The sequence below is a fragment of the Humulus lupulus genome, chromosome 1, assembly GCF_963169125.1.
Source record: "Humulus lupulus chromosome 1, drHumLupu1.1, whole genome shotgun sequence".
Taxonomy (NCBI): Eukaryota; Viridiplantae; Streptophyta; class Magnoliopsida; order Rosales; family Cannabaceae; genus Humulus; species Humulus lupulus.
In genome coordinates, this window is record NC_084793.1 from 189,361,437 (window position 1) to 189,433,525 (window position 72,089).

The 72,089-nt window shown below is 36.8% G+C and overlaps 1 long non-coding RNA gene and 1 other non-coding gene across 3 annotated transcripts; both read right to left on the reverse strand.

Moving 5' to 3' along the window:
* Positions 1 to 29,082: 29,082 nt before the first annotated feature.
* Positions 29,083 to 33,585, reverse strand: LOC133801586 (uncharacterized). 2 transcript variants are annotated; one of them, XR_009876896.1, is made up of 3 exons: positions 33,202 to 33,585; positions 29,502 to 30,766; positions 29,083 to 29,405 (listed from the first exon to the last, which is right to left on the reverse strand). It is a non-coding gene; the product is annotated as an uncharacterized LOC133801586 (long non-coding RNA). The 2 variants fall into 2 exon arrangements; XR_009876895.1 differs by having other exon boundaries at positions 29,502 to 33,585.
* A 19,570-nt stretch (positions 33,586 to 53,155) lies between these two features.
* On the reverse strand, positions 53,156 to 53,261 carry LOC133813418 (small nucleolar RNA R71). The gene has a single exon (XR_009884430.1). It is a non-coding gene; the product is annotated as a small nucleolar RNA R71 (small nucleolar RNA).
* Positions 53,262 to 72,089: the final 18,828 nt, after the last annotated feature.

The window sequence follows — 72,089 nt, forward strand, 5'->3', positions numbered from 1 at the left end:
AAAGCACCAAAATGTTTACCGAGTTTTTCGGAAACCTTAATAATAAAAGATTAGAGAGCTTAGAAGAAAGGATTTATGGAATAAAGACAAGGTTTTTACGTGGTTGGGGCGTTAATGAGCCTTAGTCCACGAGACAATTGTATTAGAGCTTAGAGAATCTATAACAATGGAGTTTTCTACAAATTTCAGCAGAGTAACTATTTACCAGCCACCGGTCCCCCTTGCCCAATGCCCCACTACCTGTATTTATAGGTTTACAGGTGCACTGGGCTTGGGCTGGGCTGACCCGGGCCCAATAAGGGTATAAATACTGCTGGTTTCTCTAATGGAAGCCCAATACAAAGGATTAAAACATAGAAAACACACTAATCTGAGCCCACTGGGCTGACCTAAACCACATATGTCACCCGACAAGTTGGGGCTTTGGTCTGGGCATCTCGTGTTACGAGGCAGATTCAAGGAACAGGATCGGTCAGAGTAGTGGCGGCGTAGGTCTGAACCAACGACGTACAATGCCGAGGTAGCCTTTTCTGCAGGTGAAGCGTGGGGACAACCCCCACGCTTCATGGGACGAAGTCAGGGTCATGGACGCTTTACCTTGCCAACCTTGGACAACCGACCCGGGTTTGTTTACCCACGTCCCCCTCCATTCGTCAAGGTCCCGTATCGTTTACCATGGGCCCGAATTACTTACCAGGAGCCCGAACCATTACCAGGAGCGCGGAACATTTACTAGGTGCTCGAACTATTCCATCAGGATCCCGGACCATTTACCAGGCTCTGGGATCATCCACTGCGATCCCGACTGTCATTATCGGAAGCCACGCTCATACCCTCTGTATGACTGTCCCGGACGACACTCCCCGGACGCCCTTTGGGCCTCATCTAGACTTGGGATGCCAACGTCTATTTTACTCTTTGCCAAACGGGCCTGGCCTGGGCCCGGACTCATTTGGGCGGCCCGTGGGCTTGAAGCATGGACCCGGGTGCCTGGAAGGAAACGAGGATAACACAAACAATGACTTTAGACACCTAACATGTCTAGATTTGTCCGTTCTATACACATATAGCCAATGTGATTTAGAATGTGGAATTCCAAATCATCTATTTGATAGGATGACCAAATTAATCAATTGATTTACAACAAAATAAATTGATTAACTTTGGAGCATCACCCCCACATTTCTCACATAGTGATAATAAAATATCACTTTAAAATAGAAATCTCTTCATTTCTATTAAGTCATTTATCCTCCAAGATAAATCTAGACCTATGATTCTCAAAGTTCATCATGAGTCCTCTATGCCACATGATAAACTCTCAAGATAAAATCTCAATGTTTATCTTGATTTATTTACTTGCTAAAGCAAGAAACACTTATTTGAAAGTAACTTTCACTTGGTTGCTTTCTTTTATATATTTCACAAAATAAAATGTGAACACAAATGTAATGTGAGAATTTCTCAAACAAATAATCACAAATTTTCATTTTTAGTTGTCTAAATAATCTCAAAATCACTTAAACAACTTTTGTGTATGTCTTAAGAGTCACTTTGAGATTCTTTTGAAAACATCAATTTGACATCCATTGATTTTCTCATCAAAATCAAAATGAAAATGTCAATTTTTTAAACACTTTAAATCAAAGAAAATAAACCCTCATCGATTTATTTAAACACTTTGATTTCTTATGTTTTTGTTTAAAATTATCTCTTCATTGAGATTAATATAAACATATCACCATCTTTAACCAAAATGAATAAAGTTCTCTTTTATTCACCATTGGTGTAAAGATTCAAAATTGCTTCTCCAATTTTGAAATGTCTCCTCATTGAATATTTAAGAATTATTGTCACTAAATAATTCTCAAATATATTTCATTTGACCACACTCTAGACTATAAGTCTATTGAGTCAACATGTCATCCCACAATTTTTGAATCCAATTTGATCCATTTTTCTTGCAATGGCAAGACACGACCATTAAAAGATGTAACCCCCTTAGGTTCATCCTTTCTTATCTCATAAAATGAGATGCTCATCTTTTAAATGAGAAAATTTTAAATTCTCAGATAATTCTTTTATTCACAAATCACATACTAACAATAATATTGGATAAAACCTATTAACATCTCACAAATGTTTGCAAGATTATATTTCAATATAATTTCACATAATTGTCAATATATATGACTTATATCATACTAACATGGCTCTTTATTAATATGTAAACATAAATTACAAGTATCATACACATATGATTTCATATTTATATTGATTCACAAAATCAATATATTTATGCATGTCATATAGAACTCATAAAATTGTCATTCTAATAATTTATCATTATCACATAATAAGACAATTCTATAACATGCTAGCATTTTACCCAATAATCTACTAGATTATTTACATATTAATCACATATAACAAAAACTTAAGATATTATATTATCTTTTAATCTAACCACTAAAAAACAAAGGAGATTAGAAAACAATGAACCTTTTTTATAAACTTTTCTTCTTCTCATTTCTATCACTATATGAAAACCATTAGATCTTTTAAGAAAACCAAAGAAGAACATTACCTTATCTTACCATCTTTTCAAAGTTGGATCCTCATATGATCTCCATGGTTTCTCCTTCCATTTAAAAAGGAACATAAGCTTTTGATTGTTAGAGAATATATTTATTTATACTCAATGGAAATATGGAAAAACCAAAATACAACTCTATGCAAAGAATACAATAGACAAGGTAATTGATTAAATAAATATTACAACACAATTGCTCAAAATACAAGTAAATAGAAATAAGAGAAGGGAGAGAATTATAAGAACTAAAACCATAAAACAAAAGATACCAATGAATATGTAAATAGAAATAGAAGTAGAGGATTACAAACTCAATACACTAATAATACAAGAAGAACAACATAATGAAAAGATCAATGAAAAAACAAACTCTCACACAACCAAAGTGTAGAGTAGTGGGGTTCACCAACTTGAACAAGGTTCAAAACCTTTGTCCAAAAGCTTATTTTCCCTATTCTCTAAGCACTAAGGGATCTCTCTAGGAAATAGCTCTCTGGAATTATCAAGCCTCTATGGTGTATTTTCCAGCCAAGTGCTTTGTGGATGGAAAAATGGTGTGTCTTACAAGTGAGTATTAGGCTCCTATTTATAGAGTTTGAGATACCCCTTTGAATTTCAAATTCCACCAACCCCCATGGTTGTTACCAATGTTTAATTGGATGTTTATGGAATTAGGAGTTATTTGGTATGTTAGAACCGTTCAATTTGGAAAAAACTAAAAAACCATATAGGCTGTTAGCCTCACTGGCCACGGCCAAGACTTTTCAGTGGTCGCGGCCACATGCCATTTTCAACACAAAAAAGTCATTTTTCCAAAACGTTCCAAAACGTCCTAAATCCTTTCCCACATGATTTTGTAACCTCCAAACACCTATTGGGAGTTAAAAACATGTCTCCAATAGCCATATTTCATCATAGCTTTGTGAAATCCAATCTCAAATGTGTAACATATAATATACACATTATTAGGTAATATTTGAGACTTACAAATTTGTAACTGATTTTGTAACTCCAAAATATGTCACATTTGGGCACAAACATGTGTCTAATTTTGTGACTCTCAATAATATGTTACAAGGTGTGACAAATCACATTTTGTCACATTATTCAATCTAACATTATATTATATGAAATAATATAACATGTTGTCCCTGCTTCTCCTGTTCTATCGTTCCGACTAAAGGAGGCTCCAGATGCTGATGATGATGTTAACCAACCAGAAATTAGTTTACCTGACCAGTAAACATGATTTAACCAACCAGAAGGCTTCCCATCTGACTAGCAGACACTTTGTATCTGGCCAATTATTTACTTATTTTGCTTATACTTTTGTTGAGACAAGTTGTTTACCCAAAAATGGCACCTGATGATGTGGCAAGAATTTCTTACACGTGGCAGTTTCGAGTGAAGGGATCCTGTTCGACCATCGACCAGACAATTGTTGATTCATCAAGTTTCGCATTTTAGGTGTGGCCAGTCTGATCGCATACTTTCATTTACTTCCTTTGAGATACGCAACCTTGTAATAATTACATTTATTATGTTTCCTTTTATTATCTTGATACGCTGATCTTAATTGTAATTAAGGCCTATCGACCCATGTAACCCCTTTGAGCCTATAAATAAGAAGAGGAGGGCTCAAGGGAGGGACTTTTGAATTTTTGATCTTGGTATTCAGAGAGAAAAGCATAGTGTGATTATCCACCAAAATTGTAATCCTCCCAAAAATTGTGAAACTCAAGAACCATAGTTCTTTGATCACAATTTTGGGATTCAATATCAATAAGAACACTAAGTGGACATAGGTCATTACCATCTAGTTAGGGCCAAACCATTATAAAACACTTGTGTCATTTTCTTTCCATTTGATTATCTTCTTAATTTCCTTTTTTTCTTTGTCGTTTATTTGACTCCGTGTCGTTGGCCAAATCAAGGGTCAACATTTTGGTGCTTTCATTGAGAGATTAATCAAGAACTTCAAGAAGATCAAATGGCAAAGACATCCAAGAGAGCTGGGCAGAGTTCTGGCGCTGCATCCACTCAGCCTCCTCCTCCTCCAAATTTGGCTGAAAATGAGCCACACTTGGATTTTGAGGAGGAAGAAATGGATTTTGAAACGCTGAGGACAACACTGAGTGTGTTGCAGGACGAGTTGGCCAATCTGAGGGCCAATCAAGAGAATGCGTGCGGAGACCTTGGCACTACAACAGAGGGAGATCGAGCATCAGCATCAGGAACTGAATGAGCGGTAGGCAGACATGGACCGTCGGCAGAGAGATGCCACAACTGCTTTAGAAGCAACAATTCAATTGGCTAGGGGACAAGCTGTGCCAACTTCTCAACCGGATCATCCACCAAATGCACCACTGCAACAAGCCCCAAATCTGAGTCCTCCGCTTCAGCCAGCAAGCCCTCAAAGGCCAGAGCAACTGATTTCTACTCAACAGGACGTCCTGATTCAGGATCCTAAGCAGCAGCCACCTTCTCAAGCTGGTCGAGGAAATCCCCAGCGCCAGAGGCAGGATAGGGCCGGGCAGCCTCCTCAAAGCCCTAGACGCCCAGTGGTCGATGAGCTAAATCCACCGAGCAAGGGGCAGCATCCTTCTACTAATAGAAGGCACAATGAGTCAAGCTCTGCAGTCAGGGGCCCCACACGACATAATAATACACGGGGACCCACCGACCAACGCAGGCCTCCCCTTAACGCTCGGAAGATGCCAGCTAGAGGAGGAAACATCGTGACCAGCCAGTCGCGCTATAGTCAATCCCAGTTTAGGGATGGCCATGACTATAATGAGGCTGATTCCGGTAGGAGGAATGCTGATCGAGGGCATGAAGAAAGAGGTAGAGATAGGAACCCCCCACCAAGAGAAAATAGGCCTACGAGCCAAAATGTTGGGGGTAGCCCAGACAGCATAACGTCTTTGACCGGCTGGGCGCTAGCAAGAAAAGGCATAGAGATGATGACCTGAGGGACGTGCTCAACGACAGGCGCGAGAGGCACGATGAGTACGCTCCTCCGGCACCAGTCGCCCCAACGATCCCCGACACTGTACAGACCCAAATTGATGCTCTGAATTAGGCAGTACAGCAGCTGGTAGGGAGCTGGATGTAACATGCCGGCCTTGAGGGAATGTTACAAGCTAGGATGGCACTCGGTCAGATGCGCACGCGATGGTGCAGGCTGGTGAGCATGCTGATGCCTAGTTTGTACGACAGTGGCATTTTCATAAATATCTTCAATATTGCCCGGAAATGGACGAGACTTGGTAGGTTCCATATTGAAGGGTCAATGAACGCAATGGTATGATCAGATATGGGAGATTTGGAGAATTGGAGAGCTGGAAGCCAAATATCTCTCCCAAGAAAAAATCATATATGTTCCTGGTAGAAGGCTCTAAGCTCAGAAGGCTCTTTGTAGGGGGAGCACCTGGTGTCAGCTTTCCACCACCCCCTGGCGCAGGTGCGTCAAGTGAGCTACTAATATTTGGGAGGAATAGTAGGGCGGGCATATGAGGACCATGAGGGGACTCATATGTCTCCATGAGTAGGAGTACTCATGGACATTACCGGGTCGCCCCGGTAATGCGTCGAAGTGTGCTGCCAGAGGTTTAGGGGTACAGTTCCCTTGGCTTGCCGGGATGCCGCTTGCATGGAATGTGGCCCAAACCTTCGAGAGACATCATGGTGCACCATGGCCACAAGTCTCAACATGAGATGGCACGAGAAGTCATTTGTGGGACTTGTTAGCATGCAAGCATTGGAGGGTGCACTATGCTTGAGTAGGACAGAGGTCCAGTGTGTGCTACTAGTGTAGCAGCTAGTCTCGAGGGCCAGCCAACATGTGTGAAGGCATGTTGCCTTGAGGATTGGACCATGGATGTATGGAGGTCCTTGGTCTGTCACATGAGCTAATCAGATAGTATCGAATGGGGCATGATGAGAGGTTTTGGCACGTCAGCTTGGTGTTGGCTCTTGGCCACACAAGCTACCTTGGCATGCGAATGTCTGGGTGAGCATCGGTGTCGAGATTTTCCTTCCCATAGTGAGAACCTATGGACAGTGTGAGTGTCTTGGCTAGATTGCCTTGATGCAGGGTTGCACTCATAGATGCTTGAGAGCATGACTCAGCGAAAGTTGTTCGAGAGACGAAAGTGTACAGAAGCATACGGTCGCGCGAAAATTGTGCCCATTGTTATTCGAATGGTTGGAAGGCTGACCTTGGCTCAGAGGAGTCAAGGTGCCGCACAGGCATTTCTGCTGTCAAAATGTTAGCCCGTGACACCGGACATCCCACATTGAGTACGATCGGAGGAGAGGCACTCCGTTTGTACAGAGGATTGCTGTAGCATAAACCCCCAGCAAGTTCAAGAAGCCGGTATTGTCGAACTTTGATGGGTATGGGGACCCAGTATCTCATGTAAACAAGTTTGAGATACAGATGGATATTCAGAAGGCGTCGGATGATGCCCGCTACAGGATCTTCCCCGCCACCCTATCTGACACTGCTCAGGAGTGGTTCTTTAAATTCCCTCCTACTAGTATGGTACCATGGGAAATGTTCGTGAAAGAATTTTACGAACAATTCTAAGCTGTTCGCGTACACCCCACTGAGGCCAACCAGCTGGTCGATATACGACAGAAGGAGGGAGAGCCCTTAAAAGAATACGTATAGCATTTTATGTGAGCAGCTGCTGGAGCAAAAACAGTGGGCGACGAGGGAAAAATGATGGCCCTAACTGCTGGGGTAAGGCGCCATTCTCCCCTCTGGAACAACCTAAGAAAGAATGGGGTAAAGAGTACCCCAGGAGTTTCTAGATCGAGCTGATTGATACATCAAGCTCGAGGATGCAATTGCCAACGAGGGAAAATCACCTGCGAAAGACAAGGGACCAAAGGAAGATCCCGCCAAAGCTACCAACGGCTCGGATAAACCCAATGGCAATGGCAAAGGCAGCAGGAACGGGAACGGAAATGGTAAAAATGGTGGAAAAAGGGCAAACAATGAGCCATCAACGTCTGAAAATAAAGTCCCGAAAGGCAATAGGTACGAGTCGAGATTCACCAACTATACGGCCCTTGTCGAAAGCAGGGCGGAGGTCTACCAGGCGACCAACTCCACTGTCCCTTATAAGCGACCAACACCTATAAGGAAGGATATCTCCAAGAGAGATACAACAAAATTCTATCATTTTCACAACGACTACGGTCATGACACCAATGAGTGTAACCAGTTGAATGATGAGATTGAGTTCCTCATTAGACAGGGACACCTAAGGAGGTACGTACGAGCCACAGGAGGGTCTAAGTGAGAGGCTCAAGGAGGCAACAAGCTGGTGCCTGCACGCCAATGCTTGCCACCTTTACAGCCAGCTCCTGTGGCAGGTACATTACTCACCATCTGTGGCGGCCCACACCTTGCAGGAGATAGTGGGAAGGCAAGGGAGAGGTACACTCGGACCTTACGCCACGACCAGGACATCAAAATGATGAGTGTGGAGGATCGAGCGCCTAAGAAAGCTCGAACGAAGGAAGAATTAATAACTTTCTCTGAGGACGATGCCCGACATGTCCGATTCCCACATTTAGATCCACTGTTCGTGGAAGTCCAGATTGCCAATATGATGGTTAAGAGGGTGTTGGTTGACACAGGGAGCTCAGTCAACATCTTGTATAAGTCTTCACTGGAGAGAATGAAGTTGTCCATCAAGGACCTGGAGCCATGCAACCAAACCATATATGGTTTTTCTGGCGAAGGACTCGTGCCAACAGGGTCGATTAAGCTACCAGTTACAGTAGGAATTGCACCCGCGAACAGGACATTACTCACTGCTTTTATAGTAGTTGATTATCCTTCCATGTACAATGCTGTAATTGGAAGGCCTATTCTGGTCGACCTGTGAGTTGTTACCTCGATTTGGCACCTTGCCATGAAATTCCCAACTGACGCAGGGGTAGGATGCGTATTGGGAAACCAACAAGAAGCGAGGAAGTGCTACAACTCCTCGATATCTAAGGCGAAGAAAGGTGGATCGAGGGAAACCACCGGAAAAAAGCTACGGACGGACAATGAAGTACAAGCCCAATCAGGTGATTGTGTCACCAAATAGGGTGTTGCCCAAAGTGAGGATACGGATTTGGATCCTTGCTTTGGGGATTTTGATGAAGAAGTAGGACCCATCGAGGACCTCGAAGAGGTCCAACTCAATGAAGCAGATCTGACTAGGGTTGTGAAAGTCGGTAAAAACTTAGAGACAACAACAAAACAAAAACTGGTGGAATTTTTGAAGAAGAACCAGGAAGTCTTTGCCTGGTCGCATAAAGACATTGTTGGAATAGACCCAGCAGTTATCAACCATGCCCTGAACATAGACAAAAGTTTTCCACCAGTACAACAGAAAAGAAGGCTGCGCGACAAAGATAGATCAAAACCTTTAAAGGAAGAAGTCGAGAAGCTAAAGGAGAACAGATTCATCAGGGTAGCATTTTATCCATCATGGGTCTCTAATCCCGTACTAGTACCCAAGCCAAATGGAAAATGGAGAACATGCGTGGATTTCACAAACCTTAATAAAGCCCCCAAAAGATTGTTTCCCACTCCTGAGAATCGACCAGCTGGTCGATGCCACTTCATGGCACGAGATCCTACCATTTATGGATGCATACTCTAGGTACAATCAAATCAGTATGCACCCACCTGATGAGGATCACACTAGCTTTTGGACCGATACAGGGCTTTACTGTTACAAAGTAATGCCCTTCGGTTTGAAAAACGGTGGTGCGACTTACCAGTGACTAGTCAATCACATGTTCAAGGAGCTGATCAGTACAAACATGGAAGTATATGTTGATGACATGCTGGTTAAGTCGAAGAAGGCAGAAGGACACATAGGAGACTTGTAAGAATGCTTCAACATCTTGAATAAAAATTAGATGAAGCTAAATCCCCTCAAGTGTTCCTTCGGAGTTGGATCAAGGAAATTCTAAGGATTTATAGTAAACTCACGAGGGATTGAAGCTAATCCCGAGAAGATCAAGGCCCTGATCGATATGAAATCGCCAACAAAAATCATAGATGTTCAGAGTTTAATCGGAAGGATCGCTACTCTAAGTAGATTTATCTCCAAATCAACAGATAAGTGCATCCCATTTTTTAATCTACTTAGAAGCAACAAGAAATTTGAGTGGACGGAGGAGTGCGAACAGGCTTTCCAGGCTTTAAAGTCTCACATGTCGCAGCCACCGATTCTATCTAAGCAGTCGAAAAAGAAACTCTGTTCATCTACTTGGCAATCATAGAATACGCTGCTAGTGTTGTCTTGGTAAGAGAGAAGGAAAATGTGCAAAAATCCGTATATTATGTAAGCAAAAGGCTAATAGGAGCAGAGCTACGGTATCATCCTATTGAAAAATTAGCCTACTGCTTGATTTTAGCCTCCAGAAAGTTGCGGCCATACTTCCAAGCTCACCCAATCACAGTTTTAACCGAACAGCCTCTACGGCAAGTTCTGCAGAAGCCAGAAGTTGCATGCCGATTATTAAAATGGGCGGTGGAACTTGGGCAGTTTGAAATCTCTTACTTACCATGAGCAGCAGTAAAAGGACAAGCTCTGGCCGACTTCGTCGCAGAGCTCACTGGGCTTCCAGACAGTGAGCAGACAGAAGAGCCTGAACCTAAAAGCCAAACTCCCTCTTGGAAGTTGTTTATAGACGGTTCTTCTAATGAGCACCACGCTGGAGCCTGAGTGATTTTGGTGATGCCTGAAGGACATCGCTTCCACTGCGCAAGCAGATTTGACTTCACGGCGTCCAACAACGAAGTAGAGTATGAAGCACTGCTCGCAGGGTTACAATTAGCCAAAGACATGAACATAAAGTCACTTGAAATTTACAGTGACTCCCAGTTGGTGGTTAATCAGATCATTGGAGAATATCAGGCTTGAGGTCTAAAGATGTTTACCTACTTGAATAAAGCAAAAGATTTGTTGGCACAATTTGAAAAGTATACTCTCCAGCAAGTACCTCGCGACCAAAACGAACACTGATGCTTTGGCCAAGTTAGCGAGTTCCAAGGATGCTGACACCTTGAATATAGTACCTGCTGAACGGATGTCCGCACCAAGCATCCAAGTAGAAGAAACCTCTCTGGTGCTTCAGGCGGCGCATACATGGATAACACCTTTCATTGAGTACTTGACACATGGTGTGTTGCCGACGGATAGGAACAAAGTCAGGACTCTTCAGCGGCAGGCTGCTAGGTTCATCCTCGTCAACGAAATTCTGTACCGAAGAGGATACTCTATGCCACTCCTCAGGTGTATTTCAGAAGAAAAGGCCAAAGAATTAATGAGAGAGGTCCATGAACGCTTTTGTGGGGACCATGCTGGGTGGCAGAGTTTATCGAAAAAGATCCTAAGGCAAGGATACTTCTGGCCAACAATGAATGAAGATTCAATGGAATTTGTGCAAAAATGCGACAAGTGCCAAAGATTCTCCAAGATTCCACGAGCAACCCCTAATGAGCTAAAGCAGATGCAGAGTCCGTGGCCATTCGTAGTGTGGGGAATAGACCTCATCGGGTCTTTGCCCACAGGAAAAGGTGGCATCAAATACGCCGTGGTGGCTGCCGATTACTTCACAAAGTGGGCCGAAGCTAAGCCACTAGCAACCATAACGACCAAGAAATTGCTGGATTTTGTGGTCAAGAACATTGTGTGTCGCTATGGATTGCCAAGAAAAATTGTCTCAGACAACGGCACACAATTCGATAGTGATCTATTCATAGATTTTTGCGAGCGACATGGAATTATCAAAAGATTTTCTTCAGTTGCTCACTCTCAAGAAAATGGACAAGTCGAGGCAGTCAATAAGACGCTAAAAGATACTCTGAAGAAAAGGCTTGAAGAAGCAAATGGGGCATGGCTGGAGCAATTGCCTGAAGCCCTCTAGTCGTACAGAACATCCCATCGAACAGCAATAGGTCACACTCCATTTTTCTTAGCTTATGGATATGAGGCTATGTTGCCTGTTGAGTTAGATCTGCCATCGCATCAGAGGATGACATACGATCAAGGCTCTAATAGCCAGTTATTAATGGAATCTTTGGATTTGGTCGAAGAAAAGCGCGAGCAAGCCCAACTCCGAGTAGCAGCTTACCAACAAAAAGTTGCCCGGCATTTCAATTCTAAAGTACATGAGAGGAAATTTAATGTGGGAGATCTAGTACTTAGAAGAGTTTTCCTCAACACCCGCGATCAGGCCGCTGGAGTACTCGGACCTAACTGGGAATGACCGTACCAAATCGAAGAAGTCCTCCATCCAGGCACTTATAAACTTGCTCTCTTAAATGGAGATCTCATTCCTCGCTATTGGAATGGAGAAAACATGTGCAAGTACTATCAATAAACAATTCTTCTTAAAGAATTGGCTTGTATTAATTTCACTTTTTACAAGTTTATGAACAAGGGTTAGTCATTGTTGTGACTGATTGCTTATAAGTGTAAGATCATTTTATTGATCACTCGTACATACACGATTGTCCATCTATTACGAGAAATAAAAGGGATTGTGCGCAGCCAGTCAATCTTGCCAAACTATTGTATTTATTACAAGTATTTTCTCATTACGTGTATTGTTTTGCTATATTATCGTTTTAAATTCTCTACTACGAGCATAAATGTTCAAATAGGTTTTGGTCAAGGCAAGTGACCAAGGACCTAAAACTCCTTAATCACTTGGGGGGCATATAAGGTATCTAGTAAGCAAAGCATATCAACAGGTATGTAAACACACGAGCAAAATAAGTGAAAGCATGATACAGTACTTAGAGTATTTTTCAAAATTTTGTTATTTTGTTAAATCAAACCAAAATACTATGCTAAGTTCGGTCATGCGAACAAATGTTATAATAGAATGAAAATATTATAATATCAAAAATGAAATCCTTTACACTGCGAGCAGTTACTGCTTGGATGTAATTGTCTATTAAAAGGAAATAGCTGCCCACGCAGCAATAAAAATGTAAATTATCTTTACATCACGAACCATAGGTCGTGTATCTCAAAATAAAATTTAAATAAAAAACAGATAAAGTTACAAAGCGGCCGGAGGATCTTGCTGAGGCTCCTGTGGCTGCTGATCAACGACAACTCCAGCGTCTTCTTGGACGCCCTCAATGCCTGTTGCTAGAGAGATCTCGGGAAACCCTTGAGCCTTCTCTTCCTCTAAGCGAGCAGCACACCTTGCCAGCTCTGCCTCCCTTATATGATCTGGTAGATAGGAAAAGTTGGCGTTGGGATTGCATTTCCAGAACATATAGAAACACTCAAACGCCACCCCCTTGTAGTTTTCAAGGTTGCAGGTGTTCGCCTCCTCCAGGTCAGCAGTCTCATTGCGGCTTATATCTAGCTCTGCTTGAAGCTTGTGGGCTTCCCGATAGTTCATAAGCGAGGACTCTTTATACTGCTCCTTAGAAGCAGTGATCTTGGCAATGCTTGCTTCCTTCTTCTTCAGCTCCTCTTCGAGGGAGGCGAGTTTGGCCTCGGCCATTTGCAACGCCTAGGTGTGTTTTGCCTCGACCTCCTTGAACGTCTCGCAATGCTTCGCTTCAACTTCCTTGAGCTGCTCGGTTTCGATTGTTTTAAGCTGCTCAGCATGTTGGGCCTCGGCTATGCCAAGCTGATCGCTAAGCCTTTTTTCAAATTGAGTAGCCAGTGCCCTCGAACTCCGCCAGTCGGAGCTCATGGTGAAAACTCCCTGCGATTAGAAAAAAATAAATTTGTTAGTAGGAATAAATTGACGAAGAAAATTAATAAAGTACGGTAAAAAATGCGACTACGCTAAGCACTTCGTTCAGTGCACGGTTGAAGGCCTGATCAACCGCCATGGAGCCAGTCTCTTGGATGGCCTCTCGGCTGCGACGGTGCTTTGTTATCTTGGTCAGCCTATCTTTGGCTGAATTGAGCACCACGCTTGTAAGATATTCTTTTGAGGCTTCTTCTGGGCGACCAGCAAGCATCTGGTCAGTGGAAGCGGGAGGAGTGAGGTCAGCAGGTGCTGCAGGAGGAGTCTGTTCGACTAGAGCTGGGGGATTTTGATTCAAAGAAGTTGGTGAAGGAGTTGTCTCTTTGGTGGGATTTGGCGCATGAGGATCCCCTATTCGAGCCTTCTTCGTGGAGGGATTGCTGCTGCCTTCCCTAGGTCGGTGCTTGCTGGATTTTTTCTTGCTCGTCGATTTGGTGTACAGATCAAAAGCTCTGTCAGCAAGCATGTCTGGAAGGAAGAAATCATACGAATAGCCAGGCAATATAGTAAAAGGAGCTTGCCAAATTAAGGAAACAAGGGCAAAGAAATTAAAATTATAATACTCGAGCTACAAATACTGGTCGCTACACTATTTAACGTACTAGTGCTACACTCAATCTTTGGCCTGAAGAAGTCTGAATTTAAAGTAGGGGTGTATTTAAAGTTGTCGTCCCCGTCAAATAAGTGACAGAGAGTAGGCAGACTATCTAAAAGCAAAAATTCAGTATCGTTCTCATCTGATGATTCAAGAATAGGCTCGGGGTGTTCAGAAACCTTCTTCTTGCCCCTCCCTAAAGGGACCGGAGCAGCGGCAGTTCGTGGGGCACCGAAAGGTTCATTGATGGTCACTCCCATTGCCCTCCTCGTTGGGGGTTGTGACACATCTTGGTGTTGCTCGGGGACTTCTTCACCAGTGGCACTACCCGCTGTGGATTCCCTCACATCCTGGTGAGGTGCCAGAAGGCCGACCAGCCTCAGATTGGCCTCTATGACCAGCTCTTTGACTCTTTTTTCTACGTCGATCATGCTGGCCAAAGATTCCTGGAAAACACAAGTCGATTCCTGGTGGCAGAAATGAAAATACCCCGTGTTGTTTTGGTTGGGGATGGACTTGAGATCGAACAAGTAGTTGATCTCATGTGGCGTGGGAACAGGCCACTTTTTATGGTTGTAAAGGATATAGTGAGCAGAAAGCGTTCTATACCCGTTTGGAGTTATTTGAAAGGGAGCGACCCTAAAATAATTGGCCACTCCCTGGTAAAAAGGATGGAGAGGCAAGATTGCTCCTGCCTCAATGTGGTATCTCGACCAGGCGCTGAAGGCGCCGCCAGGTAGGTTTGCCCGCTGGTCGATGGTGGGTTTGAATAAAGTTACCCCAGGAAGTCCGTACTTCCTGAGGTAATTGGTTAGCATCCTAGCAGTAATGTTGCTAGGGGGTGCAACGTACCTCTCGTCGTTTGGTCGAAGGACGTCCCGAGGTCGGGCTTTCATTTGGATTCCTGGCTCAGGGGTGTTTTCGGCTCGTCTGCTGGTTGAAGGAATTTAAGCTAGAGTAGCAGGCTGATTTACAGGAGGTTTGGTTGGTTTCTTTTTTCGGGCGGTGGATTTTACTCTACCCATGTTTGATGGACTGGTCGAAGGTCTGTTGGATGGGGCATGGGAAAAAGGAATCTCCGAAATGAGTAACGACGGTTGTTCTTCGTCCTCGAGCAACTGAGCAAGCAGGTCGTCGTCAATCGGCCTCTCACCTCCCCACGAGTCGTGCATGAAAATCTGCGAACAGAGAAGGGGAGATGAGAATCTACGGCCCGAAAGACCAAGAAGTGTGAAAGTTGGAATAACGTTGCTTGTGTATAAAAGTTAGGCTTTTATACGACCAACATCATTCTAGCAAAAACACTAAATTACATACGAACAGTTTGGAAAATGGATAAAAAAGCAGAAGTGAAAAGTTTTTAGGAAAAACTTTTTTGACTTTGAAGGGGCAGGAAAAACCCAGTTTTTCTACAAGCTTAAAAATCGAATTTTTACTTTGATTTTACACCCTAAATTCATAATCCTAACTACCAAACTGATCCTTAACCCCTGCAAAGTATTATTTCAAGCTCAAATCTACGTGCCCTTTTTACCCCGAAATAATTTTTTTTTTCAAGAACAGTAAAAAAACATTCAAGAACTCAGAATCTAAAATGGAGATAAAATGGATATTGCATGGAATCTCAACAACTGAAAAGTTTGAGAAACTTACTTGTATAGAGGATGGAGTAGAGTTCTGTGATGCTAAGTCGATTTGGCTGGGCAGGAACTTCGTGAATCGTCAAAGACCATCTGAGCTTCTGAAGATTTTGTGCCTTGTTCTTCAGTGTTCTTGAGGATAAAGGTAAAACGTAAAAAGTGAAAAATGATTATGAGGGATTATTTATATTAGTCGAGGAGCAGTTACCGAGGTAATCATGAGGAGTAACTTTCTAAGGCATGGGTAAGTGCAATAGCTGTCAGACCACTTTTGGGAAACCGAAAAGACATGATTAGTTGTCTTTTTCGAGAAGGCATGGACGACTCTGACAGATTTGATGGGGCATGCGAAAGGTCGGTCACCTAAGTTTACTTTGTGCTGGTCGCAGTAAAATAAACTTGGGGGGCAAATGTTTACCCAAAAGTGGCACCTGATGACGTGGCAAGAATTTATTACATGTGGCTGACACATGGCAGTTTCAAGTGAAAGGATCCTATTCGACCATCGACCAGACAATTATTGATTCATCAAGTTTCGCGTTTTAGGTGCAGCCAGTCTGGTCGCATACTTTCATTTACTTCCTTTGAGATACGCAATCTTGGAATAATTACATTTATTATGTTTCCTTTTATTATCTTGATACGCTGATCTTAATTGTAATTAAGGCCTATCGGCCTATGTAACCCCCTTGTGCCTATAAATAAGAAGAGGAGGGCTCAAGGGAGGGACTTTTGAATTTTTGATCTTGGTATTCAGAGAGAAAAGCATAGTGTGATTATCCACCGAAATTGTAATCCTCCCAAAAATTGTGAAACTCAAGAACCCTAGTTCTTTGATCACAATTTTGGGATTCAATATCAATAAGAACACTAAGTGGACGTAGGTCATTACCATCCAGTTTGGGCCGAACCACTATAAAACACTTATGTCATTTTCTTTCCATTTGATTCTCTTCTTAATTTCCTTTTGTTCTTTGTCGTTTATTTGACTCCGTGTCGTTGGCCAAATCAAGGGTCAACACAAGTTGAGACAATTACTGCTCAGTAGCTTTTATATTTTGCTCGTACAACCGAGCTGCTTGACACTTTACTTTTCATTTCTTAAAACTTCCCAAGTCTTTTGTGAATAGTAAAGTCTCTTTGATCTATGCCATGAATTTTTCGCATGAGTACTTAGTTTTCTAACTTAGAAATTACAGACATTTTATAAGTCCCTGCTAAGTATACTTTCTCACACTCTTATTGCTCTAACATTTTATGAGCTTAATGTTTTATTTGTTATTTAAGTATGTCTATGATCTTGTTATTTTCTGACCAGTCGTTTGTTTTTAAACAATTTTTGTTTATTTGAGACTCATTACTAGATACATTTTGTCCTTTTTCAAATTGATGAGTGATAAAAGAGACTATGCGCAGCATGGTCGATTCTTGCTACAAATATGCATGTGTTAATTTTTCAAACACTGTTTAACTGATCGGTAAAATCGGGCAGTGTTCAACTGCTCCGTGTGTTCAAACAGTATTCAACTGTTTGGATATTTTATTTATATTCAATGTGTTTCACGAGTAGTAATTGCTCGAACAGATCCGATCAAGTAGCAAGTGACCAAGGATCTTACAACCCTCGATCACTTGGGGGCATTTGGGGTATATTGGTAATTAATTTAACACATGCAATGAGAGCACGAATTAAGATATTTGTTTTTAGGCTGACTTGTAAGCTTTTGAAGTAAAAAGGGGCCATTAAGCTAACTTGTTTATCAAAGCTTGAGTAACTTGGCATCTTTTAAAAGCATCTTTCAAAATACCACCAAGTTAATAGCAAATATTCGTGATTTTTAGGCTTAATTAGAATAAATGGTTAGGGTAATTTACCAATTATTTTTATTAGGGTATTATGAGGGAACTAAAATAAAGAGGGAAGGAAAATAGAGGATAGCCATTATGCTCTTGGGCTGCCAAAACTAGAGAGAAGAAAAGAGAGAGAGAGAGAGAGAGAGAGAGAGAGAGAGACGTGAGCTAGAGAGAGAAGGAGAAGAAGAAGAAAGAAAGGAAGAAGGAGAAGAGAGAACCAATTCTAGGGTTTGCCTTTTATGTTTATGCTTGTTAATTTCTCTTATTTTGATTATAGTATTCTTAACTAGGGTTTGATTTTTGGTTTTCTCCTTCTCCTCATGATGGTTTTCGAAAACCCTAGGCTTGAACAAAGGGTGATAAAGTTTGAGTGTTGGTCATCTTGTGTGTTCTTGATTTCACAAATCAAGAGAGGTAATGGATCTTTAGCCCTATTATTTTCATGTTATCTTGGGTATTCATGGTGTTTTGGGTTTGAGGTCAATATAGGTCAAGTTAGCGGGTCATGTTCACAAGGATATGATGTTTATGTTGATCTTGTAGATTTGGTTGATGGTTAAATGTTTCATGTTGTTTTGTTTGTATGGTTATTATTGTATGATAGAGAAAGGTCATGTATAAAAGAGTTGGTAAATGTTTTGATTTGTGATCTATTAAAAAGGATGATGAATATTTTTGAGGTAACATGAAGGGATTTAATTATTTTGGGCTATGGGAATTTCGGTCTAAGGATGATGTTTAAGCATGATTGTCATTTTTGTAATGTTTTTATGTCAATTAAAATCTTAGAAACATGATAGGTTGTTTGTAAGATTTTAAATGAATATATGTTAGTTTTGTTCTTCTTTGGAATACTTGCTCAATGGTAATATGTCAATAGCTATATTCAAGACAAGTATTAAATATGAATACTTGTTTATGATTTGTGAGTATGATTTAAGGTGGTTTGATGAATTATTGTATGCTAAGGGTAACATTAAAATGATTAAAGAGGTGTAGAAACATGCTAGGGTTTGTGTTGGAATATTGTTAAATAAATATGTATGAATTTTGTGAAATATGATTAAAATAGTGAATTTCATGATTATTGTACTTGCTGATTTTGTGTATAAAAGGTGTCAAAATGATGAGAATTTTTTTTTTTTGAATGCTTAAGTAAATTTTTGCAAGTGTTATGATGTTTTAAGAAATTAAATGGAAGATTTTAAGATGCCTTGAAATGGTATTTTGCACAAATAATTACCTATAGTTTATTTTTTATATATATTTGATGAAAATATGAGTTTTTAAAATTAAAAGTGGTGATTTTGATGATATATTTAGTTGCTGGAATTTTAGTAAAAAAATGTGAAGTTGTATTTTAAATAAAAGGATTTTGTGTGTATGTTGTAATAAATCAATACCCTAACCCATGAAATTATTTAAAAGTGGTATTTTAATATAACTATGAGTGCACATTTTATTAGTTATGATTTTTTTTTAATTAAGAAAAATGATGAATTTAATTTACTTGTGAATTTTAAGTGAATCAAATAGTGGCTGAATGTTTATTAAAATATTTTAAAAATAGTTATTGAATTATCACTTATGAATTAATTCTATTTTAAAAATTAAGTCTTAAAAATAATACAAATAAAAATGTATTTTTCCACATCTAAAAACTGTACTTTTTCTCACATTAAGTTTGTAAATTTGTTAATTGGATTATAATGATATTTTAGGAAAAACATGTTAAATTATAAATATTTTTACACTTTTTCTTTTAGTCCTTATAATTTTATGGAATTTAAAAGTAAGTAATTGAATTATTATATTTTTAAATGGTTAAATAAATTATTTTATGAAATAAAATAATGTCTTGAGAGGTTTAATCAACCTAGTAATTTTAAGAAGACAAACAATGGTAATCAAAGTATGTTACAAATTCATTATTTTTAAAATGATAGAAATAAGCATGTAGGGATTATTGTTTTTAACGCCATTTTATAACAACGTTCCCACGTATGCATGTCGCATGCAAATGCACTTTTACGTTAAAAAATATGTCTTTTATGCAACCATTTGATTTTATAGAAAGACCATGCATGTAATATAGGTATAGATTACATTATTCTTTTAATGATTTTATGTGTAAATATGCCTTGTTTGGATGTTGTGAGAAGTTTTCACCATGTGTGCATGGCCCATGCACACATGGGTTATATGAGTGGGCAAAATAGAGTTTTATGCAATGCTAAAGGATGTTATTTGGTTATGGTATAGGCTCGTTTGGAAGTTGTCATTTTGCTTTGCTTGGACTTGAGGTAAGGAAGTTAGATCGAATTTTTGTTTATTTATGTTGTGAATGGTAAGATCGTTTGTATGAATGAGAAAGTTATGATTGATGATACTTTTGCGCTATGAATTATGAAATGCTTTATTGCGATGATGTGACTGGATTGTATGTCATTTTGAATGTTATATGCTATGAATGGATGTTAGCGTGATGAACGCGACACATCAAAAAGGGGTTGCTAAGGATATGAAGACATAACCCGAGTTACTAAGGATAAGAAGACATAACTCCAAGGGCGGACGCGCCGAGGTTATTCAAGGACCAGAGATCTTGTTTACCTCAAGAGGTGACATGGACAAGTTAGCGGGCCATGTTCACAAGAATATGATGTTTATGTTATGATGATTATGATGATGATGACGACTTTATACATTATGCCAGTGTTATTATGGTTATGTTTATGTTTACGATAATGATGCTATTACGATAATGATGCTCTTACGATAATGATGCCATGATGTGTGACGATGTATGAATGTGAATATGTTTTGCTGTGATTTACTTGTGTGTTGTTTGTACTTCCTTACTGAGCTTTTAGCTCACCCCTTACTTTCCCTTCTAGGTAGCAAATAGGTTTCTCTATGGCACGCGTGGTGATGTGGGGAGTTTTATCGTCATGGTGTGTAATGGCGTGGGGGCATCCTATGGACGAGAAACAATCAGTTTAAATGCCATTTTTTCTAAAATAATGTTATGTTTATTTTAACATTCTAAACTTATCAGTGGGACTTTAACTTTGGTTATTTTTAAGAACTTTGCATGACAACTATTATTTTTCTTTTTGAACTATTGGGCCCAACTTGCATGTTTTAGCAAGGCCCCACTGGGATTTTATAATAAGTGATTTTTCTCTTATAAACTCATGAGTATGTGAATATTTTATAAAGTACTAGTTTAGGGCGTTTTACACCAGGTTGATTCTGTTCCGACGAAACAGGAAACTGCTGAGTCAGCATGATCATTAGTCTTGACAGGCTGTAACGAATTTGGTCATTTTTCTTGACCAAGTTTATTTTCGAATCTTTCTTATCCAAAGTAACACAATCCCTGAAAATACTCAGTAATAATAAATCAAATAAAGTGTCCTTATCACAAGATAAGATATGTGACTTTCCAAGAGCTCTTGCTATATATTTATAGTTTTTTGTACGTTTTGAAGAATCTCTCTTGCAATCTGGAGCAATAAAGAAATGATTTGCAAATTTTCTTTGATTTAGAAAATCTGCCAGCTAGATTAATTATGTGTCAACAAAAAATGAAACTATTGAGTCAGCAACGACATCAGACTTATCTGGCAGAATGAACTTGGTCATTTCTTTTGACCATGTTCATTTTCGAAAACATCTTTATTCCTGGATGAACATAATCCATGAAAATATTCTCACAAGATAATTTAAATACATTATTTTATCAATAAATATTAATTGTGATAAATATGGTAAAAATATTGTATTCACACTAAAAGATATTTTCACACTAAAACTAGCTGAATCAAGTGACAATTATATCATGAATCAATAAGGATATGCCACTGATTTTTCTCAATTACTTTAAAATATTTTTTCTAAAATAAAGTTACCCAATAAAGATTTTTACAATCTTCCCTTTTGGCAACTTGATAGACAAAATTATTTTAAGACTTTATTTTGAAAGATCCTGCAAAGACAAAGTGGTTAGAGCAAAAAAGTAATGCAATTACTTCTCCTGCGAAAGACATCTCAATCATAACAAATATCACAAACAATGTTAAATTTTTGAGAAAGTTTACCAAGACAAGATAAAGACCCAAGATAAAGACCCAACAAAATAAACATTACTCCCCCTTGTTGTCTATCAATAAGCCAAAGTAGTAATACCAACACAAAAAACAATCCAAAGAGTCAAACCAAAATAAAATAATACTACTACTCCCCGACCAAAAGGCAATGACAACACAATTTTTTAAGCCTTCTTTGTGGTGACCGAGATGGTTGTTACCAATGGAAAATGCATGTACTCCACTGCCTCGAGTTTTCACCATGGCTGCAACAAACAAAACAGAGAGAAAAAAAGAAAAGAAAAAAAAAGATTTTTTTTAAAGAACGAGGAAATGGGTCTCTCTTTGACCGATTATAAATAAAAGAAAATGAATCTTAGAGATTTGATTTTATTCCTTTTTAAGACCAAATTAATGAATTAATATCCCAAAAAAAAGTTTTCACAGTCAAGGAAAATAATCCAAAAATAGAAACTTTTGAAGTTAAATAATATAATAAGTAACAAAATAAAAAACAACATATTACCACATTTTACCTTTCTTGATAGCTACGGTCAAGTTATTTTTCCTCTTTTTATTGCTTTGATTTTTTTTTTTTGTAAAATGGTATACAAACAAAAGTACAAAAAATATCCCATTCTGACTGTGCCCAATGTCTTCGTGTCTTGTCATTGGAGAAAGTAACAAACATTAATTCATAACATACTTTGACTATAAGGTTAGAAAATATATTTAATATAAATCATGCTTTTATTTTCAAAAAATATCACAAAATATTTACTCCTGTCACAAAAAAATATTTTAACCAAATTAATAAGTGTGTATGAGTCTTACAATTTTTTTCCAGCAGTATATCTTAAGCATTTGTGTGTGATTGTGAAAGCATAGATCATTGCCCTGTATGACAATTTTAGCCTTTTTTCAGGGTCATTGCCCTATGTGGCAATTATTTTTAGCCTTTTTCTCAAATAGTACCCAAATTAGACGCTTTCACACTACACTGAAGGCAACCTTTATCAGTGGTAGAGTATCTTCTACATAATTTTAGTTACATAGTTCCAGCTTACTCAAAGATGACAATCACACAATAATGCAGCTAGCTCTATTCTAAAATGGAGCCGGAAAATACCTTTTAAGGATCATATGCTCACATACTATAAACACATAATGATTTAGAAGAATATTAATTGGAGGGAATATTTATTTTGATTTTTTTTTAAATATGCATGGTATGTATTAACTATAAAGTCTAACCAAAATACATTTTGTCATAATGTTTGAGACTTTCTCTTTGGACAAGAACAAGAAGACATCAAGAACACTTTCTAGCACAGGGATATGGCAAAGCACAAACAATATTTAATTAATAGAAACCCCCCAAGAATTTCCTGAGGGAATCAAACCTAACCGTATCAAAGGCAATGGTGAAAATATCTGCAATTTGTTTGTCAGTCTCAATATATTTTAAGACCAAAGTTTTATTTTCAAAAGGTTCCCTTGTGCGTCGCAACACATCATCAACACAAAAATATTTTTCATGGGAAATTTTCAAATGTTTTCCCAATCAACATGATTCACATTTACCAAAAGAATATTTACTTAAATTCGACAAATCATGAACATGACGCACACTTCAATTTTTTCTCAAATTTTCAAAATCCACATGACCATGTTTTTCATGACACAAATTAGTATCACTCGTTGTGTTTGTGTGACAACTGTGTAATTGAGATAATGTGTAACAATTATCAATAGATTTATAACACTTCAAAACACAATTTCCATCTTGGTCAAGCAAAAAACAATTATCATGAGAAAAATTTACAAACATGTCTTGGTCACAAATTTGACGTATACTAATTAGATTAGATTTAAGTCCATCAACCAAAAGAACATTTTTCAACTTTGGTAGTCCTTCAAATTTAGAGTGCCACTACCAAGTACCTTACAATAGGGGTGAACATTTGACCCGAAAAACCCGCAAACCCGCCCGACCCGCAACCCAAAAACCCATTTTTTGGGAAAACCCATCGGATTCGGGTTAAATCCGACCCGAACTCGACAAAAGTCGGGTCGGGTTCGGGTTTGAAATTTTTTAAAACTCGGATTCAGGTTCAAACCCGAAATCCGAAAAAAAAATGGTATTTTTGAAAAAAAGTGTAAAAAAATGGTATTTTTGCAAAAATTTGGCTTTTCGATCCAAAACCCAATTGGCCCAGTCCAACCCAAAATCTGAAAAAATGGTATTATTGAAAAAAAAGTGTAAAAAAATGGTATTTTTGCAAAATTTGGCTTTTCAGCCCAAAACACAAATGGCACACCCAACCCGAATCAAACCCGAACCCGAATAAAACCCGAAACCCGAAAAAACCCGAAAATTTCAGATCGATTTTGGTACCATTTTTCTCAACCCAAAACCCGTAAAACCTGAACCCGATGAACCCGAAACCTGAAAACCCGACCCGTGTGCACCCCTACCTTACAACACTTACCATCTTCAAATGTGACTTCCCCATTTTTCAAAGTCTTGAAGTCAGTGAGTATGCTTTTGTTACTTGTCATATGCCTAGAACAACCACTATCAAAAAACCAAGAGTTAGAAGCACATGTTCTAAGACAAGTAAAGGCAGCAAGACATTTGAATTTATTTTTCTTCACCCAAACTTTCTTAGGTGGAGTCATTTTCTTCAAGGGAATTTGTCTCAAATTACCATGATGATTAAAGTAATTTTTTTGAAGAAAATTCATATTTAGGTCGAATATGACATTTCACTCCACAGAAATGACAAATTGGAATAAAATGACCAGTTTTTTTTTATTCTGAAAATTCTGGTCTGTTTCTCATGTGTTGTGAGGGATTGACAAGATGAGGCCACATGAGTCTGAGTAAAACCTGCAGAAGGGTCAGTCGTCGAAATAATAAGAACATTTCCAAAAATAAAAATTATTTTTCCTTTAGGTTTAGATCCATTTGATCATAACCTAGAAAAATCAAAAGCTTTTTGACTTTCAAGCAGAACATCATCCAAAACCATAAATATATGATTAAACATTTTGACACCTTTCACAATTTGATCAACTTCATTATATAAACGTTTGATTTCAGAATCTTTAGCAACAATATCAATTTCATATTTTTTAACAAAATAGTCAAGTTTTTCATTTCTCTTCTTGAGAACTTTGTTATTGTTTGCCATCAAACGATTATTTAAACACATTTTCAACCATTGATCATACGTGTTTTTGTATGAATCTTTCAAGGAATCCCCATCCAAATCATATTCATCCGAATCACCATGGGAACCCTCATTTGTTGAAATAATATTATTTAAACAAACAAGGTTCCCATTCACCTACATAGAAAGAGGTAAGCAAGAAAAAACAAAAGTTAAGGCAAGAATAGAATTTTCTTCCTCATCACTACTTTCAGAGTCCTGGTCACTCCAAGTGGCTTCCATGACCTTCTTATTTTTCTTCAAGGTATTGGCACATTCAGATTGAATATGTCCAAAACCATCACACTCCCTGCATTGAATACCTTTTTTATTAGTAGATTCAAAAGGTTTGGAAAAATTATTACCTTTGGAGGATTTAGACATGTTTTTCTTGTTACCAATATTTTTCACAAACTTCTTAAAGTTTTTTGATAACAAGATCATTTCATCATCATCTTCCTCATATGAGCTTTCCATTTTCTCTTTGGAAGATTTCAAGGCAATCAATTTCTCCTTCACAACAATTGGTTTCTCTTGATGGCAGATCTTTTGATTAAGTTCAAAAGTTCGAAGAGATCCCATCATTTGCTCAACTTTCAAGGTGTCAAGGTTCTTTACCTCCTCAATGGTTGTGATCTTGGATTGAAACCTGTCAGGAAGAGATCTAACAATTTTCCTAACCAAAACAGAGTCAAACAAGTTTTCTCCTAAAGCAAAATATTCATTAGCAATGTCAGACAATTCTTCATAAAACTCAGTGAGTGTTTCTTTTTCAGACATGCGAAGGTTTTCAAATCTTGTGGTCAACATTCGCCTAGATCGCTTAACATCAATGGTTCCTTCAAATTGAGTTTGAATGATTTTCCAAGCATCTTTGGCAGACTCACAAGATGAAATCAATTTTATATAACTCTCACCAACACCGTTAAAAATTGCATGTAAATCTTTATTATTATAAATTGACAATTTATATTCTCCATTAGACCATTCACGTTCAGATTTTACACGTGTCTTACTGGATTTCGAATTTGTCTTGACAAGTGGTGTCTAATTGGTCAATATTGATCTCCAAGTCTTTTCATCAAGGTATTTGATAAAAGCTTCCATCCTTACTTTTCCAGTATGGATAGTTTGTATCATTCAAAAATGGAGGGAGAGTTATAGATCCACCTTTTGCAAAGAAAGACATTTCACAAGGCACAAAACAAACGAAAAAAATACAAGATCACACTTAGAGTTTAGTGACCTACTTTGATACCAATTTAAATTTCATATTTTAAAATTACCAAGTGATTAGAGATAAACAACTTAATTAAATGCGGAACACTTTCTAGCATTGTTAATACAACTGATACGAGTGTTTAGACAGAAACAAAAACATAGGTAAAAATCAACACACGAGAATTTTTACGTGGTTTAAAAATACTTTCGAATAACCTACATCCCGGGGCCACGCCCAGAGAATAAACCAATTAGTAAAGAAATAATGTGTACAAATGCATTGAATTAAACAATGCAAGACTCCCTCTTAAACTATTGCCGCAATCTTGTTGTATTCTTCTCTATGAATCTGGTTTTGATGAAATGTTGATTCTCTTGAAATCCCTTCAAAGAAGGGTGAGTGCTCTCTTCGTCCCGAAGTAAGACTTTGATGAAATCTTCATCCGAAGATCCTTAGAAACACGTTCATAAGAGATACCACCTGTTTATAAGGAACAAGGTATATATGTGGACAAATGCACTCAGCACACACACAAGAATTAAGGTGAACAACTTAATCTTTACAAAGAAACATTCCTAAAAAATAACAGCAAGTGTTTACAAAAAAAATGGAGGAGGTGATTTTTCCAAAGGCCTTGGAAATGTATTAATAGCTGAGAAAAACGTCCAAGATCAGCTCTTGAAATCTTGCAATTAATACAAGGATATTTGCAAATTTCTTTGATTGAAAAAATATGCCAGCCGTGTTGATTTTGTTCCGACGAAACAGGAAACTGCTGAGTCAGCATAATCATCAGTCTTGACTGACTGTAAAGAATTTGGTCATTATTATTGACCAGGTTCATTTTCAAATCTTTCTTATCCAAAATAACTCAATCCCTGAAAATACGCAGTCAGAATAATTCAAATAAATTATCCTTATCACAAGATAAGATATTTGACTTTCCAAGAGCTCATGTTATCTATTTATAGCTTTTTGTACGTTATGAAGAAACTCTCTTGCAATCTGGAGCAATAAAGAAATGATTTGCAAATTTTCTTTAAAATAGAAAATCTGCCAGCCACATTAATTATGTGTCAACAGAAAAGGAAACTATTGAGTCAGCAACGATATCAAACTTATATGGCAAAACGAACTTGGTCATTTCTTTTGACCATGTTCATTTTCAAAAAATCCTTATTTCTAGATGAACATAATCCATGAAAATATTCTCACAAGATAATTTAAATACGTTATTTTATCAATAAAGATTAATTGTGATAAATATGGTAAAAATATTGTATTCACACTAAAATATATTTTCATACTAAAACCAGCTGAATCAAGTGACAATTATATCATGAATCAATAAGGATATGCCATTGATTTTTCTCAATTACTTTAAAATATTTTGTCTAAAATAAAGCTAACCAATAAAGATTTTTACAAATATATCGGCCTCTTATCTTTTAAAATATTTTGTATTTGAAAACGTCCAAGGTCAGCTCTTGAAATCTTGCAATTAATACGAGGATATTTGCAAATTTCTTTGATTGAAATAATATGCCAACCATGTTGATTCTGTTCCGACGAAACAGGAAACTGCTGAGTCAGCATGATCATCAATCTTGACTGGCTGTAACGAATTTGGTCATTATTCTTGACCAGGTTCATTTTCGAATCTTTCTTATAAAAAATAACTCAATCCCTGAAAATACGCAGTCAGAATAAATCAAATAAATTATCCTTATCACAAGATAAGATATTTGACTTTCCAAGAGCTCTTGTTATCTATTTATAGCTTTTTGTACGTTATGAAGAAACTCTTTTGCAATCTGGAGCAATAAAGAAATGATTTGCAAATTTTATTTGAAATAGAAAATCTGCCAGCCACATTAATTATGTGTCAACAGAAAAGGAAACTATTGAGTCAGCAACGATATCAAACTTATATGGCCAAACGAACTTGGTCATTTCTTTTGACCATGTTCATTTTCAAAAAATCCTTATTTCTAGATGAACATAATCTATGAAAATATTATCACAAGATAATTTAAATACGTTATTTTATCAATAAAAATTAATTGTGATAAATATGGTAAAAATATTGTATTCACACTAAAATATATTTTCACACTAAAACCAGCTGAATCAAATGATAATTATATCATGAATCAATAAGGATATGCCATTGATTTTTCTTAATTATTTTAAAATATTTTGTCTAAAATAAAACTAACCAATAAATATTTTTACAAATATATCAGCCTCTTATCTTTTATAGTATATTTTGTATTTGAAAAGTGGGGGACCAAAAAAATGAAGAGGAGTTTATTTGTGTGTTTATATTTTGATGTTCCAGATGATACACTTGTCAGTAAATGATTTTGAAATTGATCGATGCGTAAAGCCTTTCATCTTAGCTAACCTATGTGGATACATATTGATATATAACTTGTCTTTTTTTTTTCACGAGTTGGAAAGAAAAGCATATAATAAAAAAAAATACATCATTGTTATAAACTCTACATTTTATGCATATATATATATACAAATTAATAATTGTGCCAAATTCAAAGACAATTCAAATGATATTTAAAAAAAAATAGTTTCACATTAAAAATAGGATATATTGAAAATACTACCAAAAAAATATATCACAAGCTGTTGTATTGAGCAACGACAATCGACTAACTGTCGTATTTGCCTACGCCGGCATAGGGGTAACTACGCCAAGAGTTAAACATTGTCGCTATTGCGGGCAACGCCGACAGTTAATAGGTGTCACCGTTGCTGGCAAAGTTGTCAGTTATTAGGTGTCGCCGTTGCTGACAACGCCGACAACTAATAGGTGTCGCCGTTTTGGCAACACTGATAGTTATTAGGTATCGTGATTGACTCTTTATGGTGACAATTTTTAATTGTCGCAAAGTTTCCATACCAGAGGGCACTGCAAATATGTTGTCAATGCCCCCTTGTTTCAAAATTAATGTAGCAGTTGCAGTAAAAGACTGCACATATAAAATTAAATTAAATTAACATTAACGTTATATTTGATTTGTTCCAACACTTTCTAATAAAAGAAATTCATAGTTCCAAAAAAGTTTGTTATAAAATGAATATCTAACAAAGTTCCAAAAAAACTAGTTTGCCATAAAAAGGATAATTAGCAAAGTATGCACATCAAAAAGCTAAATTAACTCAACCTATAATTTGTTAGATTGATTCTGTATTTGATTAGTTCTAACAATTTCTAATAAAAGAAATACAAAGTTCCAAAAAATGACTAAATCCCCTCATATAGGTACTGAGCATGCATGCCATCATTTAGTGAGATGCGGTAGAATATATTTTGCCCACTCCTCTTGAACTTCATTAAGTTTAGCGTCAGTATACGGTAAATCTTAATTGAACTGCAAATAATTGAAATTATAAGTTACAAATCAAATATATATGTAATTAAAATATAACTTTATTATAGTTAAAAGCTAAACATATCTAATTATTACATTATTCGATAGATATGCTCTGGTTTTTTGTTGTGAAATGAGATCCTTAGCATACTTCATGTAGTAGATGCCACACTCATTGGTTTTTGGTTCTTGTCGGCATTGTTAACATAGACAAATATAAAAGTATATAACATATACTTGTTAATATACTTATAATTTAAATCTTATGTTTTATAAAGTTGAATGTTACTTACCTTTGGACTATAATACTTTAGGCTTACAATTATTTTTCTTTTTTCTGTATCATAGAGTGTGAAAGCACCATACGTGATAAAAATATTTTAATTAGCAAACAAGTACTATTAAAATGATAATATACATTAAGGAATAAAACTTATATAAACTTACAACATAACTATATTTTTAATCTCAATGCGTAACTGAATGTTAATGGGATCCAAGCACTATACGTAATTGAATGATGCTACAACATCAATTTTGAGCAAGCTCTCTGACTTACTTTTGCTGCAGCAAAGTTCGTGTAATGCTATAACAAAGTTTCAGTGGACAAGGATAGCTTTCTAACTTACTTTTGCTGCAGCAAAGTTCCTGTAATGTTACAACAAAGTTTTAGTGGACAAGTCTCTGACTTACTTTTGCTGCAACAAAGTTCGTGTAATGCTACAACAAAGTTTCAGTAGACAAGAACTGCTCTCTGACTTACTTTTGCTGCAGCAAAGTTCATATTCATTTTTTCTTTTGGGGGCAACAAATGTAATTGGAGATCATGAAATATTCATTTTTTTTAAACAAAGATGTGACAATATTGTTGGTACTTTTCAGAACTTTGGAAATGTAGTAGTTTCTAAATCATTCATACTATCTTTTATGATTTAGTTAGTGTATTTAAGGTCTTCAAGCAAAAAAAAAAAAACAATCTTTATTGGTTGCCATTATTTTTAATTATCATGACAAAATTTAAAACGGACAGCACTTTCCCTATATTTGTAACCTAACCATCTGCCAATTCCACTTCAAATAATTCAATCAATTCAAACAACATGCAAATTTTCTTCCTTATATCTCCCCCAATACACAATTATATATATCACAAAACCTACTTTACTAAGACATGCAATTCTCAACCTTCCGTTATCACCGCAACACACAATTATAATCCCAGAACCTACTTCACTATGGATGAATATTTAAGATATTCAAACTCTTGTAACATACACTTGTATAATATTAAAATGAATAAAAGATTATACCTCTTCCAATCAATAGCAAGCTTTTCTAATGCTCCTTGCTAATTCCAATACCTAAAAATAAAATTAATGCTTGAAATAGTATAACATGGAATATAGTGTACTTATTCCAAATAAACATTTATACATATCACAAATAGTGATTCTTTTTTGGTGTCACTTATTAAACAATCTAGTCACATTTATTTACACAACAAATTATCCAAAAACAATAAATAAACATCAAAATGAATAAAGAACAATTATAGTAACTCATATATAAAGCTCCAAACAATATCCGAAGCTGGTTTTCCAGAAATTACAACTAAAGAATGAGATACCAAAGCCATTTTTCAAAATCCCAATACCTAAATTCTCAATCCAATCCTAAAACTCATGTTGCTTATCTCACAAACTCTTAATCAAAACAATCAATCCAAAATTAACTTAAGTCAAACAAAGGCGATGAATTGTGTTCTTGGAAATTATGTTAACCTCTAATACTTTTAGATTTTAATTTTAACTAAACAATTTTGTGTGTCATTATTATATCAAATGGTCTGCATAGTAGTACAATAATTTCACATTCTCAATACTTATAAATTTTGAGATAGTCAAATACTAACCTTTATATATAAATTTTGAGATAGTCAAATACTAACCTTTATATATACATATATATGGAGAAAGATTTACTCGGCCAGTATAGCATATAGTCAACATATTTTTTTTCTTTCTTTTTAGACCTTTCAAAATAAAATAACAATAGCAGTAATAGTGGGTGAAACTCACCCCGTGCTTTTGGATATACACAAATAAATATCAAACTACAGTAAGAAAATTACAATGACATTGAAAGTGTAGGTCCATTATATATGCATCATCACACAAACAAATTATTTTCTACGCATGGACCTATATAAGCGTAATATGAGACTAGTACTGCAGGTTGTGTGATACTCAAAGAAGTGGTATCACCAGAGTATACTAACCAATTAGTAGAGCAGAAAGTCTTTTATAATACAAACAAATGCATTAATTTCTCACATAATAATTATAATATCTTTGCCATTCATTAATATCTTTGAAATAGAAGTCATTATCCCACTTCAGGAATTGCTACTATTTCTTGCTGTGACATAACAGATACAACAATATATTTACTATTTGTAAATAATCTAAAATGGTGGCCTATATTTGTTTCATCGGGTTATAGTAAACTTTAATATATGTATGTATATATATATATATGATATTTAAACTATATGCAACTAAATTTTATATAGAAATTAATGTATGTATATATAGTATTTTAAACTTTTAAAACCTTGTTTTCATGCTCTGCCAATCCATTTTTATTTTCATCTTGCATGCTTGCTTTCAATAGAGATCAGAAAGTAGTTATTGTAGCAACATTCCATAGAGTTTGACTCTTTTTATTAAAAAGAAATCCATACCCCAAATCCCATATGCTAAGTTACAGATAAAGAATCAATAACAATAAACATACTTAGCAAATTAGCTAGTACAATACCACATAACATTGTGTTTTTCAATAAGATTTTGATTTCAGTTTGAACAAAATAAATGCATGTCACTTGTATCAGCATCCAAAAATCAAAGCTCCATTGTTAAGTGTTATTTTTTTTTTTTTTATCAAGATAGATCTGAGAGAGTGAGAACTTTGAGAAAACACTTTAGTTGTTACTTTTTTACCTCAGTTTTTTAGAACCTGTTTTTAGAAAACAAGGCCAAACACAATGCATTATTTTTAAAACTGTTTATTAGTGCTAAATCTAACAATTTTCAGAAAACAGGTGTAAACTTCCCTCTCCCGTCATATCTAACAATTTTCCAATCTTCCTAGCCAAAGAAATAAACTTTTAACCAGATAAAAACACATTCCAAGTTTAACTAAATTAAATATAATTTCTCGTATTCAAATAAATAAATATAATGGCTTAAATTGCATATAACTGTTACTTTCAAGTTTCAAATAATATAATATAACACAATGAAGAAGCAGTAAACAAAGTATGCAAATCAATTAATAGAATATAATGTAATTCTCTGATCAAGAACTTGAAATATGTAAATTTAATACAACATCAAAAACTGATAAGCAAATAACAATAGTAAAACAAACAAAATTAAACTAAAGAACAAAAAATTAAATAGATGACACCACAAAGTTTATACCGGTTCAGCCAAGAACTTTTGTGAGATGACTAGTGTATATAGTTACATAATACAAAGGATGCTTTTGGCAGTAAATGAACCAATCCAAAACCCATTTGTTTTTTCTCAATGCCCCAAAGCTCTTTATCAAAAAATTTCTCTAATGAAAACATGTTAAATCTAAATATATGATACCATATGATATATACTAGGCATCGAAATAACTCATACACAACATACAAACTTACAATCATATATATAAATATTTTTATATATATAAATTGATTATACGATATTCAGTTAAAATTTGAAAAAAAAAATATATAACTCACAGAGATAAATGGAGGCAGGAGTGCTCATTTTGTCCCCTCCTATCACTTAAAAGCCCAATCCTTGGTTGGGCTTTGTTCATCTTGATACCATTAGTTCGCCCATACTACCCTTCACCATAGACAATGTCAGAGTAGCCAGAAATTGGCCTTGAACCCACGGCGGCGGCGTATAGACCTGGAGGCTTCTGCTCGTAGGGAAGAACGACGACAAAGGGCTTGCGGGGATGGAGTTTCGGCGGTGTCTGGTCTTTCTAGTCCGGTGCTTGAACGGCGGTGACGATTGGTGGGTAGCCGTTTGAGGCTGACAGAGAGCATACGAGAGAGAAAGGGAGAAAGACAAGGTTACGTTCAGTTAAGGAGGGAGAGAGAAAGAGATTTGGGGATTATATTTTTTTTATTTACTTATTTTATAAATAAAATTTGATTATAATGATTTTTAAATTATTTTTTCGTGACTCATTAATTAATTGTTTTATTATTTAGGTATTTATTAAATTACAACATAATTTTTTGTTATTAAAATATTTAGAATGAACATTATTATTTTTATATTTTAAAATTAATTTATATTTTATTTTATAATTTTGAATTAATTTAAAATATAGTATAATTATGTTTTTATTTAATTTTAGAGTATAATCATACTTATTTTTTTTCTTACAAAAAACATAGATAATTTATATGGAATCACAAAAAAAACACATATTAACAAAAATTAATAATTTTTTAAAATAAAACTATGTAAATATGCATTGTGTGTTGTTTGCACCTAGTATATATATAATATAATGCGTGTTTGTGATTTGTGATATAAATAGATATATAATAATATAATATTATACATATTAATATTATATTATTATAGAAATTTAATTATTATTCTTTATGATTTATTATTTGGCTGTGTTGTTATTTAGGCATTTGTTAAATTTTACAGTATATGTGTTCTTTTTTTTTTAATTTTGTTTTGTTATTACAATATTTAGAATGAGTATTTTTTATTATTTTTATATTTTTGAATTAATTTATACTTTAGTTTATTTTATAAATTTGGGTTGATTTAAAATAAAGTATAATTATTATTTTTTAATTGTAAAGTATAATTATATTTGACAATATATAGATAAATATTAAAAAAAATTAAATGTATAGAGATAATTGTAAAGGCCTTATTTATTATAATATTATATTAAATCCCTTTTATTTTTTAAATATTTTTTATTTTTAATTTATTAAATTATTGTTGTATTAGTTTTAAAAGAAAAAAGTATTATAGATGAATTTTCACATAAAAATCTTCTTTTATTAAATATATAATTTAAATTTTAATATAAATATTATTATAAATACAAAAGTTAATAATATAAAAAATTTAGAAACAAAAAAATCTAGGTTAAAAAGTTTTTAATAAATACATCATTTTTATAAATATATATTTACATAATTTAGTTTATTTTTTGAATTATATTATTCATTAATTATATTTTTAAATTTTTTATTTGAATTTCGGTAACATTTTATAACTGTCGGTATTGAGCTTTTATTAATTGTCGGTGTTGGGGTCAATAACGATAATTTTTAACTGTCGGTGTTGGGGTCAACTACAACAGTTTTTTACTGTCGGCATTGGTCTCGAATTAATTGTCGATGTTGGGGTAAATAGTGTAACGCCCTACTACCTTAGAGCCGTTACCAAGTGAGTTTTAAGACAAAACAGTGCAATGAACTCGCTAACCGAGGTTTTTAAAACAAAAGTGTGACTAATAAAAAAGTTAAGGCTGTAATCTTTGAAAATGCGTCGTTTCATTAAAACTTCTAGTACTAAACATTTGGGATCCCAAAATAAGGTTTGAAAACTATTTACATCTTAAAATATGTTTACAGTTGACTAGTTATAAAAATCATAGGTTATTACAGCCTTTTCTCGTATAAACCCCCAACCAAAGCAGTCAGGCAGGCCAAACATGTACGCGTCGCTTCACGCTCTCCGTACTCATGGTTGGTTGACTCAGTCTTTGCCCTTACCTGCAACACAGAGCACCCGTGAGCCGAAGCCCAGCAAGAAAACTCATGCAGTTCATAACATATGCAAAATATACAGTTAATCATATCAGATAGTCCACAGATAAACAAGTCAACCATTAGACTAAGCAAACACGGCCATGCCGCCCCAGAAGCCTTACCAAAGCCTAGGGTCTCGGTCCTCACCGTAAGGATATCACACGTATCCACTGGGTCCTACCCTGACCATAAGCATCCCATGTGCTAAGTGTTACTACCGGCCCCACTGCCGTTCTCAGCCTTTCGCCGTCCTCGGCTCCATTGCCGTTCTCGGCTCCGCGCCGTATCATTCCACTATAACCACATATAGTATGACTCAAACAACATTCAAACAAATATCAATTCATTTAAGTCTACACCCTAACATGTAATGCAAAATATAGGGCCGTGCCCTGCAATCATCTCATCATGCAATATAGGGCCGTGCCCCGCAATCACACTATGGGCCCATGCCCTATCCTACGGGTGTTATAGTTTTCTTACCTGCATCCCGAGCTTCACAATGCACCAAAGTCACGAGCACGGTCCTCTAGCACGAGCCTCTCCAATAGCCTAGTCACAACACACATAAAACATCCTTTAATACTAGTCAATTCAAAACCACTTCCCGAGACCAATCCCACACTCTCGGGACTCCCAAATTCCTAAAACAATTCATCGGAAACATCCCCCGAACCCCCGGAGCAAAGGCTCAAAATTGCGAAATTTCCCATCCTGAAAATAGCCTAGCGCCGCGGCGCCCAGCAAGTCAGAAGCCCCACCCTTCCTGGAAACAGCCTCGCGCCGCGGTGCCCAAGAACAGGGCCGCGGCGCTCCTTCGCGAAACCCAAATTTCTGGGTTTTTCCCTGCATTTTCCCCGAGCTAGCACCACTCCAAATCATCCCAAGCAGGTACCCAAGCCCCAAAATCAATTCAAAACCCCACATAGACCATCTAACAACTCAGAAACATCATTAAAGAAACCCAAACACACAATCAAATCCCCAAAATCCACATCTTTGATTTTCAACTTCAGAAAATATAAAACTCAAAACTCAAACTTAAACCATGCTTAAATTCCTCAAACAATAACAGAAACAAGCCTTAAATTACATAGAATCCTTACCTTGAATGAAGAATCCAACCCTAAGCTTCCTTGATTCATCTCCTAAGTCTCCAATTTCAGCTCCTTCACTCCTCTTCTTCTTCTCATTGCCCTAACTTTCCTTCTCTTTATTTTTAACAAAGCCAACAAATAACCCAAATGCCCAAACCGTGTACCCTATAATCCCAGCTGAAAATTGTCTAAACCCCTTGCCAAATGACCATGCTACCCCTCCAAATAATCCTTTCCCAACTAAGCCTTCAAGGGCACTCTAGTCCTTTCACTAATATTTCAATCCTACCATTTTTCCAACTAAACTTGTTACTCACAGCAGTAACTAATGGTTACCTAGGTTACTCAATCACCAATAACCATTACCCGCTAAACCTCAACTTAACCATAAAATTCCCAAGGTACCCCTAGGCTCCTCCCGAGCCGAGTATAAAATCCCGTTGTGACTTTTGAGTAAACTAGCTCTCTAGGACCGTCTCGGCACGTGCATCACAATAATAACACCACACACACGTGGTACAATTCACATAATACAATTATCACATATCAATGCAGTTATGCCCAACATGGCCAAAATTATAGTTATGCCCTTCTAACACGATCCGGGCCTACATGCATACTAATATACATAGTCATGCATCTCAGATAAACAAATAGTCATATAACATGCTTTAAATCATAATCATGCATTTAACTCATCAAAGTCACACATAAATCCCTTCATGCCCTCCCGGCATGCTAATCAAGGCCCTTAAGCCTTATTAGCGAATTTGGGTCGTTACAAATAGGGACATTCAAAAGCAACGGTGACAATTATTGGCTGTCGGCGTTGGTTTCCATGCCTACACTTTTTAACTGTCGGCGTAGAGTCATGCTAAGCAATTATGACAGTCAATAGAGTTGACTGTCGTGGTTGGGTGTCGAGAAATGCCAATTTTGTAGTAGTATGACTTCATTTCAATAAAACTTAAAAGTATGGAAAATTTTCCACACAATTAACTTAAATTAAGAAAAAACCATAGATTAAGAAAAACCTTAAAATATCCATATTTATGAAGGCTTGTTAGAATTTTTCCCCCTGATTTATTACCAATCCAAATCGTACCCCGAATTTTTCAACTTGTTAAAAATTTTCCCTGAATTCTTCACGTTATTGAAATATGGGACTTCCGTCCAATTTTGCTAACGGAATGGTGATGTGGCAGTTTGGTGGCCGATGTGGTACTGTCATGTCAATGCCTCGTTTATAATATAAAGAATAAATATGATTTTTGCCCCTCGAACTATTACCATACCAAATTGTGCCCCCTAAATTTTAAAAATTTAAAATTAAACAATCTTTTGAATATTAAAAAAAAAGAAAAAAAACCATTAAATTTTTTAAAAATGATGGTGACAAAAAATTGGCTCGAGTTTTGGGCATGCATCAGAATGAGCTCAAAGTTGGTTGGGTAGCAACATCGTCGACAGACTGGGCTCATGTGGGTTCCTGACGACTTTCACGCTTATGTCGTCTTAAGTTTTATTTTGTATGATTTAATCTAATTTATATGAATTGTTAGTTTATTGCTTTTTTTATATTTTCTGTTTAATATTCAAAATATTGTTTAAATTTTAAATTTTAGAATTCGAGAGGCATAATTTGGTAATGGTAATAGTTTGAGAGTAAAATCCTATCTATTTTTTAAAATTATATACGTGACAATTTACATTAGCAATCCAGAAGTCTTACATTTGAGTAAAGTGAATAATTCATGAGGAATTTTTAACATGTCAAAAAATTCAAGAAACACAATTTGGTAGTGATAATGGTTCCGAAGAAAAAATATCCTAATAAACCTTTATGAAATGAAAGTAAAGAAATCCATATCTCACATAATTTCCTATAATTTCAAATCCCTATAAATTTCAGTCTTTGAATTAGGTTTTCCAATAGTCCAACGGATATGAGTACTTGAAGCAAGGTGAGGGTCTGTATATTGACTTGACCCTATAATTTTTAAGTTAATTTAGTTTTAAATAGTTAGGTATCCAATTCAGTTAATTTGGCGGACCGAATAAATAGCTAGGTAATAAATAGTTAAGGTGTACCAAAAGGAAGTTTTATTTATAATTAGAGTAGACTCCAAGAATTCCTCCCAAATTTATTTTTCACATTTTATTATGAGAAAATTTCGTTCACCTATTTTATTTTACAAAATAATATGAAGAATGTCTCTTTATCTCGAATTTAGTCAATTCCTCTTAATATAACCAAATTATATTTAGAGAAAATATCATTTGGCCCTTTCGATTTAAAATTAGGGAATTTACTCATTTTGTATCATATGTTTTTGCAAATTATCATTTTGGTACCCTCTATTTTCAATAATGCTCATATGGTACTCTATATTTTAAAATTATACATATTTGATACCCTAGACTCAGATTTGATAGATAAAATTTTGTCAATATGATCAAATTGTCATCAGTTATATGCAATTAAGTAATTAAATTTAAATTTGGAACTTACATAATTGACAGCAGTTTGATTAAATTGGTAAAATTTTATTAATTAAATTTGAGTTTAGGGTACCAAATATGTACGATTTTAAAATACAGGGTACCATATGAGTATTATTGAAAACAGAGAGTACCAAAATAATACTTTGCAAAAACACAGGGTACTAAATGGTTACCTACCCTTAAAATTATTGCCAAGTTGTAGTATGAGTTTCCAAAAAACTTATAAGGTTATTTTACATAGTTAAAAAGGACCCAATTAATTCTACCTGTTTTTAGCTATATTTCTTTTATTTTTTAAAAACAAAAATATCATCACTTAAAATATATTAATATATTTATTTTCTTATGAATATAATTTATAAATTCATCAATTATATTCATAAGAAAATTTAATCCTTGTATCTCAACATACATGTTTCAGCAATGGTGAAGTCCTTTGCTACTCCAGCTAGGACGTCCTCTCAGTACTTCTCTAACTGAGGATCATTCCTTTGAGCTTCTCTTACTCTCTCAAGGAGCGTAGACTGAAGTGTAATATTGGCCATTCTACACACAATGAACTTTATCCTAGCTCTAGTCATCTCCTCTGTCAATTCTCTGGATATATGCATTAAGCTATACACTTGTCCTTGACCTCTCCAACTCAGGGCATCTGCTACTACGTTGGCTTTCTCTGCATGATAAAGGATCTCATAGTCATAATCCTTCACCAACTCAAACCAATGTCTCTGCCTCATATTCAGATCCTTCTAAGTAAAAAAAAAAACTTCAAACTTTTATGATTGGTGTTGATCTCACACTTTTCTCCATATAGATAGCGTCACCATACCTTCAGTGAAAATACCACCGCTGCCAACTCCAAGTCATGAGTAGGGTATCGATGTTCATGCTCCTTTAACTGTCGTGATGCATAGGCAATCACCATCCTAGCCTGCATAAGAACACAACCTAACTCTTGTCTCGATGCATCACAATATACCATAAACTTCTCCTGATCTGAAGGAAGACTCAATACCGGAGCAGTGATCAATTGCCGCTTTAACTCCTGGAAGTTGTTCTCACATATGTCTGACCATACAAACTCCAGATTCTTGCGTGCCAACTATGTTAGTGGCGTTGCAATCTTCGAGAACCCTTCAACAAAACACCAATAGTATCTTGCTAAACCCAGGAAACTCTTAATCTTTGTGGCACTCCTGGGTCTTGTCCAATCTCTCATCACCTCGATCTTGGTTGGATCCACCATGATTCCATCCTCACTGACAATGTGAACAAGGAATGTAACATGAGGTAGCCAGAACTCGAACTTCTTAAATTTGGCATACAATTTGTGGTTCCTCAACCTCTGAAGTACCAACCTGAGATGCTGCTCATACTCTGTCTTTGACCGAGAGTAAATCAATATATCATCGATGAAGAAGATCACAAACTTGTCCAAGTAATCACTGAACACCTTGTTCATCAAATCCATGAACGTTGTCGGGGCATTGGTCAATCGAAAAGACATGACTAAAAACACATAGTGCCCATATCTTGTGTGAAAGACTGTCTTCGGAATATCCTCATCTTTTATCCTCAGCTAATGATAACCAAATCGAAGATCAATCTTTGAGAATACTATCTTACCCTACAACTGGTCAAACAAGTGATCAATCCTTGACATCGGATACTTATTCTTGATAGTCTGATGGAGCCATTCTGTACAATGCCCTGGACACTAGTTTCGTCCCCAGTGCCAACTAAATTACAAACTCAATCTCTCGATGCATCGACAACCCTGGTAATTCCTCTGGGAATACATCTCGAAACTCACAGACCAATCTAGTCTCTTTAGGTCCAATTGGTATGACCTTAGTTGTATCCACCACACTAGCTAGAAATCCCATCCAACTACCTTGCAATAGGTCTATAGCCCTCAATGCTTATATCATAGGGATCTGGGGTCCATATTGTTAGTCAACTACGACGCGAGTTTGCCAACCTTAAGCAATCTGTGGTGGAGGCATGCTTAAGGTTTTGGAGAAACACTGATTGATGAGAAGTTTAAGGATAAGGTCGAGGCTTCTATGAGGAGTTGGATGGTGAATGATTATAAGAATGAGAATGTTGGTAACACGTTTACCATGTGCGTAGCAGAAAGCACAGGGTGTTGGGCCCAGAGATTTCAAAAAAAAAATTATTTAAACAAACTTTAAATAATCGGATCCATTAACATGCAAAACATTAATCATAGAGAAATAAAAAGATGAGGATTTACCAGTTGAAGAACTATCGAGAATCCTTGCTATCTTTTTGTATCTCCAATGAACATCCAATCCAAAGTAGTTCTTTAAAAAACTCAAACCAACATCATCCAAGATGTATCTCTACACCTCAAGACGTGTGTGGGCACGTAGAGTAATGGTAAGAAAATATTTTTGATTCACTAGATATTCTCAACACATGAGATCTTGGAATATTAAGTCTGAGACAAAGTTCAAGAAAGGGAAAATATTATGATATATTTTCTCTCTCTTGAATATTTTGAAATATTATGTCTCTTTTGAAAACTATATTATCTGATAGATTTATAAAAGAATTACTTAAATTCAAAATTTAAAATCTCAACTATAAATCTATTATTATTAAATAAATAAAAGAAAAATATCAAGATACAATCTTGATTAGTTACTATAGCTACACGCCAACTACAGTCCCTGGAATATGGTTGGCATGTAGCATCCTTATTTCTAGGAAAATGTTCCAACAAATTTTCTTTTAATTATATTTAATAATTTATTTATTCTAAAATATCTAAACCTTATAACTTATCTTATCAAATTAATTAAAGAATAAATATTGATTCTGTGGATGCTCAAAATTCAACACCGGTAAAGAGCCCACATCTCATGCCTAAGGTCCCTAGAAGGTCCAAAGCAACCATGTTTGAAGTGTAGGATCTTGAAATTTAAATCTAGATGCACGCTTCCTATTATTTTTCCAAACACATAATAGAAACATAGAATAACACGACATACATATGAACATTAGATTCGTAAATTAACATAAACACAATGATGTAGAAACTTACGAATACGCAGCGGAACTGGAACAACTCCTTCCTTCAATCTCTCTAACTCTTGATTCCTTTCTGTAGCAGAGTATTATCAAGAGATTGAACTAGATTAGCAACACAGTCTTCCTCACCAAGCCTTTGATCAATCTAGAACTAGTGTGGGCTGGTTCTCAACACATGAGATAGAGATCTAGAAAAGAAGAAGATTAAGTGGCTAAGAAAGGATTAGAGTGTCTAGGTTTTCACTTACCCAATGAATCAACTGAGACTGACTTATGAAAACCCTAGATATCATATTCCTTATATAGACAACTTAGTGGGCTTTATTTAAATTTAAATTAAAATTAAAATTTTGAATTAATTAAAATAATAAACAAAAAGATAAAAGCATTGGGCTCCCACAAATGGACTTGGGCCCAATACTTTTATTTTGAATTTAAATCCCAATTGGGCCTAAATTCAAAACATTTTATTTATTTATTTTAATTAATTAACTAAATCCTTATTCAAATTAACTAATTATAATTTGAAACTTGATTTAATTTTTATTTATTTATATTGACACCAATTTATCAATATTAATAAATTTACCCAAAGATTCTATTTTATTTTCTAAATCTCATATCTCTATAAATTTTCCAAAATTGACCTAGTCAACTTTAAAAAATCCTAATTGATAATTAAATCAATTAATTGAGACATTCTAGATGATTTACTCAAAGGTGATGCGAGGACCATGGATCCATGAAATCAAGCTCCAATAAGTTACCGTGAATTTATTTATGAATAATTTCACTACCTTATTAATTCCTCGTGACTCCACTATAGACTTGGAATTGAACTCTTGAATTCATAGAACGTATTTTCCAAACCATAAATACGTTATCCATTGTTATAACCATTACAGTTAGTTAATCCTCTATCGATGACTTACTAACAAGCTGGGTGAAAATTACCGTTTTACCCCTCATCAGTATTTTATCCTTAACTCCCACTAAGTTCCTTATAAATGATATTTCCGTGAACTTAATCACAGAAATGAGATCTCAATCATTTAACATTTTGAACAAAGCAATTAAGGAAATCATCTTTTCACTTCTCATACAGAAGTTATAGATTTCATATCTATGAATAATACTCCCACTCAATTTCATTACTAAATCTCCAAGATGTAAGTATGGGCTAGACCGTAGGGTAAGCTGGTAACGAACAAGTCAAAAGATTTAAATAATATAATTAGCAGAATATTATCACTCAGAATTAAGATCGACTTAACCTATGGTCAACGTTGTGATATTGATTAGATTCGATAACAACGATACTTATTTATCAATCAATAATCAATATCGGTCCTAGTCCGATGTAACCAAATACATCCGATCATATCTACTTGGTCAATGCCTTGGACAAGACATCACACTCCTAATGTGTAAGCAGATCATATCGTAGATTTCCTAATCAGTGAAAATCCAATGCACTGATCTAATCTAGGACTCGTTCTTTTTGAACATATAATTACAACTATAATCCACTGTGACCTAGTCACCATAATTGTAACTATCCATATGTTCAGGATTTTATGAATGTTTGTATTAATTGAATAAACATGTAATAAAACAAGCGAACAATGCAATTGAATAAACAAAATGATTTCTACTTCTTTTATTGATAATAATAACGTGTTACATAAGAAATATGGTTTTATTAAGGGCATAAAACCCAACATGAAGTCCATTTGAACCCTCAAACTAGTGCTTAAATCGACCCTGCTCCAAATGACACCCGCGCGCGCCTTCGCCTCGCGACACCACCAGGAGATAAGCGTCTCGCGGGGCGCGCGCCTCGCGACACCACCAGGAGACAAGTGTCTCGCGGCCCCCATGACGCCACGTGCAACGGTCACGCCGTGGTCCTCGTGGTGGCCTCCTCTCACACACCAGTCTCATCCTAAGGGGTGTCCTCATGGTGGCCTCCTCTCACACACCAGCCTCGTCCTTAGGGGTGTCCACGTGGTGACCATGGAGCAAGAAGAGTTAGGATATGGATGGTACGGTGTCCATGCTAGACAGGTAGTGGCAGTACATTAATGGTACATGGTCAGGATTCCCTCAACATGCTTATGAGATCCGTACCCAACAAGTAGTGGAGGCATAATATGGTACCAAAACAGGAGTACTTTTGTAGACCCCTGACATGTACTAGAGCAAACCCCCACTCTTCCAACACCACTACCCTTGAGACCACTCTCCTGACAGTGTACTTGTGTACCATCTGGTCTCCTGGACCACAATGTATCAGGGGCCATTAGAGCCCACTATAAAAGGAACCACACTTCCACATGGAAGGGAGTTGGAAAAAATACTGTAGCACTACACCATAAGAAATACAAATTTAGTTCACCATTTTCCTTCTGCAAGTGTTCTTTGAGTTTCCAATTAGATCTTTGAAGTTTCTCTTTTGATAATCTCTACATTTCTATTTTTCTAACTTAACTTGGTTGACAAGTTCTCACTGTCAACAGATTCAAATTCACAATTAATTTGAATTATCATAAATATCTTTTCACATTTATTTATTTAAATAAATAAAATCAATTAATTCAAAATTAATTATTTCAATTATTTAAATGTCAATTTCGAAATCCCCATTTTATTTCAAAAAGAAAATTAAAAACTTCCTTTAATTAAAATGCCAATTTCGAAAGTTTCCACATTATTTAAATAATTTTTCTCAATTACATATTTGACCATGAAGAACAAATTACTTCCAAATATGCCCTTATCTTGATTTTTCACAATTTCCACTCTTACCTTGAATAGTGTTGGTAGAGCCATCTCAGAGACCTATGGACCTATAATTTCAAGCTCTAATAAATTTAGATTATTAATTAACACTCTTTAATATAATAACCTTAATTTATTAATCTCAATGTTATTCCACTAAAAATATGAGGTTGCACTCTTGTAATTATAGACATTTATTTATTAATTACTTTTAAATATATAAAAAATGTCCATCAATTTAATCACTACATAAAATTCAATCCTCTATTAATGGTTTATAATTAAAGTAGAAATTAATTACCGTTTAACCTCTTTAATTATATCTTGTTTCCTGAAGTACCATTAACTTTACTAGTGAGGGTTAATTCATAAACTGATTTATGAATTTGAGCTCAATAACCTTTCAGTTCCAAAAGTCAACCCTTAAGAGAACCATTATTCAATTCCTCTCTGAAAAGTATAGATTTCATATCTGTATATTATGTCCCCAACCATCTACATCAATGAGTTCCCAAAACAAAAAATTTCAGCCTGATCATTCTGACAAAACATAATGAGTGAATCAAAGAACTTATATGATATAAACACGAGTTCATAATAACTTCATAATTAAGATAAATTTATATATGATCATCTTATTGATATGTTAATTTTTTTTTTTTGAAAAAAAGATATGTTAAATTAATACTTGAAATTCCGTTTTTTATGATTACCAACTTAATTATTCAAATTAAATAATTAATTGTTGAACTGTTACAGAAATGTGTAAACAGACACATAGATTGTTTGAACAGAAATCAGATATGTTTAAATAGTTTGTGACCAGAAGATAAAAACGAACATAGGGTAAAGAACACACGAAATTTTACGTGGTATCAGCAATCTTTGCAGATTGCTACTAGTCCACGAGGCCACGCCCAGAGAATGAAATTTATTAGAAGAATATCTAAATGATTCCAAAACCAAATTGACTTATACAAATAAAGACTCCCTCTTGAATTTGTCGCAACTATTGTAATCTAAACTTCTAATCAAATTTATGAAGTGCTAAGATCTTGAACTCCCTTCAAATCATAACACTTGCACTTTTCCTCCCGAAAAGTGACTCATGAACAAGACTTCTCCCGAAGCTTGATGAACAATGTCCAAGTATGTTCAACCTGCACAATTAACACAAAGAAAACAATACAGAAGTACACTGTAATAAACCACTAAGAACTTGCTGGACTCAAGTTCTTCACATAATAAAAAGTTTCTCTAAAACTTGAAAATATTTGGAAAATAATATGCCAAGAGAGATAAACCAAAAACCAACGACCTAAGGATGATTATATACTTTTTAGAATCCCTTTAGGTCGTGGAAAACAAATCAGAAACCAATCAGCCAATAAATGGAAAATCTTCCAAAACAGGAAAGTCAGAATCTGTTCAAACAGACTGGCAATCCGTTCAAATAGATTCATTGAACCTGGACAGTTTTTTAAACCTAGTTTCCCTAAATAAATAAGGAAACAATATATACTTTATCTCTGCAAGCTGTACACGATTTCTGGACAAATAAATCAGATCAAAACAATAAAAATAAATACCAATAATTTCCATTTCAAGAAAAGATATTCTTTTATAGGAAATTATATATTTATTTTATTAACATATATATAATAATATGATTTTAGAAAATATATCACAACCAAAACAGAAAACTACCCATTTCAAAAATCCTCCTTTAATTAATTTTGTCAAATATGCCAATAAAGGATTTTACAATACTTATAAAATAAACGGTATTATTAAGTATTAATAACATATTGGGTCCCGTTCATGTATAACCACTTTATACAAAGTACCTCTACTAAGATGTCCTACTACATCAGTAGCCCGTATCTAGATTACATGTATTCATAATACTAGTGAACCGTACTTCCAATATTTAATCCAAAGATTCCATATAACTTTGTCTTACTGCGAACTGTTTAAATTCATTTCATACAATCTTAATCCTATCATACCAATACAATATTGCAGTCACAATAATGAATATTGAAAATTTATGATATTCATATAATATTATTCTAATAATAATAATAATAAACAATAGATATACGCTAAAATTCATTTCAATTATTTATTTCATAAAACATTGTTTAATACATATGCTTTAAAAGAGCACTAATCCCAACACGTACACAGTACCCACAAATACAAATGGGTCTTCACCCTCACGCTCAAAAGCCACCATCATTCTCTTACAATCTATGGTTGCCCCATACTTGGCTAACCAGTCCGTACCCAAAATCATATCGAAATTCTCCATGGCTAGCTCAATCAGGTCCACTGATAACTCTCTACTGTCCACCTCTACTGGTAGGGACCTAATCCATCTCCTAGACAACACCAACTCCCTTGTAGGAAATAAAGTTCCAAACCCCACAGCACAATAATCACATGGTCTACACAACCTTTCTATCACTCTGCTAGATACAAAAGAATGTGTAGCACAAGAATCAATCAGCAGAGAATAAGAAGAATCAACACTAGAAGCTAACATTGAGGAACTAGCCTCAACCTCTGATTGCATCAAGGCGAAGACTCAAGCTTGAGTCAAGCTGTCCGCCTTCTTTGGTTCTTCCTTCTTCGACTTCGGGAAATCCTTCCCGAGGTGCCCAACTACTCCACATAAAAAGCATGCCGTCACTCAGCATTCTCCCAGATAGCGTCTCTTGCAACTGACACACTTCAAATAAGTCCTCCAAATCTCATTGCTGCCCTGACGGCCTGATAACTCTACAAAAAAGAGTTATTTTACCACATTTTTTATGCTAATTGTTGCTCAGTCTTTGAGTTTTTAAGTAATTTATTAAGTTTTTAAGTAATTTTGAATTTATTAGGTTTTTTTTTTAATTTTATAGATTTTTGTATATTTTTATGGTTATATTATTATAAAATGTTGTAGTTTAATTATTTGAATTATTGATTTTAGTTAGAAGTAAAAAAAAATGCACTTTTGTTGATCTTAAATGCTAAATTAAATTAATTTTTAATTAATTATTTTCAAAGAATTAATATGATTTATTTATAAGTAAAAATATTTGATTGTGATTCAATTTATTTTTATTTTAGGGAATATGTTGTATTTTTTTGGGCTTTGAAAAGTAAGGAAAGGAAAAGAAGTAAAGTTGGAAAAGAAGTGAAGAAAAGTGGCATTTTTGAGGAAGTTTAAGCCCATCAGCCACCTGGGCCCGCCTGGCTCACCACCCCAGCCCAGACCGAAGCCCAGCCTTCCCACCTCTTTCGGGCCCGAGCTCAGCACCCAGGCCCAATGTCAGCCACCAGCCCAGCCTCTTGGGCCTGCCTGCTCCATTCGACCCACCAGAAGCCTCAAGTAGCCACCAGCACGGGCCCACGCCCAGATTCGGCCCAGCCTCATCAAGCTTCAGCCCTTCCCTTCGCCAGCCAGGCCCGAAGCCCAGCCAAACCTCTCAGCCCAACCAGCCCACCTGGCCAGTCGACTGCCACACCCACCAAGCCACCATCAATTCCCTTGAGCCCATCATTTGTACCTTTGTCCCCTATGTCAAAAAATGTCACCTTTTTTACCCAATTTTTCCACATATTTCAGCACAACATCATCATTTCACCCTATAATTTACCTCTACATACCATATTTACTTTATTTAATTAATTTAAGTTGATTATTTTAATGCTCTCATTTTGGCTATAAATATAGAATTTCAAGACCATTTTAGGGTGCTTAATTTTTGGGGTTACCATCTTCTTTCTACCATTTTCTCTCTTCCATTTTGGGGTTTTTCAAGAGCATTTTCAAGTATGTGTTTTGTTTATTTTGTAATTTCTGTTCTAGTTATGTGCTTCTAATATTTTTCATAAGATTATTAAGATCATGATGAAGCAACTTGTAACTGGATAATATTTATGTTGTATGTTGATTTCCCTTGTAATGCAACAAAGTTTATGGATTTTTCTTCTTCATATTTTTCTTTCATCTTTAATATCTCATGTTTTGGATTGTTAGATTGTAACGACCCAAATTAGCTAATAAGGCTTAAGGGCCTTGATTAGTGTGCCAGGAGGGCAGGTTGGGATTTATGTGTGATTTTATGAGTTAAATGCATGGTTATGATTTAAAGCATGTTATTTGGCTATGTGTTTATCTGAGATGCATGGCTACGTATATTAGTATGCATGTAGGCCCAGATCGTGTTAGAAGGGCGTGATTGTAATTTTGGCCATGTTGGGCATAACTGCATTGATATGTGATAATTGTATTCTGTGAATTGTACCACGTGAGTGTGGTTTTATTATTGTGATGCACGTGCCGAGACGGTCCTAGAGAGCTAGTTAACTCAAGAGTCGCAACGGGATTTCTATACCCGGCTCGGGAGGAGCCTAGGGGTACCTCGGGAATTTTATGGTTAAGTTGAGATTTAGCGGGTAATGGTTATTGGAGATTTAGTAACCTGGGTAACCATTAGTTACTGCTGAGAGTAACAAGTTTTAGAAAGAAAATGGTAGATATGAAATAGAAATGAAAGGACTTAAGTGCCCTTGAGGTTTAGGTAGGAAAGGTTAGGCAAGGAGGGGCAAAATGGTCATTTGGTTGGGAATTAGATAAATGGCAGATGGGTTATATGGGGTACACGGTTTGGGGCTTAGTCATTTTGGTCTTGATAGAGTTTGAAGAGAAGAGAAAAGAGAGGGAAAAGCTAGGGCATGAAGAAGAAGAAGATGAGTGGAGGAGCTGAATTGGAGACCTAGGAGATGAAGGAAGCTTAGGGATGGATTCTCCATATGAGGTAAGGAATTTTGTACACATTTAAGGCTTGATTATGTTATGGGTTAAGAAATTTGAGCATGGTTTAAGTTTGAACTTTGAGTTTTTATTTTTCTGAAATTGAAATCAAGGATGTGGATTTTGGGGATTTGATTGTGTGTTTGGATGTCTTTGATGATGTTTATGGGTTGTTAGATGGTCTATTTGATGTTTGAAATTGATTTTGGGGTTTGGGTATTGGTTTGGTATGATTTGGGAAGGTTTTAGCTCGGTGAAAACGCAAGAGAAAACCCAGAAATCTGGGCCTGCGAAGGCGTGCCGCGGCACAGTTTTTGCGTGCCGCGGCGTGGAGCCCCTGTCTTGCTGGGTGCCGCGGCACAAGAAAGTTGTGCCGTGGCACAAGGCCAATTTCAGGATGTCATTTTTGGGCAATTTTAGGCCTTTGCTCCGGGGGTTCGGGGGATGTCTCCGGGGTGTTGTTTTAGGAATTTGGGAGTCCCGAGAGTGCGGGATTGGTCCCGGGAAGTGGTTGTGAATTGATTAGTATTTAAGGAAGATTCTTGTGTGTTGTGACTAGGATATTGGAGAGGCTCGTGCTAGAGGACCGTGCTCGCGGCGTGAGTGCATCAGGAGGCTCGGAATACAGGTAAGAAAACTATATCACCCGTAGGATAGGGCGTGGGCCCATAGTGTGATTGCGGGGCACGGCCCTATATTGCATGATGAGTTGATTGCCGGGTATGGCCCTATATTGCATTACATGTTAGGGTGTAGACTTAAATGAATTAATATTTATTGGAATGTTGTTGTGTTATGCTATATGTGTGATTATAGTAAATTGAACGGCAAGGGCCGAGAACGGCGTAGGCCGGGTACGGCAGCGGGGCCGGAAGTAACACCTAGCACATGGGATGCTATAGTCAGGGCAGGGCCCGGTGGATACATGAGTTATCCTTACGGTGAGAACCGATACCCCAGGGCTTTGGTAAGGTTTCTGGGGCGGCATGGCCGTGTTTGCTTAGTCTAATGGTTGACTTGTTTATTTGTGGATTATCTGTTATGATAAACTGTATACATTGCATATGTTATGTTCTGCATGAGTTTTCTTGCTGGGCTTCGGATCACGGGTGCTCTGTGTTGCAGGTAAGGGCAATGACTGAGTCAACCAACCATGAGTACGGAGAGCGTGAAGCGACGCGTACATGTTTGGCCTGCCCGACTGCTTTGGTTGGGGGTTTATTCGAAAATGGCTGTAATAATCTATGATTTTTATAACTGATCAATTGTAAACTTATTTTAAGATATAAATAGTTTTCAAACCTTATTTTGGGATCCCAAATGTTTAATACTAGAAATTTTATTGAAACGACGCATTTTTCTAAGATTACAGCCTTAACTTTTAATTAGTCACACTTTTGTTTAAAAACCTCGGTTAGCGAGTTCATTGCACACTGTTTTGTCTTAAAACTCACTTAGTAACGGCTCTAAGGAAGTAGGGCGTTACATAGATAATATGCACTTTGTTCTTCATTTTGCAAAACATAATATTCTTTGTGTAAGATGTGTCATTAAATTGTACACATCCAATGCTTAGAACAGAAATATTATGTTTTGCCTTATAAATAATGTTATTTGATTTTTGTTGTTTCATTAGGTTGATTCACATTAAATACTTTGAAATTATACTTTTTGAAAAGTGAAGAAGAGTCCTATCTTTTTAGAAGTAATTTGTGCTTAAAATTATAAATCCATTTGGAAAATGATAGTTTGACTTATTTTAACTATCACTAAAACTTAGGAATCAATATACTAATAAGTATTATTAAACTTACATTTTGTGGATTCTAGTATCTTAATAATCTTTCCTTTTAACACTTATTTTCAAATCATTATTAGTTTATTTTTATTCTCTTAAATAACTTTATTTTAAATATTTTATTTTATGTTCATGATATTAAATCTCATCAATCTTTGGAGCTAGGTTAGAATTTATTAATTTTGGTTTAAAATAGTTTTCTTTTTTATTTTAGAAAACTCCTTTGGGTTTGATCTCATGCTTACACGAACACTATATTTCATATACGATTCGTGCGCTTGCGAGTTATAAATTTTTAAAACATACCCGTTTTGGGTCCATCAAGATTTTGATGCCGTTGTCGGGGAGTTGCAAGAAAAGAAATGAATTTTTTCTCAAGGTTAGTGAATTCTTCTACTAGTTATTTTAATTTTTGTACTTACACAAACATAAAAAAATATATATTATTAAAACTATAAAAACTAAAAAAACGATAAAAAGAAAATTTGGGACGGTTCTACCACCCATTAAAAAAAACTTACTCATATAGTTATATTTATTGTTTTTTTTAGTTGACGGCACTTGTGCCTCCTAATTTTTCTATCTTTTTAATTTTTATAGTTGATGGAACTTGTGTCTCCTTTCTATATTTTGAATTTTTATAGTTGACGTCACTTGTGCCTCCTATCTATCTTTTTAATTTTTATAGTTGATGGCACTTGTGCCTCCTAATTTTGTTGTAATTTTATTTATTTTATATATTTGTTAGTTGACGACATTTATGCCTCCTAACCTTTGTTGTAATTTTCTTTATTTATCTTGTTGTTATTTTTTTTTTGCAAGTTACTAGTTGATGGAAATTTTGCCCCCTAGCTAGTTGATGGCAATTTTGCCTCCTAGTCCTTTATCTTATGTTTTAGTTGATGGCACTTGTACCTCCTAATTTTTACCTTATTTTTGTTATGGTTGATGGCATGCTATGCCTCCCTATTCTTGTCTAATTTTTGATAGTCTTATTTAATTTTACCTTATTTTTCTTTGTCTTTTATAATATTTTAGTGTGATTGTGAAAAAATACTTGAAAAAAAAGAGAAACCTAAATATTTTCCTTTCACCATAAGCAATTTTTGCTTAAAGGAAATTTGAACAAAATTCCCAATCCACCTCTACTAATTAACCTCGGGGAGTTGTTAGTAGTGTGTGAGTAAGTGGAATCAAATAGGCTTGGGGACAAGTAAACCATAAGAATTATATTGTTGTGAAATATCTAAAAATCCTAAGTATGCTCTGTGGTTGCGGTTTTAACTGATCTTCCACATCAGAAAATTGCTTGTTTGAAATTATCTTTGTTGCCTTGTTTGTGAAAATTGTATGCATCATTGGGAACGTAACTCTAAAAATCGATTAGTAAAAAGACATTTATCTCTGTTTGAAATTGAAAGTGTTAGTAAAAATTTAAGCATCATGGAACCAATTGCTAATCTTGTTGATGAAAATGTTGTGCATGAAAAAACTATGCTGGAGTATTTTGCACCCATTTCATCTAATGCTCCTTCATGTATTGTTCTTCCTACTACTTCTACTACCCATTTTGAGCGTAAACCATCAATCATTCAATTGTTGCCATCTTTTTATGGGTTGGATAGAGAGGATATTTACATGCATGTCAAAGATTTTTTAGAAATTTGCTCAACATTTAAATTTCAAAATTTTTCTGATGAGTCGGTCAAACTAAGATTGTTCTCTTTTTCATTAAAAGACAAATCAAAAGCTTGGTTAAATTCCCTTCCCACGGGGTCTATAACTACATGGGATCAACTTTATAATAAATTCTTGCTGAAATTTTTTCCTATGTCTAAAACTGATAGTCTAAGGAGAGAAATCTCTGAGTTTTTTCAAAAAGATACTGAAAGTTTTATGAATGTTGGGAAAGATTTAAAGATTTATTATTAAAATGCCCTCATCATGGTTTTGAAAAATGGAGACTTGTAAAATATTTTTATGATGGTTTGACTCCCTCTAATCGTTAAATGATTCAATCTATGCATATCGAATTTTTTTAAATATCAAGGACATGAGGCTTGGGATGCCCTTGAAGATTTATCTGTCAATTCGCAACAATGGAATTATTTTGATCCTAGGTCTAGGTCAACTAATTCACCAAAAAGAGGAATAAGGTATGAAGTAAAAGATGAATTAGACTTAAGAACATCCTTAGACAAATTAGCGAGAAAAGTAGAAGCTTTAGCCATAAGCCAAACTATAAATTCTCCAATACAACCAAGAAAAGATGTTTGTTCTATATGTTCTAGTCCTTGCCATAATTCCCAATCATGTCCTTCCTACCAAGAAGTCTTTTCTGAGGAGGCCAATGTTCTTCATGCTTATGGGAAACCAAATGATAACCCATTTTCATCAACTTACAATCCGAATTGGAGAAACCATCCAAACTTTTCATGGAGACAAAACCAACCTCAAATGAATCAAGGGCACCAATACAACACGCAAAACCAAACTCATGCCCCACAATATCAACCGTATCCTCAACAAAGACAACTTTCCTTAGAAGATACTTTACAATAATTTATGCAATCCACTCAACAAATCCTACAAAATCAGTCTCAATCAATTACCAAACTTGAGACACAAGTAGGACAACTCGCCACTGCTTTAGCTGATAGAGAAAAAGGAACATTCCCTAGTCAACCTATCCATAATCCAAAAGGTCAATATGGGATAGGAAAGTCTAGTCATAATGGAGAAGTCAAATCAATTTCAACTCTTAGGTCCGGAAAGAACATTGTCAAACCCGATTACATACTCGAGGTTGAAAAAGAAAAAGAAAAAAGTCAGCCTTCTAGTTCTAATGCCAATGACTCTTCAAACAAAGAAACTCCAATCCATCCTTTCATTCCAAAAGCCCCATTCTCACAAAGATTACTTCCAATTAAAAAAGGCGGCCAATATAATGACATCTTAGAAGTTTTCAAACAAGTTAGTATCAATATCCCTTTCTTAGATGCCATTAAACAAATTCCTGCCCACTCTAAATTTTTAAAGGATCTTTGTACTGTTAAAAGAAACACTAATGTTCCTAAAAATGCATTTTTAACTGAACAAGCTAGTTCCATTATTCAATATAAGAGTCTTGTTAAATATAAAGATCCTTGGTGTCCCACAATTTCATGCATTATTGGTGATCATTTTATTAAGAAGGCTTTGCTTGATATGGGTGCTAGTGTGAATTTATTGCATTATTCTGTTTATAAGAAACTTGGTCTTGGTGAACTAAAACCTACTTCTATAATTCTTCAATTAGCCGATCGTTCTGTGAAAATTACTAGAGGCATTATAGAGGATGTTTTGATAAAAATTGATAAATTTTACTTTCCTGTTGACTTCATTGTTCTTGATACTCAATCTGTGGAAAATATGCATGCTCAAATTCCTATCATTTTAGGTACACCATTCTTAGCTACATCTAATGCAATCATAAATTGTCATAATGGTGTTTTGAAATTATATTTTGGAAATATGACTGTTGAATTGAATGTATTTAATGTTGTTAAATCTGTTGAGTGTGAGGAAGTGCATGAAGTTAACATGATAGATTGTATTTGTGAAGATGATGGAAATGACTTACTTGACTTTTGTGAAAAATACTTTGGTATGAACTTGCATGTTGATGATTCTAATGATGATGTGAATTCTTTGCTAGAGTCTATACCCTTAAATGAAACCAAAGTTGAACCTTTTTCATCCTTAGATCACGTTCAATCAATTTTTGAGTCTCCAAAATTAGACCTTAAACCTTTGCCAGAAAATTTAAAATATGCTTTTCTAGGAGAGTCTGAAACCTTACTTGTTATCATAGCATCCGCTTTAGATAAAGAACAAGAAGATGAATTGTTAGATGTCCTTAGAAAACATATAGAAGCCATAGGTTGGACTATTGGAGACATTAAAGGAATTAGCTCATCCATATGTATGCATAGAATCCATCTAGAAGAGAATGCTAAAACCTCTTGGGAATGTCAAAGAAGGATAAATCCAAATATGAAAGAAGTAGTTAGAGAAGAGGTCATAAAATTATTAGACGTAGGTATCATTTACCCTATTTCTGATAGTCAATGGGTTAGTCCAGTTCAAGTTGTGCCTAAGAAGTCTGGGATCACAGTTGTGGAAAGTGAGAAAATTGAATTAATCCCTACTAGAGTACAAACGGGGTGGAGAGTGTTCATAGACTATAGAAAGCTGAATAATGTTACTAGAAAAAACCATTTTCCATTACCCTTTATTGATCAAATGCTTTAACGTTTAGCTGGCCATGCATATTATTGCTTTCTTGATGGGTATTCGGGATATAACCAAATCCCCATTGCCCCAGAAGATCAAGAAAAGACTACTTTTACACGCCCTTTCGGAACTTTTGCCTATTGCCGCATGCCTCTTGGATTATGCAATGCACCTGCGACTTTTCAAAGGTGTATGATTTCAATTTTTTCTGACATGGTTGAAAGATTTCTTGAAGTGTTTATGGATGATTTTTCGGTGTTTGGTTCTTCCTTTGATGAATGTTTGCACCATCTTTCACTTGTTTTAATTCGTTGCAAAGAGAAAAACCTTGTGCTTAACTGAGAAAAATGTCATTTTATGGTTAAAAAAGGAATTGTTTTAGGTCATGTAATCTCATCTGAGGGAATAGAAGTTGATAAAGCCAAAGTTGATCTTATTTCAAAACTTCCCCCACCTAAAACTGTGAAAGAAATTCGATCATTCTTAGGCCATGCCAATTTTTATAGAAGATTTATAAAAGACTTTAGCAAAATTTCTCGGCGTTTATGCCATTTACTTGGAAAAGAAAATGCTTTTGTCTTTAATAATGATTGCCATGTTGCCTTTGAAAAATTAAAAAAATTGTTGACTACTACACCCATTATTCGACCTCCTGATTGGAAAATACCTTTTGAAATAATGTGTGATGCTTTTGATTATACTATAGGTGCTGTCTTAGGACAAAGACTTGAAAAAAATACCTCATGTAATTTACTATGCTAGAAAAACCTTGAATGATGCACAATTAAATTATTCCACAACCGAAAAAGAATTGCTTGCTGTTGTTTTTACATTAGAGAAATTTAGATCTTATTTGTTAGGGTCTAAAATTATTGTTTATTCTGATCATGCTGCATTAAAATATCTCTTATCGAAAAAAGATGCTAAGTCTCGTTTGATCTGTTGGATCCTGCTTTTACAAGAATTCGACTTAGAAATACGTGATAAAAATGGATCTGAAAATGTTGTTGCTGATCATTTATCTAGACTAGTTGTTGAAACTATACATGATTCCACTCCTATCACTGAAACTTTTCCTGATGAACAATTGATGCATTTTTCTTCCTTGCCTTGGTATGTTGATATTGTTAATTATTTGGTCACTAAAGAAATACCATCTCATTGGTCTAAGCATGATAAATCAAAATTTTATTCTGAGGTGAATTTTTTTTTGGGATGATCCTTACTTGTTTAAATATTGCCTTGATCAAATAATTAGAAGATGCATACCAAATTGTGATCAATCTAAAATCATATCTTTTTGTCACGATCATGCATGTGGATGACATTTTAGTGGTAATAAAACAACTGCTAAAGTTTTATAATGTGGTTTTTATTGGCCTACTATCTTTCATGATACATATGTTTATTGTAAAGCTTGTGAACGTTGCCAAAAGTTAGGAAGTTTAACTAAAAGAAACATGATGCCTTTAAATCCTCTTCTTATTATTGACATATTTGATGTTTGAGAAATTGATTTTATGGGACCATTTCCTAACTCTTTTGGTAATCTTTATATTCTTGTTGGAGTTGATTATGTGTCTAAATGGGTTGAAGCTATTGCATGCCACACTAATGACCACAAAGTTGTGCTTCAGTTTTTGAAAGAAAATATATTTTCCTGTTTTGGTTCACCACGTGCTATCATTAGTGTCTAAACACCATATCACCCACAAACCAGTGGTCAAGTTGAAGTGTCTAATAGGGAAGTTAATCACATTTTAGAAAAAACTGTGAATCCAAATAGGAAAGATTGGTCCTTAAGACTCACTGATGCATTATGGGCGTATCGTACTGCGTACAAAACGCCCATTGGCATGTCACACTACAACAAAATAGGCATTTAATGGCTATATGGGGGAGACATTGTAGACATTTAATGTCTCCCCCTATGGGAGACGTTGTTGAAGGAGCCATCTTAAGTGGCCCTACGATGACTCCCATAGGGAGACGTTGAATGTCTACAAAGTCTCCCCCTGGGAGTCATCATAGGTACCTACGATGACTCCCATGAGGAGACTTTGTAGACATTCAACGTCTCCCCCTGGGAGTCATCATAGGTACTTACGATGACTCCCATGGGGAGACTTTGTAGACTTTCAACGTCTCCCCCTGGGAGTCATCATTAGCTTTTGTATTTTTACAAAATAATAATTAATTAATTAAATAACTATTTTCATATTATTTAATTATATATATTGAAATGAAATGAAATATATTAATTAAAACATCCAAATTATATGCAAATTTAAATTATGAATTTTTATTAATAAAACCGTAATGTGTATATAATATGTTTTAGCTAGCTAAAAATACACAAAATTAATATTTTTTGTTACACATACAAAATCAACAAATATTACACTAGCTAGCTAGACATATAGTAAGATAGAAAAAATAAACAATAAAAACCTATTTTTTGGGGACGATGACTTTGAACTATCGACACCATATCGTTCGCCCACTTTTGTCACATTTCATTAATCTGTGCTGGTGTATATGGCGGAGTGTTTAGCTACAAAAAATATAAAGTACAATATATTATTTAATCATTATTATTTGATTATATCTACTTTAATAATAAATAAACCGTAAACTTTTTATAAATTTATATATATATATATACATACCTCTTTCTTCAAATAACGTCCAGGTCTATCCATATCTTTTCCTATGTCTATGAAAAATTAAACAAAAAAACTATATAAGCATACGAAAAATTGGCCAGCATTTCCCTCATATTAGTAACCTATAACCATCTGTCAATCTAATCAAATAAGCACAACACAATAAAAATATAATAATAGAATACATAATTCTAGACAAAATCGAGCAACATTTATCCTATAATAGTGATCTAACCATCTGTGAAGAATAAGCAAAACAAATCAAACAACACACAATAAGTTTCATCCTTATAGATCCGCAGCGCACAAACAAAATTTCCAGAACCTACTTCACTAAAACACACAGTTCTCAACCTTCTGTTATCACTGCAACACACAATTTTAATCTCAGAACCTACTTCACTATGGATGAATATTTAAGATATTCAAACTCCTCTAATAAAAGTTTAATAATACTAAAACAAGAAATAAGATAATGTAATTACCTATTGCAATTAATAGTCCTTGCTAGCAAATTTACTTCACTTTTGCAATGCGCGCACTATGTTATTAATTAAAACTCTAAATTAATTAAATAATAAAAGATTAGTAAATCAATAAAAAAAACATAACTAAATATAAATAACATTCTTAAATGTTAATAAAGATTACAAATATATATATATAATTTTCTAATTAAATAATAATATAAATTAAAAAAAATTATAAACATATTAACTTGAATGATTATTTAGTATGAAAAATTAAAATTAATTTTTTTTTTATTTTAGACAAAGTTATTAAATACATTTTAGCAAAACATATTTACATATATATATATATATACTTATCAAACATTAAAAATAATTAAATAATATATAATTTTCGGAATAAATAGTAAATAAAAATTTAAAAATAGTAAATAATGTGATATCATGTTAAAATTAAACAATGTAATATCTCAAATATACATATAATTTTCATACTTTAAACTAATATTTCTAATAAAACCCACAAAAACTATAAAAAATATGCACAAAAATAATTTTTTCTACCATTATAACTATAATACATTGCTTAATCTTGAAATCCTACCTCAAATATGCTTTAAATCTACTTTAATGAGCCAAAAATCACCCAAAACCGCAACTATCATAAACCCTAAAATCTCAATATCAATCCCTTAATATTTAGAGAAAATAAGCATAAAAATTATCCTAACTATTATACAACACTTATAAATGATAAAAACATACCTCAAATGGAATTTTATGGCCTAAAATTGGCCAAAATCGTCAAAGAGAACCCTGAAAATCGCTTGAAAACGCCTCCTCTTCGCCTCTCTGTTTCGTGCGTATGCTCTCGGGGAAGAAGAAGAAAAAGGGCTAAGTAATATAGTAGGTGTAAAACCCCAATCTGCTAATAAGGTTTAGGACCATGATTAGCGTGCCTGGAGGGCAATAAATGAGTTAACATGTTTATATATGAGAATTTGAATGAATATGTGATTATAATGCATGTTTAGGTGGTATAAATATGCATGTGGACCCCGTTTGTATGTTAGGGGTAAATTGGTAATCTTAGCCCGCTGGGGGCGTAAATGTGTTAATGATATTACTTGATTTGCACCACGTGAGTGTGGTGTTATTAATGTGATGCACGTGCCGAGACGGTCCTAGAGAGCTAGATAACTCAAAAGTCACAACGGGATTTGATACCCGGCTCGGGGAGGAGCCTAGGGGTACTTTGGGGAATTTCATGAGTTGAGTTGTGAATTTGTGGTTAATGGTTATTGGTGATTGGGTAACCTGCGTAACCATTAGTAACCACTGAGAGTAACAAGTTTAGATGGAAAAATGGTAGAATTGTAATATAAGTGAAAGGACAAGAGTGCCCTTGAGTTTTAGTTAGGAGAGGATAGCTATGGGAGGATAGGATAATAATTTGGCAGGGATTTAGATTACTTTAGCTGAAGGGAAAAGGGAATACGTATTATACTTAGTCATATGCTTTGTTTATGCTGGAATTGGGAGAAACCTAGAGGAAAAGAGAAGAAAAGGAAGAAAGGAAGGGAGTTGGGAATTCTGAGACTTAAGAGAGGAATTAAGGTGGTTTTTAGTAATTGAAGCCAAACAAGAATCAAGATTTGTTCTGAGGTAAGAATTGCTTCTGTTTTACTGAGTTTTAAGCTTGATTTTAGAAAGTAAGAATGGAAATTTAAGGATAGCTATGGCTGGTTTTTATGAGAATTCAGCTTGATAATCAGGAGGAGTTGGTCTAAAGCTGGGATTGGGGGAAACTCAAGCAGAGTTATTGATCGAGGTAAGAGTTTTTGTCACCTTTGAATTTTTGTTTCTGGTGTGGTTTGAGTATATTGAAGCATGGGTTAAGTTTTTCAAGTCTTGGTTTGAGTTTTTGAAATTTGAAACCAAAGGGTGGATTTTGGGTGTGATTTCTTATGATTGAGTTGGTTTATGATGTTTATAGGTTGTCAAATGGTTTATTTGGGGTTTTAAACTGATTTTGGGGTTTAGGTATGTGTTTGGGTTGAATTGGGAGTGTTTTGGCTCGGGGAAAATGCAGAGGAAAACCCAGATTTCTGGGTTCGCGAAGGAGCACCGCGGCCCTGTTCTTTGGCGCCGCGGCGCGAGGCTGCTTCAGGATAGGGGAAGGCTTTCTGACTTGCTGGGCGCTGCAACCCTCTAGGGCAGCGCTGCGGCGCTAGGCTATTTTCAGAATATAGAATTTTGCAATTTTGAGCTTTTGCTCTGGGGGTTCGGGGGATGTTTCCGATGAATTGTTTTAGGAATTTGGGGATTTCGAGAGTGTGGGATTGGTCCCGAGAAGTGGTTTTAGATTGGTTATTATTAAAGGATGTTTTATATGTGTTGTGACTAGGTCTCCGGAGAGGCTCGAGTTAGAGGACCGTGCTCGCGGCCTTGGTGCATCGGAAAGCTCGGGATACAGGTAAGAAAACCACTGTTCCCATAGAGCTTGTATGCAGGGCTGAGCCCAATATGTCTGAACTGCAGGGCGTAGCCCTTTGATTGAATTTGTTAGTATTCAGTAAATGTTTGTTATGCTATGAATGCGATTAGATGAATGTTTGGCGAGAGATGGGAACGGCACAGGCCGAGGTTGGCAGGGGCCAGGAACGGCAAAGGGCCGGGAATGGCGTTGGGCACGTTGAGTGCTAGGCCGAGTACGGCAAGGGGCCGGGAGCAGCGTTGAGCACGTGGAGTGCGAGTTGCCAGGGTGAGACCCTATAGGATACCTGGGATATCCTCACGGTGTGGACCGCGAACCCAGGGCCTAAAGCGCCTGGGACGGCATTGCCGTATGTGTGTGTAGCCTATTGGTGGCCTGATTATATGCTAAGTGTTTGTTATGCATATGTTAACTGCTTGTGAGGGTTTTCTTGCTGGGCTTCGGCTCACGGGTGCTCTGTGGTGCATGTAAGGGCAAGGGGAAAGTCAACCAATCATGAGTACGGAGAGTGTGAAGCGGCGTGTACATGTTTGGCCTGCCTGGCTGCCACGGCCAGTGGTTTTGGGAGATGGTTGTACTAAAACTTAGATTTTGTCGTCTAGTCGACTTAAATTTGTGAATTATATGTTGTAAATATTTCTAAACAGTTTCTTGGGATCCCAAGTGTCAACTACTCAACGATTTATAGTAAATGGAATTATTTTCAAAGTTTGTTTTGTTGCTTATGATTTAATTACACTTTTGACCTAAAAACCTTGAAGACAGAGTTGAATGCACGTTTAAAACTCACTTAGTAGCGGCTCTAACGACTCAAATCATATGGAGCACGATGAATGAGTTGACATATGCATGAGATACTGATAGGGCCTGGCCCTTGACTATTGCATGTGGATGAATATTGGGATAATGGTTTGTATGTTGAGTGTATGTGGTTAACTGCCTAAATTGAATTCATATGTTATATCTGTTTATTGGCTTGTAAGAAGCATGATGAATGTGGATATATTTAGTTGTGACAAAATTCGATAGCTAAATGCATGGCATTGTGGATTTGGCCTAATGTGTTTTGTGTGTGCATGATAACTATAATTATTTGGATCTAGTTGTGGATTGGTTCAGAGTGTGAACCTCGGGGTTGAGGAGTTTGGTCAGTAGTGGCATATGAAATCAAGTTGTTTGTGCCTAGGATGGTTAAGTGGACTTGGTGTTTTTTTGTAGGGGGATTCTAGATAATAGTTGGAGTTAGAGACCTCCATCTACCCCTGAAAGCCGCAGCAGATGATCGCTAGTGTGTGAGCAAGCTGTGGAGTTTAATAGTTGAGACGGGACAGAGGAACATCGGACTTCTCTGGGAAAAGAGCTGCTTTGTATGCTTTAGTAGTAAGGTTACCAGTGTTGGTTTATTGGGAGGATATGGACAGACAAGGGTATTATGTGAAAGGCCTAAAGGGGTGTTATCCTCTGATTTTGAGGGAAGTTTGAGTTGACAAAGAATCGGTCAGTGGATGGGCAGAGTTAATTCCACCCTTGGTTAAGAGGATGAGAGATCATGATGAAAGGGTTATGATAAATGTTATGGCAGAGGGATACCTGGAATGGTACTCGGGCCGAGATATTGGCATGATGGGTTGGAAAGAACTAAGATGGTGAATTGATAGAAGAGGTTATAAAGACATGGATTGAACTGTGGAGACTGGTGGGCTTATAAGCTTGGTTTGGAATGATAGGGTAACAACAGTGTAAATCAATGGGTTTTGTGAATTGGGTAATTCATTTTGGGAAATTGATACTGACGGATGTAGCTGGAAATGATGACGACCCATTTAAGGATTGAACTCTGGAATAGTCCAAAGCATTTGGGCCGCTCCGATGTAAGAACTCATCGTCTGTATGTGGGTAGTGGAGAGGCCCATATTGTTCGAAGAACTGAGGAATGATGTATAGAGCATGAGTGCCAGAGCTGCAAATGGCAGTGCTTCCTTTGATGAAGTTTAGTAAGGATAGATTCTCGGTAATCAAAGTAGAAGAACCCCGGATAGCTTTATGGCTTCTAGTTTTGTCAGAAAGGGGGAACAACCTGATTGACAAGGTAGTTGTCAGAATAGTGATGGAAACCAGTGAAGTTGTTTACTATGCACCAGAGGCAGGAGATGCCACCTGGGAGGATGTTGGGTGAGAGCATGGCTCCTACATAGAATGATTTGGTATGTTAAGATGGATTTTCCATGGCTATGGGATGGAAGACTGGAATGCCTTGTACATTTGAAGCTGAGGGCTAGTTTTTCAGAGTTGACTGGTTAACTGGAAGTTCACGTTTCTGGATATATAACAGGCTGGAAGAGTTCGGTAATGAGAGTGTGTCAAGACAGAGTTGTACATAGAGAACATGTTTCAAGATACTTTGCGAGGGGCTGAGGAATATTAAGAAGAATTAGGAATTTCTGGAAGAGGAATTGGGGCACAGGTAATAGAGGAGCTCATGGGGAAAGCGATAGAGCTCGTCATATGGAAGTCTTGGCATGAGTCAGAATGGGAATAAATTTGTTAAGAAACAACTATGGATAGTGGAGAAAATCGATTGGAATACTTTAGTTGGACGGAATGGAAACTAAGCTGACTAGTAGCGATTCAGATAGGTGTACAAGGGAGGACTGGGCACGCTCCATAACTTGGCTACAGATAGGTTCGGTATCAGGGACATTATGAAAGAAGATAATGGTTTGACAAGGGAAAAAAAAAAGACTACTGAAGCAGTTGAAGAGGTTTGACCTTGGGGTGAATTAGTTAGAGCATCACATTGTGGAAATTGTTAGCAGTATTTGATATAGGATAAAGAGATTAGATGCCCGGATACTAGACAAGACAATGTCTTCGGGAGTTGATCTATGGTCTGGTTACACCAGCTGGGGGTCAAGGAGAGAGACATTTCAGGAATCACAACTCATACCGGGTAGGGTGTGATGGATTGGTATCAAAGGTTTTTAATTGATTTAAGCGTTAGTGACTCAGGTGAGCTCTACAGATAGAAGGTATAGGAATTGTACGGACAAATCTCCTTCAAGGTTTATGGACGGTATGAGGGACTGCTCCAAGTCAGAAGTAGAAAGCGAACGACTGTGCTGAAGATGTTAGCACTAAAGAAGCAGGGTCATAGGTAAAGCTCCATGAAGTGTCGATTTGGTCTTGTCAAGGGTACTCAGAGTAATGCTACAAGAAGAAGAGAGGACATGTATGTAGAGGTTTGGTCTAAAGCCACAGAGAAGCTACTAAAGAACGTCTGAGGGATAGAGAGCACAACAAGAATGGAAAACGCGTCATCCATTACACAAGTGTCTTCGCAGAAGCCTACTTCGAAGATTGGGGGGAAATAGTAGAACTTGAAGATAGACTGAATGGATAGTGTTAGATCAGGAGTTCAAAGAACAGAGTAAGAATTGATTAGCATTTGGTAATGCAGGAATAAGCGTGTTATGATTGGGTAAATGGTTGCAGCGTAAAGAATCTAACTTTTGATGAAGATAGGAAACTGTGAGGGGTGCATCACAGGTTGGGGCATGCCCAGGCTTAGACTGATGAGAGGATGGATTAAGCCTCATGGAAGGTAAAGTGAGAACATGGTAAATTTACTTGATTTAATGTGTAGGCAAAGTACGCATAGTAAAAGGTAACGAATATTTGGTCATTCGTAAGAAAGATAACGCTGAGACCCAGATTTAGTGGAAAGCAACAGATGGGTGATTGGTGTTTGGAATCCTCGACTGAGGGGAAATTTAATTTGAGGCGGAACTCCTAACTGGGAGACGTGTGTCAGTCAAAGAACAACGCCACGGATTGTAATGGAGTGGACAAGGCAGCGACTGAGATTGGTGTTGCGTTAGTATGTAATGATAAGCAGGTGAGTATCACTGGACTACGGAGTCCAAAGTGTTGGCTTTGGTTGAAACAGGGAAGAACCCTGTCAAGGTAGTACAAGTTGGGATACCAGGATCGGATGAAAGATCCAATGAGAACTTGGCGTAGGAATGAGAATTCTAAATGGATATCATTCCACCTCCTAGGGTATGTTGTACCGGGAGGGCTGAGCGGGTGACAAATTTTAGTGTCTTCCTTTGGACAAAGGAGGGTAAAGTGATGTGGTGGTGTATCACAGGAGTAGACCACATTAGACTATAAGCAAGATGTTTGGACATGAAAAGTTTTAACTTAGCTGAATGAGTTAAGGTAGTTGGTTCAGGTGAAGTGGTGACAGGGTAGAACGTCGATGGTACTGAATTGAGACCCTATGATATTCTAAGTTTTGGAAAGGAACTAAAGAACAAAGAGAATAGAGTGGGAACCTAGAATTATTTGTTGAATGCAAATGGAATAACAGTCTGAAAGCTTAACAGATATCTTAAGGAATTTAGCGCTGGGTATGCGAATACTTGAGATGTTAAGGAAAGTGTAATCTTTGATAAGTTAGTCATGGTGAAAAATACTGGCATCTAGCTAAGGTAATATGACATAAGACATGGTAAGAGGTGAAAGATAGTGAATACTACGGTTTAGTATTGGTTCAGAGAGAAAGCCGAAGAGGTTGTTGGAATTCTTAAGGCAGGAGTGTCTGCCTATCTAGAGGAATAAAAGAGCATGTAAATTTCTAAATTTTGGAAAATAAAGTTCCGGGATAAGAGATTGGTGTCTCTCTAAGTAAGCGCAGACAAAGAGAAGAATGGTGTTTAGAGAAAGAAAGGGGAGTTCTGACCCCTGAAGCAACATAAATTCTGGAATTGTACCAAGGGTTGGGCCAGGGGCCTATAAATTGATCTCACCCTAGTAGGGGTGATGACTTATGGGTATTTCTGGAATCAGGAATAAGACAATGAGGTGATCTTTGTGAGCTAAGCGGACCTTGAAGTTTCAGCAGGGTTGTGGTGTAAGTAGGGGGCTTACGAAAATATAGCTATTAGACAAGATCTTGTGGAACAAGATTGTTACTCTTGTGAGAGTGTGGTCGAGGAGTAGAGTAAAAGCGGTGGACTTTGAAAATTATGGTCAGAGGTACGGGGTGTACTGTCTTGTGGAGCAAGACCATCGCCTTGGTTAAAGTGCTGTGGAGAAACATCAAGGTTGAAGAGGCGACGTGGGAGCTTGAGTCTGATATGCGGGAGTGGCATCCTGAGTTGTTCAGGTAATTTCGAGGACAAAAATCTTGTAAGGAGGAGATAATTGTAACACCCCAATCTGCTAATAAGGTTTAGGACCATGATTAGCATGCCTGGAGGGCAATAAATGAGTTAACATGTTAATATATGAGAGTTTGAATGAATATGTGATTAGAATGCATGTTTAGGTGGTATAAATATGCATGTGGACCTCGTTTGTATGTTAGGGGTAAATTGGTAATCTTAGCTCGCTGGGGGCGTAAATGTGTTAATGATATTACGTGATTTGCACCACGTGAGTGTGGTGTTATTAATGTGATGCACGTACCGAGACGGACCTAGAGAGCTAGATAGCTCAAAAGTCACAACGGGATTTGATACTCGGCTCGGGAGGAGCCTAGGGGTACTTTGGGGAATTTCATGAGTTGAGTTGTGAATTTGTGGTTAATGGTTATTGGTGATTGGGTAACCTGCGTAACCATTAGTAACCACTGAGAGTAACTAGTTTAGATGGAAAAATGGTAGAATTGTAATATAAGTGAAAGGACAAGAGTGCCCTTGAGGTTTAGTTAGGAGAGGATAACTATGGGAGGATAGGATAGTAATTTGGCAGGGATTTAGATTACTTTAGCTGAAGGGAAAAGGGAATACGTATTATACTTAGTCATATGCTTTGTTTATGCTGGAATTGGGAGAAACCTAGAGGAAAAGAGAAGAAAAGGAAGAAAGGAAGGGAGTTGGGAATTCTGAGACTTAAGAGAGGAATTAAGGTGGTTTTTAGTAATTGAAGCCAAACAAGAATCAAGATTTGTTCTGAGGTAAGAATTGCTTCTGTTTTACTGAGTTTTAAGCTTGATTTTAGAAAGTAAGAATGGAAATTTAAGGATAGCTATGGCTGGTTTTTATGAGAATTCAGCTTGATAATCAGGAGGAGTTGGTCTAAAGCTGGGATTGGGGGAAACTCAAGCAGAGTTATTGATCGAGGTAAGAGTTTTTGTCACCTTTGAATTTTTGTTTCTGGTGTGGTTTGAGTATATTGAAGCATGGGTTAAGTTTTTCAAGTCTTGGTTTGAGTTTTTGAAATTTGAAACCAAAGGGTGGATTTTGGGTGTGATTTCTTATGATTGAGTTGGTTTATGATGTTTATAGGTTGTCAAATGGTTTATTTGGGGTTTTAAACTGATTTTGGGGTTTAGGTATGTGTTTGGGTTGAATTGGGAGTGTTTTGGCTCGGGGCAAATGCAGAGGAAAACCCAGATTTCTGGGTTTGCGAAGGAGCACCGCGACCCTGTTCTTGGGCGCCGCGGCGCGAGGCTGCTTCAGGATAGGGGAAGGCTTTCTGACTTGCTGGGCGCTGCGACCCTCTAGGGCAGCGCCGTGGCGCTAGGCTATTTTCAGAACATGGAATTTTGCAATTTTGAGCTTTTGCTCTGGGGGTTCGGGGGATGTTTCCGATGAATTGTTTTAGGAATTTGGGGATTCCGAGAGTGTGGGATTGGTCCCGAGAAGTGGTTTTAGATTGGTTATTATTAAAGGATGTTTTATATGTGTTGTGACTAGGTCTCCGGAGAGGCTCGGGTTAGAGGACCGTGCTCGAGGCCGTGGTGCATCGGAAAGCTCGGGATACAGGTAAGAAAACCACTGTTCCCATAGAGCTTGTATGCAGGGCTGAGCCCAATATGTCTGAACTGTAGGGCGTAGCCCTTTGATTGAATTTGTTAGTATTCAGTATATGTTTGTTATGCTATGAATGCAATTAGATGAATGTTCGGCGAGAGCCGAGAACGGCGCAGGCCGAGGTTGGCAGGGGCCGGGAACGGCGTTGGGCACGTTGAGTGCTAGGCCGAGTACGGCAAGGGGCCGGGAGCAGCGTTGAGCACGTGGAGTGCGAGTTGCCAGGGTGAGACCCTATAGGATACCTGGGATATCCTCACGGTGTGGACCGCGAACCCAGGGCCTGGTAAAGCGCCTGGGACGACATGGCCGTATGTGTGTGTAGCCTATTGGTGGCCTGATTATACGCTAAGTGTTTGTTATGCATATGTTAACTGCTTGTGAGGGATTTCTTGCTGGGCTTCAGCTCACGGGTGCTCTGTGGTGCAGGTAAGGGCAAGGGGAAAATCAACCAATCATGAGTACGGAGAGCGTGAAGCGGCGTGTACATGTTTGGCCTGCCTGGCTGCCACGGCCAGTGGTTTTGGGAGATGGTTGTACTAAAACTTAGATTTTGTCGTCTAGTCGACTTAAATTTGTGAATTATATGTTGTAAATATTTCTAAACAGTTTCTTGGGATCCTAAGTGTCAACTACTCAACGATTTATATTAAATGGAATTATTTTCAAAGTTTGTTTCGTTGCTTATGATTTAATTACACTTTTGACCTAAAAACCTCGATGACAGAGTTGAATGCACGTTTAAAACTCACTTAGTAACGACTCTAAGGAAGTAGGGCGTTACAGTAGAGGAGGCCTTTAATGTCTCCCCTTGGAAGATGTGCCTAGCCTCTAACGTCTCCCCTTGGGAGACGTCTGATGTGACACATCTTCCCAGGGGAGACGTTAGAGTACAAAGAAAATCAAATGGATAAAACATCCAGGAAGACGGGATGTTTATCTGACTCTGTGTCGTTGACTAATTTGAGGGTCAACATTTTGGTGCTTTCATTGAGAGTTGAACTCAAGACTTCAAGAAAATCAAATGGATAAAACATCCAGGAAGACGGGACAGACTTCTGGCGTCGCATCCACTCAGCCTCCTCCACCAAATGTGGTTGAAGATGAACCACAGTTGGATTTTGAAGATGAGGAAATGGATTCTGAAATCCTGAGGACAACATTGAGTGTGTTGCAAGAGGAGTTGGCCAATATAAGGGCTAATCAAGAGAATGTGGCTGAGACATTGGCGTTGCAGTAGAGGGAAATCGAGCGTCAACGTCAAGAATTGAATGAGCGGCAGGCGGACATGGACCGCCGACAGCGAGATGCCACTGCCGCCCTAGAAGCAGCCATTTAGTTAGCCCAGGAGCAAGCTACGCCGAATTCTCAACCAGATCAGCCACCAAGTGAACCACAATAATAAGCCCCAAGCCCAAGTCCTTTGCTTCAGCCGGCAAGCCCTCAAAGGCCGGAGCAACCACATGCTGCTCAACAGGATATCGCATATCAGGATCCTGAGCAGCAGCCACCTTCACGTGCTAGTCGAGATAATCCCCAATGTCAAAGGTAGAATAGGGCCGGGCAGCCTCCCCGAAGCCCTAGACGCCTAACAATTGAAGAACCAAATCCACCGAGCAAGGGGCAATGTCTTTCTGCTAATAGAAGACACGCCAAATCAAGCTCTGCGGTTAGGGGACCCCCACGACATAATAATGCCCGAGGATCCACCGACCAACGTAGGCCTCCCCTTGATGCTAGGGAGATGCCAGCTAGAGGCAGAAACAGTGCGACCAGCCGGTCGCGCCATAGTCGGTCGCATTTCAGGGACAATCATGATTACAATGAAGCTGATTTCGGCAAAGGGAATGCTGGTCGAGGTCAAGGAGAAAGAGGTGGGGAAAGGAATCCCCCACCAAGAGAAAATAGGCTTACAAGCCAGAATGCTAGGGGGCAGCCTAGGCAACCTAACATCTTTGATCGGTTAGGTGCTAGTGAGCAAAGGCGCAGAGATGACGATTTGAGGGACGTGCTCAATGACAGGTGCGAAAGGCACGATGGGTATGCTCCCCCAGCACCAGTCGCCCCAGCGATCCCAGATGCCGTGCATGCCTAGATCAATGCATTAAACCAGGCTGTCTAGCAGCTGGTAGAGAGCTGGACATCTCACATCGAGTATGATCGGAGAAGGGGCACTCCTTTCATACAGAGAATAACAATGGTGGAAACCCCCAGCAAATTCAAGATGCTAGTACTGCCCAATTTTGATGGATATGGGGACCCAGTATCTCACGTGAACAAGTTCGAGAAACAGATGGACATCCAGAGGGTGTCGGATGATGCTCGCTGTAGGATCTTTCCGGCCACCCTATTTGACATCGCTCAGGAGTGTTTTTTTGTTTTTTTTTTTAAATTCCCTCCTGCTAGCATAGTATCATGGGAATTGTTCGTGAAGGAATTCTATGGGAAATTCTATGTTGGTCGTGTTCACCTGACTAAAGCCAACCAACTGGTCGAGATACGCCAGAAGGAGGGAGAGTCCTTAAAGGAGTATGTCTAGCGTTTTATGCGAGCCACAACCGGAGCTAAAACAGTTGGTGATGAAGGGAAAATGATGGCCCTTACTGCTGGGGTGAGGCGCCATTCTCCCCTCTGGAACATTTTAAGGAAGAAGAATTCCTTGATCGAGCGGACCGGTACATAAAGCTCGAAGATGCGATTGCCAACGTAGGGAAATCGCCTGCGAAAGACAAGGGACCAAAGGAAGATCCCGCTAAAGCCGCCAACGGGTCGAATAAACCCAATGGCAACGGCAAAGGCAACGGGAACGGTAAAAATGGTGGAAAGAGGGCAAATAATGAGCCTTTGACGTCCTAGAATAAGCGCCTTAAGGGCAACAGGTACGAGCCAAGATTCACCAACTATACGGCCCTTGTCGAAAGCAGAGCAGAGGTGTACCAGGCGACCAGGTCCAATGTCCCTTACAAGCGACTAGCGTCTATAAGAAAGGATATCTCCAAGAGAGATACAACAAAGTTTTGTCATTTCCACAACGACTATGGTCATGACACTAATGAGTGTAACCAGCTGAAAGATGAGATTGAGTTCCTTATCAGACAAGGACACCTGAGGAGATACGTACGAGCCATGGGAGGTTCTCAGCGAGAGGCTCAAGGAGGCAACGAGCAAGCGCCTGTACGCCAACTCTCGCCACCTTTACAGCCAGCTCCTGTGGCAGGTACATTGTTAACCATCTGTGGCGGCCCACACCTTGCAGGAGATGGTGGGAAAGCAAGGGAGCGATACACTAGGACCTTACGCCACGACCAGGACATTGAGATGCTAAATGTGGAGGAGCGAACTCCCAAAATATCTCGAACAGAGGAAGAGCTAATAACTTTCTCTGAGCTTGATGCTCAGCATGTCCAATTTCCTCATTCGGACCTTCTGGTCGTGGACGTCCAGATAGCCAACATGATGGTCAAAAGGGTGTTAGTTGACATAGGGAGCTCAGTAAATATCTTGTACAAGTCTTCATTAGAGAGAATGAAGTTGCCAGTGAAGGACCTAGAGCCATGCAACCAAACCATTTATGGTTTTTCTGGCGAAGGGATTGCGCCAACGGGGTCGATTAGGCTTCTGATTACAGTAGGGACCGTGCTTGTGAACATGACATTGCTCACTACTTTTATAGTAGTTGATTGTCCTTCCACATACAGTGCTATTATGGGAAGACCTATTTTGGTCGACCTGCGAGCTATAACCTTGGTTTGGCACATTGCGATGAAATTCCCAACTGACGCAGGGGTAGGATGCATGTTGGGAAATCAACGAGAAGCAAGGGAATGCTATGATTCCTCGATTACTAAGGCAAAGTGAGGTGGATCGAGGGAAGTCGCCAAAAAAGAGTTGCAATTGGCCGATGAAATACAGGTCTAATCAGGTGAGCGCGTCACCAAATAGGGTGTTGCCCAAAGTGATTATAGGGATTTAGATCTTGCTTTAGGGATTTTGATGAAGAAGTAGGACCAATCGAGGACCTCGAAGAGGTCCAACTCGATGAGTCGGATCCGA